This window comes from Lissotriton helveticus, chromosome 2_1 (genome assembly GCF_964261635.1).
Source record: "Lissotriton helveticus chromosome 2_1, aLisHel1.1, whole genome shotgun sequence".
NCBI classification, from domain to species: Eukaryota; Metazoa; Chordata; class Amphibia; order Caudata; family Salamandridae; genus Lissotriton; species Lissotriton helveticus.
The window spans coordinates 1565638836-1565710924 of record NC_136059.1 but is presented as its reverse complement, the minus strand read 5'-3'; the positions used below and the strand labels follow the sequence as shown (position 1 = coordinate 1565710924).

At 44.7% G+C, this 72089-nt stretch overlaps 1 protein-coding gene across 1 annotated transcript; it reads right to left on the bottom strand.

The window, feature by feature from the left end:
- Positions 1-24194: 24194 nt before the first annotated feature.
- On the bottom strand, positions 24195-49640 carry LOC144819852 (nicotinamide N-methyltransferase-like). Its single transcript, XM_078677584.1, has 3 exons — positions 49487-49640; positions 44698-44905; positions 24195-24983 (listed from the first exon to the last, which is right to left on the bottom strand). Exons 1-3 carry the CDS (start codon positions 49638-49640, stop codon positions 24545-24547), a joined length of 801 nt encoding a protein of 266 aa, XP_078533710.1. The 3' UTR covers positions 24195-24544.
- Positions 49641-72089: the final 22449 nt, after the last annotated feature.

Sequence of the window (72089 nt, the reverse complement as noted above, 5' to 3'; positions counted from 1 at the left end):
CTGGTGTGGAATCTTCAGCAGTTCCACCGGGCCATAGATGTCATAATCATTTCTGTCCCATGCTATACCACCAGGTATAGGAACGGCTGTGATGTTCACTTATGACAGGTCTCTTCGTTCACGATGAGATGATTTGTGAGGTTTCAGGAGCAAGTTGATTTTCTTACTTGCTGTGTCCATTGTACTGTATTTTCCATCTACCATTTTTCCCAAACTTGAAACAAGAATGAGCCAAAGCAGGAGGAAAAGTACACCAACACAATCCAAAATTCAACCCATGGTGAAACCATATATGTTTTCTCAAGTTGATAAAAGAGTTCTGTTATTTTTTCTTTGAAAGTTTTATTTGCTGGCGTTGTTTCAGGTTCACTGGGATCCTCAGAAAATGAATCAAAGTTGATGAAATAGCCAGAGGCAGTTCTGTCAATTGTTGAAATAGCATCAGGATTGTTTGGAATCGTTGGAGCTGCTTCTTCCTTTGTCATATTTGTATATTCAGATGCTACATCATTGTAGACACAAGTTTCTTGACGAACTGTTATTTGGGTCTCAAGAGGCACAAGTTCCATGGATTTGCTGCATTGTCCTTCTTTTCTTACTGTAGGTTTATCAAAGGTGATAAGTCTTTCAGTTTGAACCTCTTGGATTGTAGCAAGATTTGGTCGTCTGCTACATATTGGGAGTCCACTGAGCCTACTACTTAATATTGGTCAAATGTTGTGGTTTGACCAGGTCGATTGATACAACTCTGTTCTCCTTTTTACCAGCAAGGGGCGGTAGTAACACTGATCTTGTTCCGTGGATTGCTAAGACAGGTACTTCTTTTCTGTAAGAAGATCCAAATTCCTTCTTCACCGCGACTTTTTCCCTGACTAGATCCCCAATCTTTGGAATCCAGACAGTTCTTGCTGGGACAGGTGTTTTTTTTTTCGGTGGCTGTTGGCTTTTGTGTTGTGTTACTCAGACTTCTTCTTGTTTCATTCAAGTCCTGTAAAACAGCCAAACGATCTTTGACATCAAAAAAATGTTGTTTCACCACTGAAGTTTGACAATCGAGGTCTTCGATTATCATTCTAGTACCAAACAGTAATACATATGGAGTGATTCCACCCATTGAAGTTCTTGGCAGATTGTTAAGACTACGTTGGACACTTATTAGATGTTTGACCCATCCATCACCCAAACCTAATACACTAGCTGTTATAGATTGCTTTATGTCACGTTTTTTTCTTTCCACTACTGCATTACCCTCAGGATGGAAGGGACAAGAATACCGCAATGCAGTGCCCAAGCTGACCATGGCCTCCTTGTAAGCCCAAGAGCTAAACGCAGGACCCTGGTCAGAATGTAGCGTGCCGATTGCGTAAGTGCCGATAAAGACTCTCAAAACTTTTATAACAGTTCTAGCATCAGCCGAGCGCTGGGGCCACATCCAATTGAATCTTGTCCTAGTAGTTGTGGGACCGCATTCGTCCATGGTGACGTTTGCGTGTAGATAGTCTAATGCTGTCTAACAATGGTATCTGGCTGGCTACACTGTAGTCAGGTATCTGGTGGTCTTCAAAGTTGTGATCTCTGTAACAGACATTGCAATTAATTCCAAATTCGTAAACTTGAACGCTCATTCCTGGCCACCAGTACATCTCTTCTAATTCTATTAGAGATTTTAAGATCCCTTGATCTGTCATACCCTCTCCCATATGTGCTTTGTGTACCAAAGCAGCTCTCCGGTTCCTGTTTGGAATTACTCTGTCCCCCACTCCAGGGATTCGAGCAAAAGGAATGGAGTTTACATCAATTATGTATGTATATCCGAGTGGATAATTTAGTGGTAACGTTGCATAGCTGCCTTTCATTGAGGCATTAACTGCTAGCATTGTTTCCCCGTCTATCGTTGTTTTTGAACGATTGATTGTAGCTACGGAAGCCATTTGCACAGCTGCCTTCGCGACCTCATCAGCCAATGAATTCCCTGCAACGTGAATGCCATCACGCTGATGACTCAGTGTATGAATCACGTGAGTCTTTTGTAGTTCTTTCTGTAAAAGAACTACTTGTTCCCAAAGCATTTTATGCTTGATTGTGCCACCTTTTGCGTCTTTGAAACCGTTTTGAACCCAGTTCTGCAGATATTAATTGTAAGACTGGACGCAGTAATACGAATCGCACACTATGAGTGTGGGGATTTCGCGATCGGTATTTTAAAGCGCCATCTTGAAAGCCTGTAGTTCAGCTCGCTGAGCTGTACAGTCTCCGAGTGATTGAGTTTTTGTGACCATATTTCTGAATTTACCTTCGCGCCAGCTACCTTTAACAATTGCGCACGCAGCACTATAGGCTTGTTTAACGCCAATCGCGGGCTGTGCTGATCCGTCTGTATAGATTATACATCCGTAATGTTCTAGAGGCAGAATTTCAGCGGGCAGAGGACATTCGCGTTCATATTGTAGGAACTCTTGTGTTTTCAAGTAGAGGTCAAACACGTATTCAACGTTTGTTGCAGCAAGAGAATTAACTCATTGTATCCATCTCGGATGTAAAGCTTTAGCATTGGGAATGCTCGCTTTCGTCACTGCTTCTAAAGCAGGTACAGGTGTAACGATCATAATGCATTTACCTTGTGCTAGGGCTCTCTCCTTTGCTACTGCAGTTTGAACCGCTGTCAGAATTTTTTCTGTAGAAGTGAATTTTATTTCAACTTGTGTGTACAAGTGTGATTTGTAAGCTATTGGTACCTTTTCACCTTCATTAAAGGTTAGGTATGTGAATCTACATCTCCCTGGGATGATTCAGGTCACAAGGTTACACACATTGTCGCGTGTCTATAATTGTGTTTTTGCTAACATGTCTGTTTGCACTGAACGCAAACTTTCTGTGTGTTTTTTAGTCCAATTAGTTGGTTTGAAATCAGGTTTGATTAGTTTGTAGAGAGGTTTAACCCTTTCTGCGTAATTTAGAACATAAGTTCTTCCAAAATTCAGGAAACCTAGAATTGACTGCAAGTTTTTCAGCTTTTTTTGAGGTTGGAGCAGCGCACATTTCTCTAGAAAGTTTGCTGCCAGGCTTTTGCCCTCACTTGAAAGTTCGTATCCTAAGAATAGGAAGTTGTGGTGGGCAATTCGTGATTTCTTAAAATTGATTTTGTACCCTTCAGAAGCAAACCCAAGTATTATGGTGTTCACTCTTTTCAAGTGCCTGTCCAAATCATCGTCAGTAAGATAGATGTCATCGACATAAGATAATGCCTCATCATCATAGGTTTGTAGTAACTCTGGCTGAAAATAACCCTGGACTATTCTTGAATCCCTGGGGGAGACGGCAAAATTGTCGCTGTGTCCCCATAATTGAGAAAGCGGTCAAATGCCTGCTTTCTGGTGCAATGTTTTGACAGAAGAAACCATTTGAAATATCTAATATTGTTTTATATTTTTTCCGCACGATGTTATTCATCAGTGCTGCACTGTGTGCATTTTGTACTGCAATGTTTTGCAACAAGAGTTTAAATGTCTGTAGTCCAAAACTAGACGATATGAATTGTCTGGTTTGGAGACAGGAAACAAAGGATTGTTCATTGACGAGGTGCATGTTTCAATCACCCCTTGGTATTCAAGTTGATTTAAAATCTCCCTGACTTGTTTTTTAGCTAGCTTCTTGTTTAACAGGATACTGCCTTTGCATTGTAGGTTGAGTTTTTAACTGTATTTCATGGTGAGGAGAGTCCTCATCCCATCCTACATGATTTTTATATAATGATGGAGCTTGGGCTACTGCCCATTTTCTGGCATATGTGTGTTTTTTGTGAACTGGAATGTGATTTGAGAAGGCTGGCTTAATTATCTCTTCGCCATGTGGGCACTCCATGACACATTCAGGTGGCCAGTCTTAACCCTTAGAAAGCTTATCCCAAAAGAGTGCTTTTATTTTTCTAGGTATGTCCCCGTCCATCCGTAGTGTTACTTCATATAACTTATGGGGTACACTAACCCAGGTGTCGGCAGTTTCAACTTGAATGCATTCATTCAAGTCCACTGTCTCCAGATGATCCTTCAGGATCTTGCGAGCTATGGTTACTTCTGTGCTGTCTAGCATTGTTTGGGCCCACTCTCCGTTCTTGAGTTGTGTCCTCAAGATCCTCGGCATGTCTGATCTTTACGCTTGCTACCTTCTTTTTAGTGAATTGAGTTTTCTTATTTTTAGGAACGTGCTGTTCGTCCTTGGACTTCACGCGTTCTTCTTTTTGTTCTGATCGTCCTCTTCTTTCGGATTTCTGCGAGGAAGTCTAAAAGGTACGAGAGGAATGTGTATCAGTATCTTGATATCTATCAGGTTTTTTCAAAGTATCCCTATTCCTGAGGTTATACCTCTTTTCAGAGGGCTCCCGTTGGGGAGATCTTCCTCTGGACTGAGAACGCTTCTCTATAGAAAGTGTCTGTTTAGTGTTTTCCCACTTCTTCTTAGGAGTAGTGAGATTATTTTTAATAAAAACTTTTTCAGGATTTTCTGTTAGTTGTGGTTTTAATGGTTTCCCACCCAAACTATCTCTACCTAGTTCTACATAGGATTTTTCAATAATTCTTGCAAGCTCATGGTTGGTCTGCTGCATCTGTTTCTTTTAATTTTTGGCGGATTGCCACTGATGCTGCTTCACCTCTAATGTTGGCTAATAGTATAGCCGAGACCTGTTTGAAATCTTTTAGTAATTTCATACCAAGATTTAAAGCATGTTCTGGTCCGTATTCATCTTGAATCTGTCTTAGGACGTCTGGTATTACCGCCATAGACGGAACACCATGTGTTTTTGTGTAGATTGAAGCAAAGACTGTACCCCAAGTGTCACAGTCCTCCACATGTGGTGCTATCCCCATTGGAAAAAAACATTGTCAGATTTCTGTGTTTCTCATGAGGTGTACTATCAGGGAATACTGCCTCAATTTGAGTAATTTTTTGAGCTAACCAGAACAGAATTTGTTCCCTTTTTGCGGGTAATTTACCCATGACTGATTGTATAATCTGTGGTGAGATTTTGTTTGTGTTCACCTGGTGAGGGGTGTGCTGTGGAATCCTTACAGCAGGTTGGACTGTTAAAGTCCTCATGACATATTGAACCAATTGTCTATGTATTTTAATTAACTGTTCTAGCGGGCTAATAGTTCTGGACCTGTCATTCTTTCAATGTCAGGATGTGGTGTATAGCTGGCTAGTACCGGCCATGTAGCTCCCGGTCTACCTAGTGGACCGATCCTGGTAATGTGATTTTGATGTTGTAGGGCGCCTTTAAACCAGAGCTGATGCTCCTGATAAGTTAATGGAATTTCAACGTCCACGTAAGGAACGTTTTCCGCTGGAGGATCCTCTACTTTGTAGTAGTGTAACTCACGTGTTCCTGAATTTGCTGCCGGAAACTGAATCCATGAATAGAATACCTCTGTCTGCCGATATTCATGTGCTTCTATAACAAAGATTACTTTACCACCTCTAGGTGATACTCCATTGTTTATGAGTTTCTAAGTTATTGTTTTTCTTACATTTACCGGGATGATCACAGCATCCGGGTCAATTTCATTGATATTAGTATCGTCTAAAATTACTTGTGCTGCTGCTGCAGCTCTTTCTCTTTCCTCGTCACTTTCTGACATTTTGTCAGTTGAAAGTTTGCAGAGCACGTTTCAAGGGAACAAAGATTAGGTGCACAATATTTTGGAACACTGTATCCTTCAACGTTGAACAAACCTAGTCCTACTCAGTTTTGGTTGATATTGATATTACCCTTTTACCCACTCCAGACGTCTATTGGAGTATTTTACGGGAAAAAGGGGTCTATGTGGAAAGCACAACTGAGTTACTCTAGTATCTGGCATTTAATTATCACCTTACCAAACATTGTGCGCCATTTAGTGTAGTTCCTATATTCCCAATAGGCTCTGCACATTGAAATAATATATACTATAGTTTAGATGTAGAATTTTTATTTTTTTTAAAAACATTTTTATTAACTTTTCACATTGCAGCCACAGAACAAGCATGTCAGTACCACACATCACATTCCACTTTTTAACCCCCACCCCCCCCCACCAGCCGCTCATATCCAGTATAATCTTCTAAAACCCTTGCTATCCTCCACTCTCCCACCCTAGAGCGGTAGGGGTCATTTCTGCAATGTATTGCCTTCAACCTAGCTTTTTCAATCGAGATCACACCCCTGCCAATCAGGTCAGAGACCACCATCCAGGCCATGGTACTGACGCCATTTGGCCCATACTTTCTTAAATTATTTAGGGCACGCCCTCACCTTGTATGTGACTCTTTCCGCCGACATGTATAGATCTAGACCCCTCCTCCATTCCTCCAGCTGAGGTAACTCTGGGGCTCCCCATTTCCTGGCCACATCTCTCTTAGCAACCACCAAGGCCAGCACTAGGAATATCAGCTGCGGGCGTGGCAAGTCGACGTCGTTTGTCATCCCAAGGAGGACCAGCTTAGGGTCAGCCTGCAGGGTAACTCCCAGAACTTCTCCCAGTCCTCCCAGTACCCCCCCCAGTAGGCTTGTATGCTTGTGCAGGACCAATGGGTATGGAAGAAGTTTCCCTCCTCGTGACCACATCGTTAGCAGCATGGGTCAGGTGCTCGTCCTATTTTATGCAGTCGGGCTCTGTCAAAGTATGTTCTGTGGAGGACCTTGAATTGGATGAGCCGTAAGCGTGATTTAATGGCTACTTCCCTCGGGTGCATCAGGACCGTACCCCAATCTACTTCATCCATTTCCCCCACGTCTCTTTCCCATATGTCTCTAAGTTTCCCCAAGCCATCCGAGAGGTTATTCATCAGCGTTTTATAAGTCAGAGACACTGTCTTATTAGGGATGCGTTCTTGTACGAGCCGTCCCTCTAAGGGTGCATATTCAGGGAGAGCCTTTGATAATGTCCCCTCCGCCCTCCAGGCGTGTTTCAATTGCATATATTTGTATTGTTGTGTGTGATAGAGCCCGTACTCCTGTTGTAGTGCTGCAAATGACTGCAATTCCCCTTTCTTCATCACATCACCCAAGTTGTTGATGCCGATAGCGTCCCAATTTCGAAAGCCCTTCAACTTATTCAATTCTTTCAGCCAGGCACATTTCCATAAGGGGGTTTGCTCCGTTGGTTTACGATCCCAGCCCGTGGCCTTTGTCAACCTTATCCAAGCTCCCAGCGTGACTCTTGTCGCCGAAGCAATCTGTTGCTTTCCCTTGCCGCCGTATAAGTAGTGTAGGCACGTGTGTTTCTCCATTGTTTGTCGTTCTAACGCATATGTGGGATGGGGCGTGTATCCATTCATTTATGGGTGCCAGGTGTTCCGCCCAATAATATGATTCTATGTTGGGCAGTGAGATTCCCCCGTTATATTGATGTCTCTGTAGTGTCTTTAATGCTACCCGGGGCTGCTTTCCCAGCCACAGGAAGGTCATTAGTTCCGCGTGAATGTCTTGGAAGACCCGTTGCTTAAGGGGGAAATACTCATTCTGGAGAGCATAGAGAAATCTAGGTAGCGATATCATTTTAAACATGGCCGCACGGCCCAGCAATGTAAGTGGGAGCAGTCGCCACCTCGCCGCGTCCTCCGCAAAGTTATTCATGATACGTTTGATGTTCTTGGCGTAGGACAGGGCGTTATCCGCCGTTATAAAAATCCCTAGATACACAAAACCCTCCCCGGTCTTCCTAAGTCTCCCCGGGAGAGTGGGCCATCTTCCTTCCCCTTGTGGATCATAAAGAATTGATTTATGCCAATTTATCTGGTATCCCGCTCTAGCACCATACCGTGCTAATTCCGAAAATAGCACTGGGATTGTGGTAGCCGGGTAAGAGACATACAGAAGGACATTATCTGCATATAAGGAGATCTTTTCCTCCACAGTGCTTCTCTGACATAGTCGGAACCCCCTGATTTTGACATTTTGTTGGACTGCGCAAGCCATCACCTCTATGGTCAGTGCAAATAGCAGCGGAGACAAGGGGCACCCCTGTCTGGTGCCCCGCCATATAGGGAAGTCCTCCAACAGCACTCCATTGACCCTCACCCTTGCCCTGGGGTCGGTATAAAGTAGTCTTACCCATTGTCTACACTTGGGACCAAAGCCGAATTGGGTCAATACCCCTTCCAGAAAGGGCCAATGGACGGCGTCAAACAATTTTCTGCGTCGGGCGATAAAAACAGGTGTGGTTCCTCCCTATGGCACACTTCCATTAGCCAATTAAGTGTCCTTCTTAGGTTGTATCTAGTCGCCCTGTCCGGTAAAAAAACGGTTTGGTCCAAGTGCACTAGGCCCGATATCACTCCCCAGAGGCGGGTGGCCAAGATCATTGCAAGGAGTTTTGCCTCCACATTTAAAAGCGAGCTGGGCCTATACAATACGCACTTCTCAGGGGGCTTACCCTCCTTGTATAATGGGACAATAATCGCTTGACCCAGATCGAACGGCAGCTCACGTTTCGCCGCCGCGTCTTCGAAGTGTCCCAACAGATGGCGAGAGAGCAGTTTTCTTGAAAAATTCCACCGGGAAACCATTGGGGCCCGGGGATTTCCCCGACCGGAGTTTACCCAGTGCCTCCTGAACTTCATCCACCGTAATGTCCGTGTCCAACTCGCGTTGGTCAGCGTCCGCGAGGCTCGGGAGCTCTATACGACTCATATAGTTTAACGCGTCTTCCTGTGACCCTAGGTCCCGAGCTTCATAGAACGCTCGGTAGTATTTCGCAAAAGTCTCCGCTATACGTTCATCAGTCCGTACCCATCCTCCCTGTCTGTCCTCTAATTTCTCCACCCACCTTGCATCCCTTTCTGGCCAACAGCCTCCCAGATTTTTCCCCAACGTCATAGAGACGGTGGAGCATCGCCAGTGCCTGTGTCCGCGCCTCACCTGTCACCAGGTGCTTATATTGACGTTGGACGTCTAGGAGCTGTCTGAGGACCCCCTGATTGCTTTCGGTCTGGTGTTTCTGCTCTAGGGCTAGGGTCTGAGTTTCCATCTGACGGGCCTCTTCCCCCTCCTTCCTCCATTCCGAAGCTATCCTATTCTGAGCTCTGTCCCTCAAGACTGGTTTTAATGCTGCCCAGAACATCACCCGGGAGGAGACTGTGCCCTCATTTTCCGCTATATACACTTTCACGTCTGCCCGGAGGCGCGTAGGATGTCTGCATTTTGCAGATCCCATGCTGCTAGACGCCATGTGGCCCACCTTGTGGTTCCCCTATCTCCCCCTATCGTAATCAGGAGCGCCGAGTGGTATGAGATGCCCCTCGCCTGATATTCCGCCGTGTCGGTGGTTCACATTTCTTGCCGGGACATGAATATATAGTCTATCCGGGAGTACACCTTATGCGTCCCCGAGAAGAATGAGTAACCTTGAGTCTCCGGATGGAGCCACCTCCAGGTATCTACCAGTCCCATGGCCACCATCGTCCTTGCTAGCAATATGGGTGTCGAGGCCCTATCTCTATCTCCCGACCTGTCTATTGCCGGTTCCATGACATCGTTAAAGTCACCCCCTAATACTTGAACCGTGTCTGCTGTTTGTAGGAGGATGTCCGTGTGGCCGCCTGCAGTTTGGGTGGTGCATAAACTGACAGGAAAGTGTAGTCCTGTCTTCTCCAGCGTCTCCTAACCCCTACATACGTCCCCTGAGGATCCAGCCATGTCTGGGTTACCTGAAAGGGTGGGTGCTTCCTAATCAGGATCGTCACTCCCCTTGACCCTGATGTGAACCCTGAGTGCGCGAAGACTCTGTATTGTTGTCGCGCAAGGAAGGGACATTTGGTGCCCTGCATATGTGTTTCTTGCAGTAGTATAACATCCGCCCCAGTCCTCCTTACCGCATTGTGTACCGTCCCGCGCTTAATCTAACAGCCAAGGCCGTTGACGTTCCATGTGAGAATCCTAACCCACTCTGTGGTCATCTCCTCCCCCACTAAGCTAGTCATCAACATCACCTTTTTCGATGCCAGTGGTGTGTACCGGGTGGATGTTTCGGGCTTTCAGTTCGTAGGCGTGTGTGAGTAGTGTGACATGCTGCAAACAATCCCTCTCCCCCCCAACTCCCCCCTCCCACATCAAAACGGAAAACTTCTCCTGCTTCTCTCCGCTGAACCCCCAACTTCAAACTGTTGTCCCTTACCCCAACTTCCCCCTCCCCACCTCCTCACCCCGGCCGCCCCATCTCAGCCATTGGCTACCTATAGGACTTTCGGGCTGAGAAGGTCTGTCGCCCCCCCAAAGAACCCCCCCTAGCTAACTATTCCCAGAACAAAATCGCCCAAGGGCGTGCCTCTATCCCCCAGCTGTAGCTGTCTATGGGAGAACAAAATACCCCAGAAAACAGTAACCCAAACGGGATAAGAGGGAGGGGGAGTGTCTACTTGCTTGTAGACCATGTAAGAGCCAGTCTCTCCATCGTCCCAATCGTCCCGGTTTCAAGAATGCGAGTCCTGTAGGTCCCCCTGGGAAGCCCCGGTCTCTTTGTCTTTCTCCTGTTCCATCTCGTTTATCGCTACCACCAGAGGATACATGGATGGAGCCCCCACATCGTCGTCCTCTGAGGAATGACCACCAGTGTAATTTTCTTCTTCTGAGCGAGTCTTCTCCGCTAGGCAGCAGAACCTAGACCCCGCGTGATCTTCCGGCACCAGTGATCACAAGTGTCTCCTCCGTCTCTGAGTCGCGTTGTGTGTCGGATACGGTGTTGTGTCCTGCCTCCTGATGCCTCGTGACCCTCTGGTTCTCTGTGTCTTCGATCGTTCCTCTCTGTGTTCCGTTGCCGACGTTCCTGACTCGGTCTCCTGTCTCCTGTCAGTCACTCTCTGCAAAAGTGGGCGCTCCTCGAGCCATTGCCACGCATCTTCCGGGTGAGTGAAGAAGTGCGTTTTCTCCTGGAATACCACTTTCAGTTTCGCCGGGAAGAGCAACATGTATTGGATGTGCAAGTTTCTCAGTTTTGCTTTCACTTGATCAAAGGAGCGCCTCTGCTTTTGGGCCTCTTGGCTGTACTCTGGGAAGATCATAATGTGTGTGTTTTCAAGGCTAATCTCCCCCATCTTTCTAGCTTCTCGCAATATCGTGTCGCGGTCCGCAAAGTTCAGGAATCGAGCGATAACCGGCCGCGGTCTCGCCCCCTCCGGCGGTCTTGCCATCAGTGCTCGGTGCGCTCGTTCTATTATGAAACAGTTTGAGAAGCGCGCCGTCAGGAAGGTCTTCCGCAACCAGGTATGGAGGAACTCCGCCATATCGTTTCCCTCGATTCCTTCCCGGAAACCTACAAAGCGGAGGTTGTTGCGGCGTGCCCTGTTTTCGGCGTCATCCACCTTCCACTGGAGTTGTTTGTGGGAGGCCTGGAGCTCCGCTACATCCTTCTTTAGCATGTGAATGACGTCTTCCGCATCACCCAGGCTAGTTTCTGACGTGGTCATCCTTTCCGTCAGGTTACGGAAGTCCTGACGCAACAGGTTTACCTCCGAGCCTACCTCTCCAATTTTCACTTCCAGGGCCACTCTTGATGCTTGGATGTCCTCTCGTGATGCCTGTATAGCCCCCATGAGAAGCGCCGTGTCTGAGCGTGTCCCCCCTGGGTCGGTCTCCGTGGCGGGAGGGACTGACGTGTATTTATCCCTGGCGCAGAGGTTTGGGGTCCGTATCCTTCCTCCCCATGCTCGATATCTTCTTGAGGCAGCCCTGGTGTGTGGCCCATGTCACTCGTGTCCCCCGGTCTCACCTTGCACCAGCCGGAGTCTGACCGTGTGGTTGCTGATGTCCGGGGCTATGAGGCTCTGTGGGGCGCATATCCAGCGCTCATTGCCGCAGAACTAGCTGTCCCCCCTCTCCCCTTTGCCACTAGACATTACTCCGAGCCCCGTTCCACCTGGACCTTCAATCTTTGGTATCGGCTAGTCCACGGTGGTTCCCAGGTGCCGGGGAGGTGGAGGGAAGGGAGCGCGAAGGGGGTCAGCCAATGTGGGCAGTGTCTCCGGGTCAATGGCGGGGGGCCGTTAGAGTCGGGGCCTCAGTGTTGTGCCCTCCAGGGTATGCCACAGCTCCCAGCAGTCAGGTGTCCCTGTGGTGTCTTCCGCGCCCTCCGTACCTTCGTTACTTGCCTGCAGTGGGCTTGCTCCGGAGTCGCCCGCCGGCCCGCACTTGAGGGAGGGTGTGGGCGGCCGGCTCCTTCTGTATCCGCTGGACGCTTTTCCACCAATTTTGGGGGAACCGTCAGCGGCTTCTTCTATCGGTGCTCCGCTGCGGGCCCGTCAAGACCTCTGGGCATGGGCGTCCCCAGCGCCGCTTCCCGCGCTCTGCACTACAGGTCGCACTTCTCGCGGGTTGCCTCCGCAGTTTCTAGCGCATCTCCAGCGGTCTCTCATTGGCCGCCTCCGCGTGCCCAGCCGTCCCTCTCAGAGTCAGCCTCGATCCCTCCGCTATATTGGGCTCAGGTACCTCCGTTTTCAGTTTTCCCAGGCGGCCCGCAGCTCAGGGTGCTCCTCTCTGTGCAGTGCCTCCTCAGCAGCAGGGCGCCGCCATCTTGGATACCGCCTCGCTCGCCATCAGGATCACCGCGGCCGCACTCCCCTCCGATGACTGCCAGAGGTGCGGGTTCACTCTCCAAGTGCTCACAGTACACTCATGCAGTCCCGGGTGTCAAGTATGGGACGATCAGGCGCCGTTATTAAGCCGGATTAGGATTAGCTCACCAGAGCTGCCGGGAGACACGTCTCAGTCGGCCATGCTGTTGGCCACGCCCCCCTGTTTCTCTGTTTAGACATAGGATTAAGGTCGACTAGGTCTCTATTGCATATATTAGACTTAATTGTGATTGCCAGCTAGCTCAGCGGTCACTAGAAACTTTCTCGAATTCACAAGAAGAGATTAGTTTCTGACAACCGCATAAACATGACAACTTTGTTTCCCAAGAATAAGAAATCAATCTCTAGAGTCGCGGAAACAATAGATAGTTATTTCACTCAGTCAATCGTGCATGCTTCGTTTCACCAGAGGTGCTGAGAAATAGGGAGACGGGCGTTTTCAATAAAAAGTATTTATTGAACAGTCTTCTTTCTCGAGCATAAGAAATTAAATGCTACAATCGTAATACTGGTTATAAAGTACAAGGCATATAATACGAAAAGTATTATAAAGTAGTACTGTAAAAGCAGGGTATGCTTTCTAAGCCATATAAAATAACATATAATACATACAGTAAAAAATAATGACTAATAGTACTCAACTGGTGCTTCTAAAATACGCCTATCCTGGTGTACCTAACCTAGGTCTATTACAAGGGAAGAAGTAAGTGAGGTGTAGCTTAAGTTTTGTATTTCTCTGCCAAGAATCTATCCAAGAATTCTCTAAGGGTCTAATCAGCTCCGTACCTTGGTTTTAGAATGAAGGAGGTCTTGTATCTCTCTCTCAGGACTCAATTTCCCAGCAACCTGCAAGGGTAGCCTGGAAACACTGGAGCTGGATTTCTCGGCAGGAGAAAAGACAGCGTCTCTCAGTGCGTCAGCTGGAGGGTCAGCTTCCTTCGGCACTTGCTGCTGCAGCTGCGTCGGGCAAGTAGATAGTCGAACTGCTCCAAACCACTGTGTGTTTGTCTAGGCAAATGTAGGCATATTTATACCTTGAAGGTGCCGGGTTTGACGTATGATTGGACATAATAACGTCATCAAAGACTCAGTTATTTGAAAACTCCATGATTTCCTAGATAAATTAGTATTCAGGCAAGGGGAAGTCCCTAGCTGCTGAAGGCAGGTTTCTCTAAGAAATCATTGTGGATTCTCGGAACTTAGTGGAAGTATCCATGCCGTATTTGGGCTGCATAGGCTCAGTCTAAATATGGGTATGATTTCTAGGCCTATATAAGGATTGGGTAATTTATACCTAAATATGGGCATGAATCGTGAAAATTACACTAGGGTCCTAGATTCGTACATAACACATTCTTACTTCACTTTAAGTTGTTGGCAGATTCATTTGCATGATTGCCAAAATACTCTCTTGCAACACCTTTCTTGCACCTTTCTCAATGTGATGACAAAGATCAACAACCCGTTTCAAACAGTACTGCAACTTGTTTGGGGACACCTTATGTTCATTCTTAGGCAAGTCATTTAACAGAGAAATAGCGTCAACTTTGCAAGACTCTTGTGTATTTGACACATTCAGCAAATCATCAATACAATGCACCAGCACTGTATTTTGAAGCATAACTAAAGACTCCAGAGTATTTTAAAGAATCTGATTAAAAATAAACGTACTCTCCGTATACCCTTGATGAACTCCGCGCCTTGCCAAAACATGACTGCCAAACCATCTACAGATACGTGCCTGTCGTAAGGAATATAAAAAGGTACTGGCCATACACAAGGGCATCTTGAAGGAGGAGGTATGGAGGGAGTTGTTACAGATGAGCACCCTTGGGAACTGCTCAGGGTTCTAGGGTATTATCAATAGACTGCTTTTTGAGAAAGCTACAGGGGGTGACTAAGGCTCCCACATCACTGAGGAAGAATGGGTGTCCCATTTTCAATCTATGTTTAAGGGCCCTACGGATCAATCTCTTCAGGCAGACAGGGTCATTAATATCGCTGCTGTGGTTTTCGAGCAGAAAGAGGTTGAGGCTGGGATTGCTGGCCTGTCAAGTAACAAGGCACCAGGCACCCACGGCCTCCCACCTAACCTCTTCAAATCGTATCCACTCTTTTGGGCACCGGTTCTTGTGGCTGTGCTTAATGCTGCATCTAGGGACGCCTGACCTGATTCCTGGCCTACTTCAACTATCGAGCCAGTGTTTAAGAAGGGGGACCGCAATAGCACCTTTAGCTACAGGCCGATCTTCCTTCTTGAATCAGTGGTAAAGGTTGTGGGTGGGTGTTATTAGAAAGATTATCTTCCTGGGCAGAGGAGCACAAGATAATCTCTGATATTCAATATGGGTTTCACCCAGGGCGGTCAACTGTGGCTCAATGCCTCAATCTTTACATGATCCTTGGTAAGTACACGATTGCTCGCCCAGGTACGATCTACATGGCCTTCATGGACCTTTCATCCCCGTTTGATTGTGCCAACCGGGTCAAACTGTGGCAGTCCATGAGGGCCATGGGGGTGGGGGGCAATATCATTAACTTCCTAGAGGATCTGCCAGGGCCACCAAGGCCAACGTTAGATACGCCCAGGATCTTCGTGTCTCTAAGGATTTTAACATCGGGTGGCGGGTACGGCAAGGCTGCATTTTGCCCCCTTTTTTGTTTACCTCTATATAAATGATCTGGATAGAGTATTGGCTGATACAGGGGCAGATTTTTCATTTGTAGGGCGACGGGGTCTCCCCGTCCTACTATGTGCAGACAATTCAGTTCTTATAGCCAGAACTGCTAGGGGCCTTCAATCCCTGCTTGAAACCTTCCTAAATATCATGGGGGCCCGAGATTTAGCAATAAATAATGCTAAATCCTATATACTGCAGGTAGGGATGCGGCCTCAGAAAAAGTTTCTCTTTACAGTAGGTCCCAAGAAGGTCTCTCTGACGACTGTCTTTTCATATTTGGGGGTTTTATTGGATGATCGTTTGAAGTGGGGGGCCTCTTATCCAAAAGAAAAAGGGAGAGCTTACAATGGTAAATGCGGCTATTTTCAACTTTGCTGCAAAGTTGGGCAAGCACCCAATTGCAGCCATGCTGAAAGTCTATCAGGCCAAAAGTGTAGCTATAGCTTGCTATGGTAGGGAAATTTGGGGGCACACTGCCACAGATGCATTGCAGGTGGTTGAGAACACTTTTTTAAAGCGCTTGTTGGGCATGCCAAGCGGTTTATCGAACTTGGTGGCTCATGCGGAATTGGGGGTGCCTTTTTATGTGACACCTTGGCTTTGCACCCCCTAGTGTTCTGGATCAAGTGTTGGCTGAATAAGGATTTAGCTCTCAGCCAGCAGATTATAACCGAATGTATGAGCCTTTTCCACATGTCCTGTATACCATGGCTGAAATATATTAAAAGTTGTTTTGAAGAGTTGGGGCGCCCTGAACTTTTCTCAAAGCCTGATTCTATTGCACAAAAGGATGTGGAGTTTGTCAAGAGAGCTATTAGCAGTCTAAGGAAACTAGAAAGAGATGAGCTAGAAGTGCGAAAACCTAGTGTTTGCAAATTTCGGTTGCTAAAAACAAACCCATCCACAGAGCCTTATCTTCTGGGGTCACTGTCTACATATGAGAAGTTTTTATTGTCCAGGTTTCGTCTGGATTTTTTCCATTGTTACTTGCTGTTCCGAAAGGGTGCAGTAGAGGACAGGTGTTAGCACCCTGTGGCTGTGACGGAGTGCCTCCACAAGATCTGCCACACTTCATGTTCTTTTGTAAATTTTATGAGGTACCCAAGAGATATTTTTTATTCCCCCTTTTAAAGAAGCTGAATTTTAACCAGGTTCACCCTGCGCTTATGTTTCTGCAATTGTTGAAGGCTGACTGTATCTTCTTCATCGTGGGTTATTTGAGATCTTCGGTGAGAACCAGGGCCTGTCTGGACAATTAGCAACCCTTTTTGGTAGAAGGTACTCTCTGTTTTAATGTTTAGTGTATGAGTCATACTAATGGGGCCTTTTTTTTCCTCTTTTATTGATATAAACTGCATTTTGTATGTAATTTTATTGTATCATGTTTTAAATGAAATTTGGATGTTGTGAAACTTTTATGTTTTTTTGTATGTGAAACCGAATAAAGTCGATTTGATTTGATTTGATTTGATTTGATTGCCAAACGGAAATGCAAAAAAACCCTGGCTTTCTTCATGCAATGGTACACATATCAGTAACAGCAAACCACTCAGTCTCATATGAAATTTGAAATAATATTACAGCAGGATTCGGTACCGCGGGAAAACAAGGAATCACAATATTATTTTTTTTTAAGTCCTGCACTATGCAGCACTAGCAGCTAGGTTTCTGCAGGCCCATAATGGTTGAGTTACTGTGACTTCCCATTATTTCTTTCAATATACCTTGTTGGATCATTGTCTCAATTACTTGAGTGATTCAAGCAATTGTTTCAGGAATCAAATTGTATTGTAGAGTTCTGGGGTAGTCTGCATTTGTTCTAATCTGAATTTGAACAGGTTCAACGCCTATAAAAAGCCATATGTCCTTTCCAGTGACATCCCAAACCACGGAGTCTCTGCGGTCCAACAGTAGATTTTCTATGGTTATCATTGGATACATTCCAACCGTCAAATTTAGAGCTGCCAAATTAAAGGCACTGTCTTCACCTTGCGTCTGTAATTCTATCCCTTCCAGGGTGCAATAAATAGTGCAATGCAATTTGTAAAACAAATCATGTCCACATAAGCTCACAGGACTGGAATCACAAAGTGCATTTTAGTGATTATCCTCAAAACTCCCTATCCTTACAGGTACTTCTTCAGAAATTGGAATTCCCATGTGTTGATTTGCAATGCCTACAACTTGTATAGTCTTACCTGATAGGGGTAGGTTTGGAACTTCTGCTGTTCTTACAGTAGAAAGAATAGCACCAGTGTTGACCAAAAACATGACATCATCCCCAGTTGCCTCACCATCTGCATATGGGTCACTCTGATCTGCTTCCAAGAGTGCACCAAGTACGTAATCCGCCTCCATTGTCAGACACCATCACTCAAATTGATCGATGCCTCTAATTCCGTTCATTTCAAACAAGGGAAATTGCTGATATGAATTTACATTCTGTCCTATATTCCGAGTCTTATGTAGGACCCTATTTGTAGAAAATCTAGGACCACCTGTAGCCTGCTGTGGCATTGGGGGTTGGGGAATCTGCATCACTGGAGCTAGTGATCCAGTAAAATGATGTGATCTCAGTCTGGGTACATTCTGCTGTTGCATACAATTATTCTGAAGTGTACCAGTCCCTCTAACCTGATTAAAACAACACTGGCACTTCCAATGCCCCAACCTGTTACAATAGTGACACAGATTTGACTTCTTCAATGTAGCCACATCAATCCTAGTGCTCAAATCTATAGAAACATCTCCTCCTCTACCTTGTGCCTGAAATCCACCTCCACCTTGCATCGCCGGAGTTAACTGTGGTTATGCTCCTTGCATCAGATGGGTATTTCCATTAAATAGTACTTTTTGGTATTCACCACTGAACAGCCCTCATCTGCACTACTATCAGTTTCTCCTTTAACTTTTTCTGCCTCATCTCAATTTCATCATTACAGTATTTAGAATACCACATAATTTTAACAACAGACTTATTTTGCCAGAATATCAAATGCTGCTTTATCATCATACTAGTCTCAGGTCTCAAATCAGGCCACATTATGTCCCATATATTTTTGCTACAATGTATCCACCCCCTATAATGTTTAATAGCCTGCAACAATCTCTCATAACAAGCATGATTTGTCACTTTTGGTTAATTGGTTGGAAAGTCAATCTTAACCCAGTCAATATCTTAAGAAGGCACTTAGACTTCAACCATGAAATTACCTGTTCATACTTTGTCATTACCATAACCAAAGGATAATGAGTTGCAGCTTCCATTGGTGGCTCTTTTTTCTGGACACTCCACAGCTATCTTGCATGCTGTCCACAAATCGCTCGGGAACGCAATATCAAACATAGTGTTCAAATCCATCGATAAAACCTTTGATATTTTCACAAATTGCTCAACCTGTTTATGCCACTCCACAGGCTTCTCTCTTAATTTTAGAAATTCATTTTCAAATGCCACAAGTTCACTCCTACTCCAAGGTACATAGACATAACCTTTACTAGGTACTTCTCATGAATGGAAACTTTCAGCTCCCTTTTCTCTACCTCCTGGAGGAGGAGTCTCACCGACTACCCTCTTAGGAGTCACCCTTTTAGGCCATTAGGTCTCCCATTTTTCTAATTCACTCCAAACTCTAATATTGTGAATCAACTCTTGAATATGCATTTTCATTCCTGGTATTCTCATATGCTCCATGTCCTGATCACCGAAGGCATGCAGATGGCTCTTCTGCAAAGCCTTTATTTGTTCCAAATTAAGTTAATATTTTTGGGCCAAATCAAATAATGTATCATGTGCTTCTCTTGCTCTCCTAGTCACATCCTTACTCATAAATAAAGGTTCATCCTGTTGGTATTTTTCTATTTGATCCAATGTAAAACACCCACTAATTGTCTCATTTAATTCCAATTGTATCTTCCCAACATCAACTAGATTCACCTTCAATGTAGACTGTATGATTCCCTGACTCACTTCACTACTCACATTCGATGTTTTTGAGAACTTTCAAAAAATCTTGCAATTCCTGACCTCTAAACCAGCGCATTCATCTGGGGATTTAGATACCACCTTTGGCATGTTAGTCTGTAAATCTAAGCACTGTTCCAATGTAAGTAGACTTAAGTCTAGTAACCCAATGGAAGTCCTCAAAGGTCCAAATCCACCCTGCTGTACAGATAGAGCTGTACTAGCGGCACAAGGAGAACTTGCATCAATTGGATCTAATAGGGCAAATTCTTCAACTTTCTGTCTCTCTGTTACAACTTCTGGCATCTGTGGTTGAATAGAGGTACCTTAATTCTGTGTCTTACTGAAGCAGACTCATACATAGAAACCACAGGTCCTATCATAACAGAAACCATAAGTGCATTAGGTATAGCACAATCCATGGAAGCCTCGAAAACTCATGTCTCTGAGTTTCCTCCCATCCTTCTTTGAATTACTGTAACAGTTCCCCTCACTCTCATTTCTTTTGGCTTAGGAGAAACCCCTATGACATTAGAAATCATACTCAGTGCAGTGGACATTCCCATATTCCCTCTAATAACCTCCTTCTCACCTTCTCCAGTTCGAGTTTCATTATATGGAGGTGGTTGTTCAGACATCAATATCTCTAAAAAACTATTTTCAGCCTTCTCCCCTGTTTCCTTAGTATTATTGTCTTTCTTCTTTCCAGTCCCTTCTCCACCTTCGAATAGTGAATATAATTTCAATCCTTCTATTTTGTCCATCCTCAAATGCTCCTGCTCTGCATCCCACCTTGCATCCACATAGGTGCATACTGCCTTTCTCACTCAACCTTGATATTTTTCCCTCTCTCTCTGTTCCCAAGTGTTAATTGCTTCAAATTGTGTGGGTCTTGGTTGTGGTCTCATTTCACATAATATTATCCTCAAATATTCAATCATCCTCAATATAAATGTACCATAACGTGGAAATGCTCATGCATCTTCTTTCTCTGTGATCTTGTGCCATTGGTCAAACCAAACACAAGTATGTAACCCTACATTTGTCGCCATATATTTATGGGTGGTATCTTCCGGTGGGGCCTCTTCCTCCCTCTGAGAGATATTTGCACATCTCCTCTAAAAAAAATTCGTACAACTTTAAAACATTTCATTTTTAAACAAGAATGCAATTATTTCTTGACCCAAATGTAATGTGTTGCTTTCAAATTACACTTCGGATCTTTAAGCAATAGCAGTGCTGCACCTCCAACGTGAACAACCAATGACACCGTGGTTTCAAACCAACCAACCTATCCCAGTATGGAACACTAAGATGACATCCTTGCTCCTTACAGCAGCTCACCCTCCTTCACAAATTTATGTAAGCACTCTCTCATCAACCCAAACAACAACAAATAACAATTGTCTGCTTCTCTAAAAGAAACCAACAAAACACATTCACACAAAAGTGACCAAAAGAATACTTCCCAGTCTATGCCAACACACAAATGAATGAAACCTCAATTGGTGGGATGTCACCTTGATCAGTGCAGCTTTCCCTTGTGCATAGTTTTTTCACACTGATCATATCTCACTTTCATACCAAGAAAAATGTCCCTATCTCAATTGGGCTTGTCAATTACATCTCATGACAAACCTCACAAACTTCAGAAGGCAAAACAATGCGGTGTCTCTTACACCTTAATATCATACAAGAGTCTTAGGCACGTTGGACCCAATAACATTTGTAACACAATAAACAATACGCTCACAGCACCAACCAACCATTACGCTCAATCTCCGCAAAACACCACACAAGTACCACAACACCGCAAGCTAGGCATAAAGCATTTACACATAATTGATACTCATTCCTCCACTGGTATAACTCGCTCTCGAGCCTCCTGAACATCACCAATTTGTCAGATTACCACATGGACGTTTAAGTCCAGTTGAACCTAAGCTACTTTAGAGTGGGACAATTCTTGACCCTTACACCTCAGCTGCAAACCATCGTGATGTGCTACTATCTGATGAAGCTCTGGGCCAACCTTTACAATTCTTTTAATCAAAAATCTTTGTTGTATCCTGTGAATGAAAGGTGTTAGCGACAAATTTCAATTCTGTAGACAGTGTGACCAATGTGATCACACATTGAGAGTCAGAGTCTGCATCTTGAAGTTAAAAAAAGGATTTATTATAAGCTCAAGGCCAAAGTAATATAAATCAAATGCAAAAACATACTGTAGATATAAAGAATTAAAGGAGGACCAAATTGACGTACAATATTGGTCCTTAGCAACGAAGAACAAAATAGGGTGTCCGTATTGCAATAGAGAAAAATAGGAATAACATCTGATGAGTGCATGAATGGTTTTGATCCTTCTCCCCATACATGGGAAAGAGTTCATATTATGACTATCCCTGCACTAAGCTAAGAGTTAAGGAAGCTCTATTAATGCAAAAGCAAAGAAAGGTGTCAGCATCAGAACTTCTGTAGAAGTTATGGAAAGAAAGGATCATGTATAACATAAAGCCACACAATCAGAAGTCAGGAGAGATTTGTGTCTCTCGGAGCCTAAAGTCATCTGATATGACTACAAAATAAGTTCACTAATAAGAAACACACAGAAAGGTCGAAAAACACATGACCTCACATTATTCAACCTCATTATTTCCATTCTCAAGAAGAGTTCCAGCGCCAGTACATCACTCCCATCTTCCAATCTTCACTTCTGAAGCATCCTTGTAGTCCTCCCTTTGACAGATATCACCAACTGGAAGCACTCCCTTGTTCTTCTCATTAAATTTAATTGACCTTGGCAGTTCATCCTTTCCTCACTATGTCTAAACATACTCTTCTTACACTAGCTAAGAATGCTTTGGTCTGCACCTTCAAAAGAAAAATATATCGAAAACAACGTTCACGTGCAATGTAAAATGCTCTAACTGTGAGCTTAAGTCCCACAGTCAAGCTAATTTAGCATGTTACTCGCAAAAGTATATAATTGCAAAAAACACAAATAATCTGGTAAGTACATTGATACATATAAGATTACACACATATATATAAATATATATATATATATATATATATATATATTTATATATATACACTTTTATTAATCAGAACAAGGACTGACCGTGTTATAAGTACAACACTGACTCTCCTTGAAGTTCATTCTTTTCTAACCTTTCGAGAATGCCCTGCATTAAATGCTTTTTAGCACAACTCCAGTAAGATCTTTGCCTGTAGATGAAATGTTGTTGACGTTACAGCTGTTCCTCAAAGGAAAACAGTTAATGCGCACACACTCATTAGAACACTCTATTGTCGCAAGAAAGATTTGAAGAACGTAAATATAAGCCTTTTACAATTCAAAATGCACTGACACGATCCTCCGTCATCAACAGAACTGATTTGTTGAAAGAAAAACCTAAACCAGAAACCGAAGATCAAAAGATCCGGTTTATCACCACACATTCAACAGCCAATGATTCGATAATCAAAATCCTTAGAAAAAATTGGCATATCTTGCACATGGACCCAAAAATTGCAGAAATCGTAGGAGATCATCCAAATGTAACGTATCGCAGGGCTAAAAACTTAAAAGACAAACTAATTTCCAGCCATTTTCAGGAGCAGATTAAAACAAAGGCTTGGTATAAGTCCAAAGGTTTCTACAAATGCTCGAGTTGTAAGGTGTGCTGCATTGCCCAAAATACCAAAGAACTAAAAATGGCAAACAATAAGACCTGGACAATCAACCAACTGATAAACTGCAAAACACAATTTGTAATTTATGTGCTAGAGTGCCCATGCTCACTCAAATACATTGGGAGCACAAAAAAAGAGCTCAAATTACGAATATTGGAACATGTCCGTGCAACGATTAACAGTGACAGAAGTAACGCCATGGCCAAGCACATGGAAAAGGAACATAAAGGCAACTGGAAAGAACTAACATTCTATGGGATTGAAAGTGTGGGAGCAAATCAAAGAGGAGGAGATCGCGAGAAAATAATGAGGCAAAAGGAGTCAAAACATATAATGAACTTTCGAACCATGAACCCTCTTGGGATTAACTTGGATGAAGAACTTCATTGCCACCTTTGAAACTCTAAAAACTGTATTGAAAAGGAAACGAACACAAACTATCTCTCTCAGTAACCTTTTAACCCAAAATTTTTTTTATTTTTTTTCACGAAATATATTGTTTAAAATTCTTTCATTGCTGACATGAGACATATATAATGGAATTATGAAGGAATAATTATAATCTATAAATACCCACCAGAGGGTTGCATGAGTGAATATGAGTTGGAAAACTTAGTTGAAATCACAAGTTAATTACGTGATGACAATGGTGTTGGAAATCCCACTAGAGGGTTAAATATGATCAATATGATTTTGAGAAGTATAAAAATATTACTGTTTCTAACTCAGTCACCAAAAGTTAATAATTTGCTTTGATAATGAAAAAAGTTGAAAAACTACATGTCCCAGAATTCCTGTGCTATCAACAGGAAGTGATGTAACGCAATGGAGGATGTTTGCAATTTTTTCACTTTATTTAAACTAACCAAAAAAATGTAGAAATGTTTTCCTGTGATCAAGGTCTCCGTAGAGACCGAAACGCGTCAGGTGCTGCTGGCTTGCTGAAATAAATCGAAGACTGAACTACTATCTTGGTTATATGACTTTATAATTTAACTAATATCCGGGAGTGCGTGGAGATACTCTTCCCCTCGGGGAAAACTGGAATAATATATATATATATATATATATATATATATATATATATATATATATATATATATATATATATATTATATATATACACTTTTATTAATCAGAACAAGGACTGACCGTGTTATAAGTACAACACTGACTCTCCTTGAAGTTCATTCTTTTCTAACCTTTCGAAAATGCCCTGCATTAAATGCTTTTTAGCACAACTCCAGTAAGATCTTTGCCTGTAGATGAAATGTTGTTGACGTTACAGCTGTTCCTCAAAGGAAAACAGTTAATGGGCACACACTCATTAGAACACTCTATTGTCGCACTTTCTATACCAGTGCACCACGTATTTTTGAGTCTGATTACATTTTAGAGTACATGAAGTCAAAAGTACACATATATATGTAGCCTTATCATTATAAAAGGATGGAGCAAAACTACCCACTCTACTAACAATTTAACACCAACAAAACAATGGATAAAAGAAAAAAGAAGACTCAGATTGTTGCAAATGTATCTGCTGTTTATGTAACAGGGATCCTAGTCCTCTGTCCTTCTCTGTCATCCCCTTAAATTAGATATCTCTGTCTTTTCGGGCTAATAAAAATAAAACAGCATTATAGTTGCAGCGTTCACGTTCAAATTCATCATTATCTAATGAAAACAACTCATCTTCCTCGATTAAAAAGCCGGAATCGGTTACAATTTCTCTAATCAATTGATCACTCAAATTCAGTACTGGGATCCATGTGCCGCAGCACAAGTATTTTGTTAATCCTAAACTCTCTTCTAATAATAGATACCCGCCTATTTTCAAAAGTGAAGAGATATTTTTTACACTCTGCCGGAAGCTCTCCACATCTTTGCTTGCACATGACAAACACTCAAAACTGATCACGCAATCAGCCTGTGGCACCACAACTGGATCGAATGGGTTGTGTTTAGTGATGTCGCATTTCAATCCTTCTTTGATTACACTTCTTAGTTTCTTTCGTTTCTCATCAAGCTTGCCACTGCGGAGGAAATGAAAAAGGACTTTTCAAAAAACATAAGAAGAAAAAAACATGTTTAGTTCTCTCCCATGATTTTGTTAATATTCATTTTCATTAAAAAACACAGCTTGAATTGAGGATTAGCTAAGACTACCGTTTAGCAGGAAAAGTAACTATGTTACTGTGAAGTATAATCATTGGTCAAGACTTAAACATGACATTCACTTGAAATCACAAAGGACATCTTTGGTAAAATGACTGATAGTATCACATATGTTAACAGAATTGCTTCACTGCCCTAAAACCCTGGCACCTCACAAAATAACCCGTCTAGTTCCCATGACTGACAGACATCCATCTTCCCTGCCCAGTGTCATCACTGTGGCTCTCATAGACCGAAAGAGACTGTGTGTGTGTCTATGTGGTATGAATACTATATGAGAAAGGAAGAAAGAACGAAAGAAAGAAAGAAATAAAGAAAGCAAGAAAGAAAGACACAGAGTAAAGGTAAGAGATACTCAGGGGATTTTGAAAATTGGAAATGCACAAACCCTATTGACTATGGCTGTGCTCTAAACACGCATGCAGTGCTTAATTTGTAAAAAAAGAAGTGCAGGTGCTGAAAGTTTTGCCAAGGAGGCCACAGCTCACTTCTTCCTCCAGTGAGCCCCACTTTCAATACTCTAATTGCCTCAGTCTTTATCTTCTAACCTTGATCTGTGTCTGTCCCCTACGTCTTTGCTCTAAGAGTCTATCTTCTCACTTCTCTAATTGTTTTCTATCATCTTTATCACACCTGGTGTGTTAACTTATTCCCTGCATTTCTGATTTGCCCTCTCTTCATTCTACCCCTGCCCTTTTTCCTATTCACTTCTATCATGCTCTGCGCTCTCTCCCCTCGATCTTGGCTCTTTACGATCACTCTTCTAGCAGTGATTAGCTGTGTCTCCGTTTTATCATTTGTCTGCTTTTCTTCCTCTGTCCTGTCCTCTACATCCTTTCATTCTATCTTCTCTCTTCTTAATGCTCTCTTCTTCACATCATGGCTGCTTTCTCTTTGTATCTGATATGCTCTCCTTTTCTTCTACTTAGCTCTGTCTTAGCTCTCACCTCTCCTGTTGTTTCTTTCTCCTCTTTACTCCTGCTCTCTCTCTCATCTATAACACTGCTGCTGCCTGGGACCCCTGTCGTCAGCCTGTACATGTCCCTGCTATTTTGAACTCTGTGTTTTCCTGTTGTCTTTCCTAAAGAAGAGGACAATGACATGTATTTTACTTTCTTACCTACACCGAGTGCAAAAACAAAATGTACACCAAATGAAAATGCTTTTTTTGCATATATTAATCAGTGCAGTATAACTGGGTTATTTGCAGAACAGGTAGCTGCTCGAGCACAGCATGTGATGTCACTACTAGTGCTGCCTGTAACTAATAGGTCCAGGGATGGCGACGGGAGTGGCATCCACTGCTCAGCTTGATGTGACCCTGCCTTCTACAGCACAGGCATTGTCCCCAGCCGTAATGCTGCCAATGCCAGTCAGTATGGCTGTGGTGCCTACTGGACTCACGCACGCTCAACAGTTACCATACTGGGGTGCAGCGCACAGATTCTACAGGTAACGCCATGGCGCACAAAAGTTGTATTGGGCCACAGCCGCATTGAGCACGTTGAGGATAGCAGCAATGCAGGACTGCAGGATATGCTACTCTGGCTACACTGCAAGTGGAAAGTCCACACTTACCTTTGTTTATTCTTCCTCAAGAGCCCTCACTCCCAAGGTCCAAATGCGCTCTCGCAGCTTCCTTGCCTCAACTCTGTCTTGAGGTAGCCCCCAGCTACAATTATCCAATGGGAGGCTTAGGCTTAGGCAGTGGCAGGGTGCAGCAGACTCGGGGAATAGAATGCAAGACATAATTTGTCGATGACTTCTTGGATTTGTGATCGGCGAGTTGACATCATCACTCATACACAATCATGCCTGCCTGGACAGGCGTATGCTGGCCTGTCTATGAACATTTAGCAGCCAGTCAACATGCAATGTATGTTATTCTTTTTATTTTGAATTTGAACAATTAATATTGAGACCACCACCTGCAGGGTCAGAAATTGTAGCCCTGGCCCTGTGAAAGAAGTGCAGGTGCTGAGCACCTGAAAGCCCCTGCTCAAATTATGCACTGCACGCATGCCTGGTGTATTTCAGTCATACACACATCCTGACACTGATTTCTGAGGGTCGTATTTCAAGTGTCAGAGAGGTGCACTCAATTAAGTATATGTCTAAACACAGTTCACAGGTTTTGGGTGTGACTGTGAAATGTTCTAGGTGTGTCACAGATACGTAAATAGTTTATGATCATGAGCAAACACGAGCATATGCTGTAGGACAGGTATTGTGTTCACCAGGCCCATGCAAACAACATGTTCTACTGTCAAAGTAGAGGGACGTGTGTGATAGGTTAATATACACATTGCTTAGTTATAGATTAGGCACTCTGGACAGGTTTCTTAAAATTTCACGTAAAGCAGAGCAGCAAACAAAGCTCCTTTGCTGCATTGAACAAGGGGAAGAAATCCGCCCAGAGACAACTTTATTCAAAAAGGCTTCTGCTTCTGTCCTCCACTGCACTGTCACTCTTTTAGGCCGCGTTGGTGCAAGCCACCACCCTTGCCCCAAGGTTCAGAGGCATGTGCAACCTGTCTAGAATAGGATTTGTACTGAAAGCTTAGGCTTCCAGGACAAACTCCTATGCCCATATACATTCTAAAACTTTCCATACATTGTATTGTGCTGTAGCGCATCACATATGCAATGTGCGGAATGTTTGGAAAAATTAAAGTATTACTCTTTAATCAAGGAGAAATTTATTTTTCACGCAAAGCGGGGTCTGCCTATCTTGGTAGATTTTGCTTTGTGTCACACTCTATGGGTGCTTCAGAAAATTCACCCAAGTTACAACCATGTAATACCCCAGTGACGCAAATTGGAGCAAAGCAACCCCAGCTAGTATTTGCACAGCGAAAAAGGCCACTTTTCCAGTGCAAATATCTTTTGCGCTGGAAAGTGAACTCCCTTTCAAAAATGTTTGCCACTTTCAGTCACTTGAGCTGGCGCAAGGTCTTTATAAGTCTATTCCTGTTTGTATTGTACACATGCACTTAAACATGGCCTGTACTCAAAAGCTTTAGCCCATGTTTGGTGTAACTATGTGGACAGACAGTGCAGGGTAGGAGGCCATGAACTGTGCTTTTCAGATACATGGACTAACACTTGTTTGACAGATGATGAATGCCAATTATTTTTGGTGTATCTTGGCAATAGGAAATATGGCATCTGGAATTCATGCATTGTGTAGTGAAGGAGATAGGACTCTGGTGGCATCTCAGCAAAAGCTCTCCAAAACATTCTGGTAAATGCAGCTCACAATACATTCTATAAACATCTATTAGGAAAGTTTTCACCCTCTTTTGGAGCAATCAGTGTTATATTGCTGTGAACTCCTGGACACATGTTTCTGAGTGATTGACCTTTTACAGGAAGAAGAAGCAGGTCGCACGAGGGATTGATGGAAATGGGTCAGTACTCACTCAAAAGCGCACAAATGCATCCTAGTTTTGCCAATCTTATCACTCTGGAGTGGTCCTAACCTGAATCTCCACCAGTGTTAGCGGATGTTGACAATGCGGATATATGTGCTGTCAAGATATGCACCGGTATCTGGTATGATTGGTTTAAGATCTTTCCTGTGCTTTGGTCTGAAGTGCAGTCTGATGCATTGGAATGGAGTGGGAGCTGATGCCTTTGTGAAGCATGTGTTGTTGCATCCTGTTCTACCATGTGCACATACTTTCAGTGCGAGAGGAGTGGTTGGCACATGCAATGCTTGTAGTTCAATGATAACTGAGCAAACCTACTTTTCTGGGAATAAATCCAAATCATTGAATAGTAACATGGCAGTTGCAATCTAGCTACAATGCATCAGGGACAACTCCGGAGTATGAAGTTGAGTTGTGAATTAATCATACTCTTAAATTATAAACAATGATTCTTTCTCAGAACTGTTCTTGCAATAGCTACAATTTATTTTGCCTATATATTTATAATATAATAGACATTAAACGAGGAACCAGGCAGGGGTGCCCGTGTTCACCCCTCCTCTTCGCTTTTTATATTGACCCATTTATTAGGAAAATAGAATCAAATAGAGGCATTGTTCCAATACAACTTAACGTATTCGAAACAAAGATCCTGGGATACGCGGGTGATCTGGCCATTACGACCGCTAACCCCGCTGAGGCATTGGTTGAAATCAAACATGAAGCAGATCCCTTTGGGGCCGTCTCCGGCCATAGTCTTAACAGGGGGAAGACTCCGATTGTTATCAATGAGAAAACTAATCTGATAGACTCACGCGTGACCGAATCAGCTACCTATTTAGGGGTTGTAATTTCATCAGATTTAACAAAGGTTGTCGAAACAAATCTTTCACCCATAATTTAGACGTCAAGGAGGGATCTCGATTAGATGATTAAGCTGCACCTAACAATTGTGGGAAGATGCACTATTATTAAAATGTTATTCCTTCCTAAGGTTTTATATTTATTTAGAACCATACCTTTGAAATTTGATAATAGCTGGTTTCAGGAAATGGAGAGAATGATCAACAGATTTATAAGGGGTCAAGGGAAAACGAGAAGAGATTTCAAGCTCATGACTCTCCCTAGGGAGAGATGAGGTCGGGCAATCCCCGATCTAAAATTATATTATTGGGCCGCACTACTACAGTACATGCGTGGATTGCCAGGGGGGAACTGTGATCGATAACTGGAGGGAGGACGAAACAGTGCCAGATGTATATGAGCTTCTTTTAATTTCAAAGTATGTTTATTGAGTTTTAGAACAGAGAGAAAAAGAAAAGGCATGGCATTGCGAAGGACAATCAACAGGCAAGTTAGGCAAGCGAGACAGACAGACACGTCTTCTCTCAATAAGCGTTAGGTGAGCAGGACGAGCATGATCAAATGTAAAGGCAGTGCCCGGAAGTCGAAAGACGCCCCCAGTTGGGGCAACAGGTAAACAAGCCAGCCTTAAGAACCCGCCTCCCCCCCTAACACCCCAATTCAACACCCCCCCACCCCACCAGTACGCCAGTCTTCCATAGAAGTCTTGTGAGGTATAACTAGTCTAAATATATCAAGGTGCCTCTGTTTGTGTTCGGTCCATCATGCAGTCTGTAAGTCGTAGGATACGAAGGTACTTCGGGCAGGTGATTTCGTGGAATTCCCTGGAGAGTAACATCAGGAGCGGCTGCCAAGTGGTGCGGAATGCGTCAGTGGTATGTGTTAGTGTTGCCTGGATCCGTTCTATGCCCAACGTGAACCACAGCTTGTGTAGCCAGCCCGTGTGGGTGGGTGGGATAGTAGAGCCCCATAGCGACAGGATGTGTTGCGATGCCGCCTGCATGGCGATGCCCATCTGTTTGCCGCGAGCTGATCTTAGGGGGAATGTAAGTGCATTGGGAAGGCCTAGGAGTGTATATGCTGGGAAACGTGGGATCTCAGTGTCGAACGTGGAGTCAATATCGTCCAGGACGACCTTCCAGTACTCCTGCAAGGCGGGACAGTCCCACAGGAGGTGAGTCAGTGTTCCCCGGCTGCCACATCCTCTCCAACACAGTGCGCTACGGGTCGGGTTGCCTTGATTGAGTCTCGCTGGGGTAAGGTGCCAGTAGATAGCCAATTTTATCGCCGATCCCCTGGCTTTGGTGTTGTGGGTAGTGTGGGCGGCCCTGTAATATATGTGGTTCCATTCTATTGTGGAAAGAGGTCTTCCAAATTCCGTTTCCCATCGCCGCTGCCCAGCGGTTTTAGCAGGGTCGGCAGCAGGGGAGAGCATCCGATAGAGGTCTGAGATAAGATGTTTATCTGAATCTTTGGACACGAGCCAGCGTTCGAACGGCGTCATTTGCCGGCCAACCAGGGGGGCAACGTCCGGGCTCAAGAGCCAGTGGCGGATTTGGAAATATTGATACATGTGAGGGTTATCCACTCCATAGTCTCGCGAGATGTCGGCGAGAGAGAGGAACCCCTCCGTATCAAAGAGGTGCCCAGCTGATCGGCACGGTGTGTCACGCCATTGCAAGAAAGCTCGAGTGTCCGTGCCGGGTGGGAATGCGGGGTTGTCAAAGAGTGGAGTAAGTGGGGACGGGAAGGTCGTGAGGCCCCGTTTGACCGCCACCATGTCCCAGGTCGCCATAGTGGTCCGAGTAATAGGGGAACGGAGGAGATAACGTGGCCTGTGTCGGCGAGCAAGAAACGGTATCTTCCACAGGGAGGTCTGTGCCATGGCCCTGTCCTGGAAGTGCCATCTCTTCTCTGATTGGGGCCGGTACCACTCCACTAGATATCGAATTTGCGAGGCCTGGAAGTACTGCAGCAAGTTTGGGATCCCGAGGCCGCCCTCGTCCACAGTCCTGTGCGCTACTCGTCGATGTAGCCTGGCGCGTTTCCTCTCCCACACAAATTGGTGAAGATCATGTTGGAGGTCAGCCAGCATTCCCATTGGCGGCGACACCGGGAGGGTCTGAAAGATGTATAGTATTTTGGGTAGGACCGACATCTTTACCGCTGCGATCCTCCCAAGTAAGGAGAGGGGTTGCTTTGACCAACGCGCGAGGTCAGCCCGGATCTGGGATGATAAGGTAGAGTAGTTGTGAGTAACCGTCGAGACCGTGGAGGAGGTCAGGGTAATCCCCAGGTAAGGCAGTCGAGTGGTGGACCGCAGTTGGCAACCGAAGGTGGCCGGCGGGCTGTTGGAAAGAGCATGGCTGCCAAGGGGCAATATCAGGGATTTCCCCTGGTTGACCTTGAAACCCGACACCGCGCCGAATCGTTCCAGCTCCGCCAAAAACGCTGGTATGGAGCTAGATGGACGGTCCAACGCGGCGATAATGTCGTCTGCGTATAGTCCCACCGCGTGGGGTTCGCCGCTGAAAGACATACCTAAAATGTGGGGATTATCGCGGATCTTCTGTGCCAAGGGCTCCACGTATAGAGCAAATAGGAGTGGTGAGAGGGGACAACCCTGGCGGGTTCCCCTCTGTATCTCGAAGGGGTCGGACTTGAGGCCACCCAGCCGGACACGCGCCAAGGGACGATGGTAGCAGCTCGCGATCCAGGCCTGGAATCGGTCGCCCAGGCGGTAGCGTTGCAGCACAGCCTGCATGTAGGTCCAGTCGACACGGTCGAAAGCCTTCTCTGCATCGATGGCTAATAGGGCAGAGTCGGAAACCTGAAAATGAGCTTTGTCCACGAGGTGCAGGAGTCGTTTGGTATTGTCACTGCACTGGCGGTTCGGGACAAAGCCCGATTGGTCCGGTTCGAGGATGCCCGGGAGGCAGGGGCCCAGGCGAGCCGCCAGTACCCCCGTAAACAGCTTCAGATCTAGATTGAGTAAGGAGATGGGGCGGAATGCGGAGCAGTGCGTTGGGGGTTTGCCCGGTTTAGGCAAGACCACAATGTCGGCTGCAAGCATATCGGGCGGGATGGAGCTTGGCCCTTCAAAGGAATTAAAGAGCCTGGCGAGAATAGGCGCCAAGACATGGCCGAAGGACTTATAAAAGCCCGATGAGAAGCCGTCAGGGCCCGGGGATTTAAGCGGACGGAGGCGTGCAATGGCAGCGAGGATCTCGTCGGGGCGAATGGGGGCATCAAGGGTTTCCACGCTCGCTGAACATAACGGCGTAATGTTGGCCGATTGCAAGTAAGCATCAATGGCTGTCGGTGACGCCTTATCTGTGCTATACAGAGAGGCATAGTAGGAGCAAAAGGTCGAGGCAATCTGTGCGTCCTCAGTAACTGCATCGCCGGCGTCGTCTAGCAGCGTCGTGATTTTGGAGCGTTGGAGTTTGGCTTTCAAGGCGCTGGCCAGGAGCCGGCCAGTGCGGTTGCCCCCCACGTAGTACGTGTGGCGGAGGCGAAGAGCAGCAAATTCTGCTCTGTCGGTATCGAGGCTAGCCAACTGAACTCGGGTGGCCTTAAGTTGGCGCCAAATTCTCGGGGCGCCAGTGCGGCTGTGAACTCTCTCCAACTCCGCGACTTTGTCGGAGAGGTCGCTCCTCTTTTCTTTGCGAAGTTTGGCGTCTGCAGCTGATATCGCTATCAGCTCCCCTCTAACGACAGCTTTCAAAGCTCCCCATAAGGACGACATCGACACATCAGGGGTGTCATTGGTGGCCAGGTAGTCTGAGATGCATTTATGAAGTTGGCGGGTGACCGCCGGTTTTTGTAAGAGGGTTTCGTTAAGCCTCCACGACCCCGGAGTGCAGGGCACGTTAAGCGTCAGCTCCACAGCTTGATGGTCGGAGAGGGCAGCCGGGACAATTGACACTGTGGCGATGTGGGGAATGAGGGTCGATGAGCCCATGAAGTGGTCTATGCGTGCGAAGGTGTGGTGTACGTGTGAGTAGAATGTGTACTGCGTTGTAAGTGGGTGTGCGTGCCTCCAAAGGTCCGAGATGTCCCTATCATGCAGCCAAGTAGTGCCTTTCTGCGAGATCGCCCCTGTGTCTCCGTAACGGTGCCCCGATCTATCCTTGACTGTATCCATGACGAGGTTAAGGTCCCCCCCTAGTATCATGTAGGTGTGAGGTGTTTGAAGCGTTTCTGAGATTGCGGAAAGCAAGAAGGATTCCTGACCTGTATTGGGGGAATAGATGGAGCCTATCGCATAGGTGGTGTTGCCTATCTGGAAGGCGTGGGCTAGAAGGCGTCCCTTAATTTCCCCTATTTTAGCCCCTACCTTGCCTTTGAAGCGCCGTGATATGAGCAGAGCCACCCCAGCTTTCTTGGACGTGAGAGAGGAGAAGAGTTGCTGTGGGAAAGCGCGGGAGCGCAGCCGGTGCCAATCCTTAGCCAAGAGGTGGGTTTCTTGCAGAAGGCAGACGTCGGCCTCAGAGTTCTCCAGGTAGGAGACGATAGCCCTGCGCTTAATCGGGTTATTGAGTCCCTTGACATTAAGGGACAGGATTTTGAGCGTGTCAGCCATCACTGGGGCACACAGGGGCGAACGGGTTCAGTTTTGCAAGACGCTGCGCAGCGGTGGAGAACGTGGGCAAACTCTGGTGTGTGTAAAGATCCCATGGCGTACTGGTCCCCACCCCCCATGGCGTACTGGTCCCCCCCAACATTTCCCTCCCCCCGTGGCCACCCTAACCCCAACAGAGTGGACCTCCCCAACTCCCCTCAAATGCAGAGCCCCCCATCCCCAACTTCCCCACCCCCTCCCAGAACATCCCCCCCAACAGAAACCAGGAAAAGTCTCGGGCCTAGTCGTGCAGGGCACAGGTCCGTAGAATGTCAAAGAAAGGGGTACCGTGGTTGCAGCCCAATTGGCGGCTCCCCGGCCCAGACCCCAGTTAAGCCATGTGCGAATGAGAGAACACCCCCAAGCTAGTCAAGGTTCACAAGGGCAGTATTCTACAGGTCGGGTGCTGTGTTATCTGCCACTTCCTGAATTGCAGCCTCTCGTTCCTGGGCGGCCGTGATCGGGTCTGGCTTTGGGATGGTTCTCGGCGTTCTCCTCCTGCGGACCGTCTGCCAGCCGTCAGTTGCAGGGCGAGGTGGGTCTCCTTGCGACCGGGACGGAGAGGCGTCCCTGGAGGTTGAGCTGTCCGGCATGTCGATCCCAAGTAGGGAGCAGGTGTCGCGGAGTGATCTAAGCTGGTGAAGGGATCCGTTCCACTTAAAGATCAGACGGAACGGGTGGCCCCAGGAGTAGGGTATCCCGGCATCTCTCAGGAAGTTCGTCGCAGGTCTGAAGGATTTGCGCTTCAGTAGGGTGATATTAGAGAGATCCTGAAAAAGGGCCATAGGGTCATCGCGAAATTTGATGGGTTGTGCTTTCCTGGCCTCTCTAAGGATGCGTTCCTTCAGGGGGAAGTCCGGCAGGAATGCTAGGATGTCCGGAGGTGGTGCTGGCGCCCTGCGTGCCATGCCCACCCTGTGCGCCCTGTCGATTCGGACGTCGAAGTCGTCCGACTCCCCTAGGATGTGCCTGAATAGGTCCTGCAGGTAGGTGGTCACACTGTCCTTTTCAGCTTTCAACGGGACACCCCTGACCCTTATGTTATTCCGCCTGGAGCGGTTCTCCAAGTCCTCAGAGTGCGACTGTAAGTCCACCTGTTGATCCTGAAGTCGCAGGATTTCCTGCTGAAGTCTCTCCACCTCCTCGCTGCGGGACCGATCAGCCTCCTCCAAAGAGGCAACTCGCTCACCCAGGCCGTCAATGTCGCGACGGAGTTCGCGCTGTTCCCCGGCCATGTCCTGTTTTAGAGTTTGGAAATCTTCACGCAGTGTGTTGAAGAGGGAGGCCAGGAAGGCTTTTGTAATCGGAGCGGAGTCTTCATCCTGTGGCTGAGGGCTCGCGGGGGGTTTCGGGGACGGCTGTGGTTGGGTCTTGTCACCTTTCGACGCTGCTTTATGCATAAGTTCCACCACGTTCCGGGTCCCTTTGCGACTAGAGTGCGTCATTGTGTCCAGAGCAGGGTGGTGGGCCAGCTGGCGGGCGTCGTCGGAGGTCGTCGAGTGATCGCCCAGCAAGGAAATGAACCGTGAAGGGTAGTGGACGAACCAGAGCTGGCGCCGGGACCCGTGAAGAGGCGAGGAGCGGCGACCCAAGAAGAGGCTCCGCGGGGTGCCGTGGGGGCGGCCAGAGGAAGAGTCTCTCGTGTGGCGCCGCAAGGGTGGCGCTCAGGGTGCGTCGTGGCCAGTGAGGTGGTGGGGGTAGAGGCGACCAGGCCAGTCAGGCTGGGGCCACTGCGCCTCGTTGGGCAAGGTTATGCCTGAGTGAGGAAGAGCAACGTGGATCTAGGAAGAGTGCTTAGGCGCCAGGCTGAAGAGCAGTACCCCTGGAGCAGCCGAAGGTCGCGGAGGTGTCCACTACTGGACCAAGCGGGGGATCCGGTGGACAGCGGTCAGCAGGCAGCAGGGAGGAGGCCTGGACCGACGGCTCCGGTTAGCGGGGGCCCAGGGCAATGTCCAGCCGGGCTATGACACCGACCTCAGCTGTCGAGGGACACCCAGCATAGAGTGCAGAGACCCAGGGGGGGGAAGCAAGCGGTAGTCCAGGTCGCAGGGAGCCGCTCACCTGATGCCCCTCGTCCAAGGGGTCGCTTCCAATGCGGGGGTGTACTGCTGTGTCGCTCCTCACGACGTCAGTGTATCCCTCCGCCGGGAAATCAGGGGATGGGGGGGCTCCGGGGTTCCTCCGGTAGCGGGCCGACGCCGCCCAGTGAGATGTCCGCTGTGGGTGGGGTGGCGGTTGGAGATCCCTCCGACCCCCGAGCAGGCCCACGCCGGGGCGTAAAGTGGCAGGAGGCGTCCGGCGGGGTTCGCTGTACCCGGAGGGGCCGGAAGAGCAGGCCTCACCTCAGGTGGTGACTCTCCGCTGGCGATCAGGGGTGCGGGGGAGACTCCGGTGAGGTGTGGGGGCGGGTGAACGGCTCCCCGTCTGGTGAATGGCGCTGTGGGGTGAGTCTGTGCCGCCGCCCGACAGGCCCGCGCGTGGGCCCAGAGTGTCCAGAGGGCTCCCGTTGGGGCACACGAGGCACCCGTGGAGCAGAGCCACCGATCCCGGCGCGCCCCCCCCAGAGGCCACTGATGAGGTGGGGGATGGCCGGCGAGAGTGCGCAGGACCGGAGGCCGGCGCACCCCACGGGTCGAGGATCCGTAGGCCCGCCAGGTGAGGGCGCGGGTATGCGCCTGGAGGCCCACGCCGGGGCCCGAGGTCGGCGGTCCGCTGCTGATGAGGCCGCCTGGGAAGGCGGATATCACCGGCCCTCAGGCGCTCCGCCGTGACGTGTTCTGGGCGTCCGTGCTCGGGTGGCCGACCGCAGGGCTGTCAGGCCCGTCTACTCCCGCAGCCACCGGGAAGTCGGCGCGCGGCGGAAGGGCTCTAACCTTCTTCGCCGGTGCACCGGTCCCAGCTACAGCAGAAGCCGCGGGTCGTCGGTGTCCGTTGGTGCCCAAGTCTCCGGTCGGCGGTCCCTCGGCGGAGCAGGGTGGATGTGCGCGGGATGTGGGCGCCGTGGGGCCGCCGGAGTCGGACCAGTCCGGTCTTCTGGTAGGCCCACGCTGGGGCTTAGATTTGCCAGGGGTCCTCCTGCGTGGCGCTCTATGTCCAGGGGGTTCGGGACGCATCGCGTCCCCGGGGAACTCCCGCAGCCGCTGGGTACGCCTCGCTGCAGTCAGGCGTGTTATGCCACGGCGCTCCGGCGTGGTGTATGCAGCCTCTGCGGTGCAGCCGCGCTGTGGAAGAGCTCAGACCCCCGTCGCCATTACGCCGTCCTCCCCGGCGACCGGGAAAGCGGGGCCACCGGCGGTCAAACGCCCAGAGGAGTCCGAGCGGCAGCTCTCCAAGGCAGTAGAGAGGGTCGAGCTTGGATTTGGGCTGAGGCACGGGGGGGTGATAGCTGGAAATTACGTGGTAATGGGGCTTAGGGCCGGGGAGCCTCTCGAGACACGTATATTCAAGCCGCCATCTTGGCCACGCCCCCCTATGAGCTTCTTTTAAAGGGTGAAGCTCGCAATTGGCTACCCAGGTTTCATGAGGCCAGCTATTATAAAAAAGTGAAATTTAAGACCTTAGGGGCGGCAGTATCAGTCTGGTCATCCGTTAGGAGATGGTTGGGATTGGGCAGAATGAATCACTATACTCCCTTGTTTGGGAACCCATCTTTGCCAGAGACGTTTCATGACAATATATTGAGGCGATGGGACGGGATGGGGGTCAAGACAATTGGTGACATTATAGATTCTGATGGCATAATTACATTTGAAATGGCACAATGTCAGTTTAATTTGGAGTGTAGGGAGTTTTTAAATTTTTTACAGGTACGATTGGCCCTTATCAAAAAAAGTGGGGGAGCAAAAGCTTTTGACAGAGATGTTGTAATGGATAGGTTGCAAAATCCTGAAGGCTGTTCCATCACCCAGATATATTCTGAGCTAAACCAAAAGCTAAATGATGATATTAATAAACACTCTGAGAAATGGTGGGAGAAGTTGGGTATCAAAGGTAATGAGCTGGTAACATCTCTTAAGCTGGGACGCACTATATTGAAAGTAGCGAACTTACAAGCCCAACATTTTAAAACAATTTTTAATCTTTACTATACTCCAGCTAAAATAGCTCAGTGGGGAGGACGAACGGGAACCTGCTGTCCACGGTGTGGCAGCACCCAGGCTGATGTGGTGCATATGTTCGCAGCCTGCCCAAAACTAGATCAACTGAAAAGGGCAATAGAGCATTTCATGGGTCAATCCCTGAAGATTATAGTAAACCTATCTAATGAATTAGGGATTCTAGATATCTGCAAGGAAGGAGTTGTAATAGCGCACATGGAGTTCTTATTTATTGCCATGGCGGTCACCAGGATTTGTGTAGCAACAGCTGGGAAAGATCCTTAACCCCCCCCCCACACTTTTCAACATTGGGTTTCACAGCTATTAGCCACTTACAGCCTGGAAAAAGGCCTTTATGAGAAGAAAGGGTGGAAGGCTATGAAACTGGGGAAACGTATCTGGGCTCAGATCACAGACTGGAAAACTAGGATGGAGCAATCCCGACCACAATTTTCGGTTATGGATATGTACTGTATAAAAACTGTTTATGACATGCTGTAATGTTGCACTTATGCTCTCTGTAATGCTCTGTCTTGGTTAGATTAATTGTGAATTTTAATGTAAGAATTATTTCCGTTCATCTTTTTTCTTTGTGTAAATCTGATGGAATACTGATGGTGAAAAATAAATAATATTTTTAAAAAAACAAACAAATATTTTGCAAAAATGAAGAAAAGTTGCATAAAAATTCATTAGAAAATGCATGGAAAGAAAGCTTAAAACCAAATACTACTTGAGGCAATCTTTTAACAAGCTACTGCTCAGCATCCAAGCTTATTTGTTGAAACAAGGTCCACACTTTGCACAGATAATATTGTTCGTCCAGCAGCTTAACAATACAAACTAAAAGTCCTTAATAATTTCCTTGTTTTCTTAGAGCGAGTTGCCCTTACGGGTGTTGTTGAACTGTTCAGCGCTCAGTATACCTCATTGGGATGATCCCCAGGACCTTTCAATTAAAACCATAGTCACACAAAAATTTGCCATAAACGTAACGTAGTAACATAAAAAATTGGCAAAAGAGTGGAAAATATCCATATAGTAAAATCCAAATACGCAAACATCTCGGGTTTTACACAAACAGGCAGATGGAGGGCATCTGTGTCTGTTTAAATTCAAACCATGCTGTAGGATGTAGAAGACCAGGAATACACCTAGGTCATGGGTTCAACTTAATGGATCTGCCATAGGTGCAAGGATTCAGTCAACTCTAAGGGGCCAGTCAAGAAGTGCATGAAAGGAATCAATGGTAGAGGCCGGAACCTTGACTTAGCTGACTTAGGGTGCCTCTGGGGGCAGGTAAGGGTGTGCAACTAATCAACCAGGTGAAGATCGTACTAAATGGATCTGCCATATCGGCCATTGCACAGGCTATATGGACATTCTAAGGGCATGAACACTAGATGTTCCAATAAAATACAATAAAATATAATACATTAGAAAGACTTGTAAATTGACTAAAACAGATGCACAGTGGCTCTAGGGGGTAGCGGAGCATCACAGTTGCAATAAAAAAAAATGTCATGGGGCAGGAATGCTCAAGAAGGCTAAACGTAAACTGGCTGCTGGATAGAAAACTGCCCATATGGACTTTGCAAAACTTTGGCCTTCGCGGGGCCAAAGAAAATATATGAGAAAGGAGGCCTGTACCATAACTGAAACAAATGTAAGACTTTGTGCGAGTGTAAGGTCATCATGGTTCTAGTACCATGATGACCTTACACCCACACAAAGGCTCAATTTACATAGGCTCAATAATGAAAATAAGTACAATTTTTGAAAACAGGACATTATACAGATGTCCAGTCACAGAACAGCCAATGTGCCGAACGTCCAATCATAGAACGGTCAATGTGTCGAACTATTATAGTGTTTGTGCAAAATGTCAAACATATTTCCAATAGCACAGTGTAGTCTCCATATAATATATTGACCATGTTGGGGTAATTACTGACACAGGCATGAAATTAAATATTGTATCTAAGGTGATCAAACTGCTGCTCACAGTGTGAGCCTGGACTTAAGGGACTAGAGTTGTCGTTTTCAATTTTAGCAAAGATGGTCTATCTGAGATCAGTTGCAGTGTGACCCATGTTTTTGAAGTGACTGACCGGGAAGGCTGTCATCATACTGCAGTTTATGTGGGACTTATATTCTGCTTTCACTGCCGCAGGTGGAAAATATTTTTAGTGTTTACTCTCCTTAATAGTGATTTCTTTAGTATTAGAAGTAAACAGACAAACAGAGCAATCACATACATGTAAGCAGACAAACAGAGCAATCAGCATACATGTAGTGTCCTACTACCTCTGGAAGATTCCTAAGTGCTCTTAGAGTTGTTTTTTCTGTGCTACATCTGCTCTGAACTGTGATTCTCTTTGGTTTCCTTAAAGGAGAACAAGGATTCATCTATTACTAATGGATCCAGAAAATTCCAAAGCTTCTTTTTGGTGCTGCGAATCCAGTTTCCAACTGGACTAACTATAATGACACATGCCAAATGTAATAAATGTAATATATGTAACCGCTCTTTAGCAGTTTAAAGAGTTTCTCTGGGAGCAGAACCATGCACCTTTGAAGGCCTTTCTAACTAGAATTTTAGGGTAAGTTGTATACGTTGTCAAAATAATCTTGATGTGTAGCACACTCCCCCATATGCAAGGTTCTCCCTCACTGTATGTGGATGAAAGCTTTGAAAATGTAAAAGGGTTGTGTGGTCTGTAGACTTGGTATGTAGGCTCATAACCATTTTATCATCCTCAATGAGAATTTTTAAGTCCAGATAATTGATATGTTGTTTCCTTCTCTCCATGGTGAAACGTATGTCATGAGATCTATTGTTGAAGCATTCTGCAAACATCTGTGGTCTTTGCCTTGAAGTGTTAAAGAGAAAGTGTTGACAATGTGAAAACATTCTGGATAGATGTTCTGACTGAGGCTCCCTTATCAAGTATACAAATATGCAATATTAATGCCATATTCTGTTGTAAAAATATTGATGCATCCTTTTAGACATCTAATATATTGAAAGTGTCCTGCATTCTGTTAACAGTTTTCTTTGTGACATAAAAAGAATTGGTGATGCATTTTATCAACATAGTTCAAATGTTCATGCATATATTACTGTCAAATATCATTACCTTGTAGAATCATAACGACTATAAACAATACAAATACAAATTAGATCAGCACATCAACATATTACAATTAGTATATCAATGAACTCTTGTTGACTATGCATATGCTGTAGAATATGGTATTGGGTTTATTTGCTCAGTCTTTCACTGACCCTTGGTGTACACCATGCCTAAACCTTTGTTTTTTCCCCCAATCGCATTTTCTATCACTACCGAGAAGGTGGTGTCAAGAGATGTATGAGTGTGAAACTGTATTTGTGCTAGTGCGAGGCTAGCCAACATGATTCCACATAAGGCAGTCGAAGAGCCTCATGTTAAGTGGCCACGTTCAGTTTAAGGACAGGCTTCCTGCCATGCCATAAGTATGTTTTCCAAAGTTGTGACTGTTTTTGTAGAGTAGCCAGTATACGAAGCAGGAGCATTGCAAATACACAATTCAGGTGGGGCATAATATTTATCTTTATCGTTTGTACTTTTTCCCAAGGAGACAAATTAGTTTGCGAACCACTGAGTGATATCCATCTGTATTCTGTCAAGAATGGGACCAAAGTTGTCTTGCATTTTGTTCTGAAGCCCCCTGTTTATGTGGATTCCTCAGTATTAAAGGTTGTGAGAGAGACAGCTGATTGGGGAGTCTCTAAGAGAGTCTTGAGTTGTACATGGGGTGAGAGGAAGCACCTCACACTTATCTAAATTTACGCAATAACAAGAGAATATAGAGTGGTCTGATATTCAAGCTGTCAATGCCAGGGTTCATCTGCGTGAGTTTGAGAACATGACTAATATATCCCTGGCACAGCAGAGAGCCTTTTGCTCTCCTCCTGGAGTTTGTGCTCCCCTAATATGAAGTTCTCCATCACTGCTGCTAGCGGTTCCAATGCCAGTATGAAACGGAAGAGACACAGGGAGCAGCCTGTCTGGTTCCTCGACTAATAGTAATAGTCTGAGACAAAAAAACCTGGCATACTACTGCTATTTAAATATAGCCATTTGAGTTTGGTAAGGAAACCCTCCTTCTCCAACACTCAAAACATGCTGTGCCATTCCATTATGTAGTATTCAGTGGGGTAGTCATCCAGGCATGGCACCGTAGGTAGGGCATTGATGGCTTCGGCTATTTCATTGGCTGTAATTTCCATCTTAAGAGTTTGGGCTAGGTCTGGAGGCAGAGTATGCAGATAAACATGTGAGATGAGCCAGTTCTCTTTCTCTCAAGAGTCAGTATGCTCTGTATAATGACTGATAGAACTTGTGAAATTTCTCTAGTATGCAGATCGAGTGCATCACGAGGACACCATGGCTACTGAGCATTACTGGGATGGCGCGTTGTGCCACTCTTTCCCTGAGCTGTTGGGCTAAGAATTGTCCGGTTCCCCTCCTCTCATAGAGATGTTTGCAGAAGTGAAATAATGCTTTTTCCACCTCTGATGTCAGTATGGCGTTATGGTCATATTTTGCTTGCAGAAGGAACTGAAGTGTCTGAGGTGTGGTGTGGTGTGTTGCTCATGTGCGTTTGTAAGGTTTTGCTTTTGTCCTTCACGGAGAATTTGCTTTTGGTCAGTGTTTTTCCTCTGCTGGGCTGAGTCCCTAGTCAGGCTTCCCCTGACACTGGTCTTCCCAACTGTCCACAATATTTGTGTTGAAGAGACAGTGACTTCATTGGTTGTCAGGTATGAGGCTAAGTGGGACTGGAGACGCTTCTTATCATAGTTTGTAATAACATACATTGAGTCGCCAAGTTCCAGTGGGTGGATCAATACACGTTGTGATAATGTTGTGGTCAGATATACTGTGGCGTACAATGTCACCATGCATAACTTTGGGTAAAAGAGTAAGAGATACCAAGTAAAAGTTGATACACATATGAGTGCCATGGATGCAGGAAGTGAAGATGTACTCTCTCCACAGGATGTTATAGTCACCATATGTCTTTAAAGGAAAAATCCTGTATCAGGTCTCATAAAGGGTGCCAGTCCTTGGGGTGGGGTATTGTTTTATGTTGAGCTTTGTCCAAATAGGGACCGGGCACTAGGTTCCAATCACTCACACTAAGAACTTATTATGGGGAAGAGAAAAGAGCATTCTGGTTATCTACTTAAAGAATGGGATTTTGTTTCCAGTTGGGGCATGTACAGATCCTACAGTCAGGGTTTGATGATGTACCTGGAGGTTTATGAAAATTTAATGAACGTCAGGGTCCAACCGGGACTGTGTTAACCGGATACGGAGACCCTTGCAGATAGCTATTGCAACTTTGCTTTTTCTACTAAATCCTTTTTTTTTTGTCAAGGATAGTACAGGAGGGAGGTTTACAGGAGAAATATATTGTCCCCACCCAGTCTCTTTGTAATTTTTGGGTTTCTACAGATCTAAAGTGGGTTTATTGAAAGAGGACTTTGTCTGGAGAGAGAGATTTAAGCTATGTGAGTGTTTGCTTCCTTTTATTGTGCGTAATCCAATCGTATTTAGGTATACTACCACTAGGCCATTGGTAGGAGTCATGCTTTATGACGACGACATCAGTAATTCATACAGGTAAGATGTTAGCTAAGAAGGTATTCCCTGTAGTACTACGGATAGGGAGTAATGTCCAAACTGCAGTGACTTCAATGTCCTCCTGTTACTATAGGCATTAAAACGTAATACTGGGGTAGGTGGTTGTCATACTCAGCCAGGGTCCTCAGATAAGAAGGCCAAATGAGAAGGAAGGCTGGTACTTCAAGTATATCTTTAGTTGGGTGAGTAACTGGAGGTCATGGGGAATGAATGGAACACGGCCTCCTGCTAGAGCAATCTCCAATGAAATGTGCACTATCCACTGTACTGGCAGAATGTGGGCCAGGGATGGGGAAGGACAGAGAATGGTGAAACATGTGAACTAATTTCCTTAATTACGTTAATTACTCCTGTGTAATTTAAATTTTACCCAGGCCTTTACAGGATTTAATAGTTTCAAAAACTCGGCTTATTTTATTTCCTTCCTGCTCCTTTTCCATCTTCAACCACAATCAAGCCCACTCTAAGCTATAGTTGCTGACCCCTGTTTGTCCATGTGACACTGAACTCTGATCCATATATCCAATTTTTTTAGTGTGCGGGAGGGAGCTACCCCTTCTATTTGCCTATTGAATTACCAAGCCATGCTCCTTCCTTGAACCTACTGAATTAGCCATTCGAACGTATTTCCTTCTCTCACATTCACTTCTGCTCATTTCATCTTCTATTCATTGAAGTATACTTGTTCAGCAGCCATAGAAAGTGCCTTCAAACTCTGTTCTTCCATTTGAAAGACACTTCTTATGGTTGCACTGTAAAGTGAGAACATAGAGGCGCTTGAGTGATAGATACAAGTACTAAATGAATACATAAACAAATAGAGACATTAAAACATAAATAAATCAGTATTATTTAGCTCGTACCTGTTGCCTTCTAGTTCGCAGACATACTTGAAGAATGGAGTCCAGTCTTTAATTCCTGGTTCATTGTTCAGGGTTCTCTCAAAGTAGCGGAGATTAGATGTACAGTAGTCTGATACGATGATCTCTGTGAAGGCCTCGCAAGAAGATAAATGCTGATAGATGGTTGGTCCGCAGCCTATATCTAGCAGAAGATTTCCTTTCACACGTCCTTGTAGAAAGAGTAATAAGATAGATCAGCATAACTTGAGTCAAGTTACTCCTGTGGGACATTTGAATATACCATCTGCACAAGTTTAGATTTTTATTTTACAAATGTGCCGGTTTGTACAATTTGCGAAAGAAAACTACAATAGGTGATTCTGTGATGGATCAACATTGTGCACTAAAGACTGGCAGCGTGTAAAGGGAATTGATAGCACTCAAACACCTCCAGCCAATAACATGGACCTGCTGACTAACTTAAAGTTAATATACTACGATAGCAAAAGGCTACAGAAGAAACGAATACTCTAAAAACACGTTTTTCAAGGGAGTTCATTATGCAATGTTAGGACAAATGTGGACATTGTAGAGTATTCAGTAGCATGAGAGAATACACCGCTGGGCCAAGGCATGATAACTGGACATTCACTGTGTGTTCTTGTGATGAAGATTAACTCAGTTTTCATTGGCCCATCCTGGAAGAAAGTCGGTCAATTTACATTTACTGTTTTAAATGCGGCAAGGTAAGTGTAAACGTTTTTTGGAAAACAACAGGTGCTCACACCGTTAACATTTTAACAATCTCAGCTTTTGCTGAACACAGGGCTAAATTTACTAATATGCTGGTTAAAAAATGTGTCGCAAATTGTTCCGCGTTTATTTTCTGACAAGCAATTTATTCTACCAATCAACCTATGTACTTAAAGGTCAGTTTGCAAAATAAGGAATCACAGAGAATTGGACAACGAACCGCCGTAATATTCACTAAGCAGTTCGCAAAATTGCAACTCCCTGTGATCAGCTGCAAAGACAGGGTTAGTGACCTGCAAGGGACAGCCAACAGCCATGCCTGTCTTTTAATTTCAGAAGACCAATTTAAAAAATGTCAACTCATGTTTCAGGGGATCAACATCAAGTTGGGCCTCATTCATCAGGATACAGAGCAGAACAACATAAAAAAACATTGCAAACAATAGAGTTCCTATTTTGAATGAGGTTCCAGATTGACATACAAAAAAGCATAGATGTTGAAAAAACATTCCCAATTGAAACAGACCAACACTAATATATTATTTAATGAAAACACTCATTTAGGGTGCAACTTGAATCCTATGGCACAGTGAGCACCGGATCATCTCTGGGCAAACCCCTTCTACTAAGGGGATAGCACTGATGATAACAACATTGTGATGGCTGGGTTTTTTACTTATCACAACCGCTGGCAATTACCATGAGCCATAATCTGGTCCATTGTTTTTATCCCAACCGACCCAACTCAGAAAGGAACCAACCAAATGCAAGTCAGCCATGACCCTGTTTCAGTCAGGGATCCCGGAGTAGGAACAGCTCAGCCTGAACCACTCTGCCAGAGTGGGTCCCCTCAGAACTAGAACATAAGCAATCCCAGATCGTTCTCAGCCTACTTGGGACACATCAGTAGGGTGCAGCTTGAGTCGCATGTAAATTGACCATTGGAACCACGTCTGGGCCTACCCATCGCAATTAGGGCATAGCATGAATCAAAATATAAACAAGATGTTGGAATGCTTGAATTAATCTCATTTACTGGGAATTACTCTGGTCAGGAATCCAGTCCATCCATTTTCCCACTGTGCCAAGTCAATCAGGAGCCAGCCATGTGCAAATCAGCCTTTGCCATGGTGCTAACGAAACAGTCGAGCCTGAACTACCAGCACAGGATGACATATGTAGATGGTGGCATAGTCCACCTTTAGTCACTGATTTAACACTGGTGAATCACTGTGATGCAGCAACAAAACCAGCAGCTCAAGTGAAATGTGAGGCCACTAGAAGACACCTGCAGACCCTGACCTCTGTTCTGTGGCTTACCTCTGGATTCTAGATTGAGCTGCAGTTCAAGGGTAAGATTTACTTTAAGCCTACTGAATGATAATGTTGTGTAACATGCAACAGGTAGAATGATCTTGCATGCTTCTTCTGGGAATACTGGAGCACCCTCTTTATCCTCAAAATATCTGAAGTAGAACTTAGGGATGAGAAAAGTGTGTTCCTTGATGGCTTGCACACAGGTGTGTGCCGTATTTAGTTTGAGCGGTTGAACGTCAAAAGGGGGTCAGGCATTAAGGGGTAAGGGCATACACGGCATTACCTGCAAGAAAAACATGTCATATTTGTTTAAATCTCACATTGTTGCAAACAATTGACATCGGCTTGCATGATGGGGTGAAGTTTTGAGTGAATAGATTTGTCAATCCATACCCCTGGGATACATGCTGTTCCAGAGTGAGCTACCCAAACCTAATCAATTAGAAGTGTGCCACTGAAGTACCCAGCCACAAATTGTCAAGCAAGCGCACAGATTACACATTGATGAAGTGCCTGTAGTGTCTTTCGCGGAAATGGTGTCTCCTCTGGCAGAATGGCTGAAGTGCCAGATGGGTTCAATTGATTGCACCCAGTACCCAAGTGAAAGGGGGCAATGGAATAGAATTCACTTGCCACCTGTTGCCTGTTCGCAAGTGACTTTGACATGTTGAGAAGCTTATTCCCTGCCTCCACTGATCTCTGTGAGGGAGCACTATGGTACTTGTGATTGCCACTGTAGGGTGAGTGCTTTTACTCCAAGACTTGGTTGGAGTAGAGTTGAGCCTGTTTTGCCGGTAGTACTATAGGGGAAGATGCAAGTGCTACTTCCAGAGCTCCTCCTTATTTCTCCTTTACTTCTCCCATTTCATAGTAGATATTGCCCATTTTCCTACAACTCTCCTTTGCTCCTCCCACATTTACATCAAGAATATATACCTATATGTGCAGAGACCTTCACACTTGTGTTTGAGAATTCTGCCTATATGGATCAATACATAAAGACATTTATAAGCATGTGAAGTAGTACTACAGTAGTACTCCTTCAAGGACACAAAATGCATTTGTGAATTGGCCCCGAAATTTCAAACTCTTTATTGTGAAATTACCCCTCTTTGAATTGGTCCCATTAGTGAAAAGGCAGTTGTAGTGCACATACCACCAACCACTGGCTCAAATTAAGCACTGACCACAGGAGTCAAATACTATGTACCATTCAGTCCTTGATCTAACTAAATGTTCTGTTATTGCTTATAATAGTTGCCTTAATAGTTGCACCTTCAATTTGCTGTCCTTTCGTTGTTATAGAAGGCTAGAAGTACATGAAGTGCGCTTTCAGTAAGACTTTTATAAGTCCATACCATTCCATTCTTTTGTCACAATGGTCAAGGGGTAGCTATGTGGGTGAGTTGTTTCGGGCATATTTACCTTCATGTTTTCGTAGCCGTATTTAACACCCTCCTATTTCACCCCAGCCTCGTAGCGTTTTCCTTTCAGTTTGTGTCTTTTAGGTCAATTTGATATTCACAAAGCCCACATTTGTTGTTCACAGTCTACCGAACAACTAATACTGCATAGGGCACGGTCAAAACAACATTTATCAGATGTGTCCCTTTAGGGAAAGCTTTTGTATCACAGAGCTAACTCCTGACCTTTCTAACTTGTATCGATCTCATATAACAGTTACAGGTTCCATACTAGCATATTGTACTTGTGACACCAAAGTAGCTGTGCTGGATTGCTTACGAGAAAGGGAGAGAGCATCGCAGTCATATTTTTTAAATACTGTATCTGTCTTCCCCTGGACTAATGCTCTTAAAGGCTGCCTGGTCCCACACACACATCTGTGAATTATGTTGCATGACTGTCTGTGTGATGTCTAGTATACGTTTTGTACTGGAAGGATTCCCTTCCCTCATAAAACACTATGCTTAGACTTTTTTTTCACACTTCACGTACAGAAAGTGAATATTTAGAGAAATTAAAAATGTCTCCTTTTTAGCTCGTTTCAAGGAAGCAAAATAGATGTTAGCGTTGGAACACGCTAGTAAACCCCATTGGATAACCCCTCGATACATAATAGTGCAAAGGAGCACACATTTATATTTGTCTTACCTAAAGGACAACTTCCTAGTGCAAAAGTTTTTGCTGCTGGAAAGGTATCCTAAAGTAAATAAATGGCAAAATGAAGTATATGCTTTATCAAGACTTTGCACCACTTTCTGCAGTTTTTTGTGACATAACAGCGATGTAAAGTGTTGATAAATCTGTTCAACTTTTACATTATCTTAAACTGATGCTAGGGTATTGGAAATTTTGAAGCTCCATTTGAGACAATGGTATGGAGGAGCATACATAACAAAAGATATAGCCTCCGGAAGGGGGCTATAGTATTTCTTTGACTGACGATTTGGAAATATTTCACACAAAACCATCATGGGGCCATATCATGAAGTCCTGCGCTGGCTCAGAACATGCATATGTACAAGCATATTTTACTGCATTTCAGGTGTCTGAAGTTCATACATATAATTTAGATCTTTAGACAGCATAAGTCGGCAACAGAGACAGGCAAACTGTGCTCGCTATTATTGACTAGTGCAGTCTGTAATATTTGGAGTGCAGCTCTCCATGATACGACCACTGCATTGTTATTTCCTTTAATGTTGGCAAGAAATGACAGCAAAAATGTATCAGTTTGTGAACATGGGTTTACATTTCAAAGTTGGTAAAAGCATCTTACCTGAAGAGAATATACCGTGCAGCTTTATTAGCATCTTTTTCAAACTGTCCTCTTGCAAAGGTACCTTAGGATCAAAAGGATAGAAGGCTTTCAAATAGTCTTCTGGGTCAAACTCATCGTGAAGGTTTTTCGTGCTTCTGTCCGTAGACTCCATTCTACTACTTTTCGTTGTGCGCTGAGTTCTAAGACCTGTGCCTCACTACATTTATAATATATACTCCTCGTGTAGCTGACCAACTGGTCCCGCAGGTTGACAAGCAAGTCAAGCAACAGCTAATTAACATTCCTCTCCCAACACACCATCCTTGAAACAACTAACAGGTTTATGGATCTGTCTAATGAGAAACATGGTAAACAGTCCAGCCTGGAACTTAGGGGTATGCAAGACTATACTGAGGGGTGTTTTAAGCTATTGCCACACTAATGTAACTGCTGAAGTTTTGTATTTAAAATAAATAAACAAAATATCAAATCCGCAAGACCCTGGCGCTGGCTTCCAATCTGAAACCCGCTGTGTCGCAAAGAGCCCAGGGCAGAGTCCCACAGGCCGGGTGAAAAGCCCTGATTGGGTCCAGGGTCAGAGCTCCGACGGGTAACATGAGAGGCCCGAGGAACTGGAAAGCAGCCACCAGACCACGATGGGTCAGAGAGACCAGGAAGGATTTTACACACTTGGGGTGACTCCCCTGTTTCACTGCGGTGAAAAGTTTTGAGTGAGGGACAGATAGAGGCTCTGTGGGAGGTGATTGCACCTGGCCGGGCCTCAGCGCCACTCCGATTGCTGTACAGAAGGCATGGTCAGACCAGATTGCCTTCCTGTGGGCCCAGTCATCTGTTGCTGCACTGAATAGGAGTGAATGATGTGACCAGATAGCTGAGCTGCCCTAATGTTCACAAGGGGCTCATTAGCAGCTTGAAGCCCAGTCTGGACTTCAGGAGATTGATTGTCACCCACTGTCATGCTTTATGCATGCATAGGAGCACAAGCCCAGTGTGCTACACCGTTGCCCTTTCTCCATCCAATTTATTTCTGTAGCAGCTTTAAATGATTGTTCCATGTGGTGTCCCCATTTCAGCCAGGCTGCTCCTTGATTTGGACTTGCCGCTCCATTCCATCATCACAGAGCAGACAGCACCACCTTTGCACGCAGGATCACTCTGTCCACACAGCTCTAGCAGGTAACATTGCCTCCACATTCATACAGGCTGCCAAGGGATGTGAAGCTTGGTCTGGTACAGGCACACATCTCCTCCTACAACAGGGTCCGCTCCCTGGTTGATCCTGCCAGTAGCATTTACTTGTTTCAAAGATTAAACAATGCTGGATTAAGAACAGTGAAAATGAGAACGACTTATTAAATCAGTTATGATTCCTTTGATTGCTCCATCTGATACGATGATAACTATTACAATTCTAGAGCTAATACATGCTTACAAACGCTAACCACCAGGGATGTGTGCATTTATCAGAACAAAACCGATCATGGCTAGTTCTACCACTTTGGTGACTCTAGATAACCTCGGCCGGTTGCTTATTCCTTTAGATTCGGATGTTTACCCTATCAACTTTCAATGGTAGTTTCTGTGTCTACCATGGTGACCACAGGCAATGGCAAATCATGGTTTGAGTCCAGAAAGGAGTCAATGATATGAATGACACATCCAAGGAAGACAGTAGGTCCAAAAATAATCCACTCTTGACTCGGGGAGGTAATGATAAAAAATAACAATACAAGACTATTTTGGGGCCCTTTAATTAGAGTGACTACACTTTACATTTTTCAACTAGGATCTATTGGAGGGCAAGTCTGGTGCCAGTAGCCAGTGTAATTCTAAGTAAATAGCATATATGTAAGTTGCTGTAGTTTAAAAGCTTGTTGATGGTTCTTGTCAGCAAGTTGGCAGTTCACTGTGAGGCAAGCTACCACCTGTCCATGTCTCTAGAGTGTTCAGAGCAGTATGGCCACCGGAATACTTCAGATAGGAAAAATGGAATAGGGCTTTGGTTCTATATTGTTGCTTTTTGGTACCTGGGCCATGATTAAGAGTGATGACCAGGGGCATTCTTATTGTGCCAATACAGATAAAATTCTTGGACCACCACAAGACGAACCAAAGTGAAATCATTTGCCAAGAAAGTTTTCCTTAATCAAGAAGGAAAATCAAAGATTCGGAAAATATCAGGTACCGTCTGAGTTCAGACCCTAAATAATGCTGACTAGCAATTTAGCAGTATTTTTCCCATGACCTGCCAAGCAGCTTCCGGGAAACCAAAGACTTTGGGTTTGGGAGAGTATGGTTGCATAGCTGAAATTTGAAGAAATTGAAGGAAAGGCACTACCACTAGGAAGCTTTCAGTTCAATTTGGCTCAGCACAGGAATTCTCACCAGGCCCGGGCAGGGAAAGGACTGACAGAGTGATAGCTCTTTCTTAAATCTGTTGGCAGTGGTTGTGAGAAGCTGGCCTGGTATATGATGTACACTTATGTAAGTGGATATGCTGCACCAGTCCAGACAACCCTTATGATGATTTAGGAGGTCTTAGGCAACCTAAGAAAGCTCTCTAAGTGGTAGCTGTGGAGAACAGCCTTCAGGCTTAGTCCAGAAGGAGTGTAAAGCAGCTTATTTTACCAGAATGCAAATTTATAGGTATAGATTAAGTGTAAAAGAACCATACAATGTATTTATAAAAACATTTGTTTATTATATAACACTCACTAAAATAAACCGATATTTCCTACCCAGAGATATGCCCATTGCACACAATACTTTGGATAGAAATCAAGTAAATAGCTCAAGTACACAGAGGACTCCACGGGGGGACCAAACCATATACTAAGAAAGTGGTATAAGAACCATCACTCGTGGCAAGACAATGTCCAGAGGGCCTAGAAGTGCTGGGAACCCAAGAAACCACTCAAGGTGAGTGACTAGCAACCCCACGGAGATGGTGTGCAGTGTGGGAACCCAACTAAGGTCTTCATACAGATCAACTTGTAAGTTGCGGTTGCAATTTTAAAGTTTAAGGACCCTTTCCAGTGGACCCTGATGAAATCCTGTGGAAGACAGAAGGTTGTAGAGCCACCTCATTCTTGGATACTCAAGTACCCATGTTACTTATACCAGGGGAAGCGAGGTGCATAGGTGTGAAGTGGTGTCGGAAACCGCTGTCGAACCCAATGGAGGAATTCAGGAAAATGCAGCTGCTGGAAAGGAGAAAGTATCCAGTGGAATCCAAAGGTCGATTCAAGTTGAGGAGTACATGCAAGCAGAGGGGACAGAGTCTATGTCACTTAGGAGTGACCCGGAGACCTGGAAGACAAATGCCCACCGATGTTGGAGTTGCAGGAGAGTTGACGTTGACCTTGACTGTGCAACTGTGAGGACCAGGTGATGCTGAGGAAGACCAGGAGCAGTGCCCGAGCTGTCCCACATTGGTGGGGAGAGTTGATGGGTCGGTGTCTGTTGGGGGCACCAACAAGCCTTGGCAACTGCACTGCAAGCAACGTGGAAGTCGAAGAAGGTGCAGTGTCAGGACCAGCAAGATCCAGGGTACTTAACACAAGCAAGGGAGTCAGGGCAGGCCCCAGGCAATCAAGGGAGCCCAAAAGAAACAAAGATGACCCTCAACAGGACCCACAGGCCAGACACACTTGAGTCGCAAGAGAACCTTAAGCAGCTCACCAAAAGATGCAGGCCACACTGCAAATGATGCGATGTGGACAAAGATTTAGGTCACTAGAGATGCTTGAGGTTGGGGCTACTTATTTATTTATTTTGAAGATTTTATAGAGTGCAAACAAGATCCTTGCAGATATCAGAGCGCTTTCCAGTGATCAGAGTTGAAGCCCAAAGATCTTGGTGGAAGGAAGCCAACAAGCCTTTGCAACAGCAAGTCAACGCGGTGCACACTGGTTGGGTTTCTGCAGCTCCTAAGAGGGAAACTGGCCTCAAACTTGGTGAGAGGGCAGGGTAAGCCTCAAGAGCTGAGAAGAACCATCACCCTTGTTGCTGAGCATTTTTTGTAGTCTGTGGGAGCTCAGTTTCGACAGACCAGTCAGCTTGGTTGTGGTGCCTGCAGATGCAGGGAAGTGACTCCTTCACTCCAAGGGAGATTCTTTTAGGTGGTTTGGATGCCCAAAGGCCTTGGAAGGTTCCTTTATGGTGCACAGACGATGCAGCAGACTGGTAAGGGAGACAAAGTCGAGCCCAAATGAAGTCCATAGTGTCCAGATGGTAGAAGTTGAAATGGTGTCTGAATTGAATCGTGCCCTGCAACAAATCTAGGGACCTATACCCAGGTAAGCCCTTAAGTACCCTAAGGAAAGGGTTGGGACAATTCAGAGGACCCTCCCAGGGAAGGTTTGGAAAGGGGGGAGGATACTCCCATGTCCTTTTTCCAGATTCACACTAGACGGGGAGCCAACGGCTTCCAGAGCTTGTTTGAACTGGACTATGCAAGGAGGGCACCAAATGGGCCCCTCATGCAGACTGACTGGTGCTGGCAAGTGCACCCTTCCGGCCAAATACACTAAATACTGTATGGATGGTGCTCACACTAAGCATGGGCGGATTTTGCGGATTCGCAATCCGCGAATTTGCGGATTTGCGTATTTGCGGATTGCGAAAATCCGCAAAATCCGCGAATTCTCGCGTATTTGCGTATTTTTTTGGGGGGTGTGTGTTCGCACGGGTTTCTGCTAGTTCGCGAGGGTTTTGTACAATTTCGCAAATTGCGAACTTACTTGTCGGGTCGCCAGTTTTGCGAACTTGTTGTTTCTACGTGCCCAGCCTGTTTGCAAGGCTTTCTTCATCACTGCCACCCTCTGTCACCACTGGCACTCTCTTTGGTCACCCATGCCATCCTCTGGCTCACCCATGTCACCCTCTGTGTCATCACAGCACCCTCTGGTTCACCAGTGTACATTATTGTGGCAAAGCCAAGCACACCTGCTAAGTGCTTTAAGTTTTGCAAACAACAACACCTGCCCTGCCCCAACTGACATTAATGAAGGCTGGCACCTGCTTGTCTGCTCCCTTTCCTTTTTGTTGCAATAACAGGATGCAATGGCATACTTGTAACTATTCTGTGACTGTCAGAGCAGGGTCACACAATAGTTGCAAGTAGGCAACCGGATTCTGGAGGGCCCCTTCAGGAAGCACTACAGGTAAATGGTTACAAATGATGAGCTCGAACTTTTGCACCTGCTCGTTGGTTTTGCTTTTGCAAAACTCGTTTTTCGGTAATTTCGCCCTATTCGCGAGGCGCGGCGTCGTGCGAGATTGTTGCTGCCCGCGCCGAGGACCGCGAGCAGTGCGAACACAAGCAAAAAATCCGCTTCGTGCGGATTTGCGTATTTTCGCCACATCCGCGAGAGTTCGCGGATTGCGGATTTACCGAAAATCCGCAAAATCCGCGAGCGTAACGGATTTTCCGCCCATGCTTAGCTCACACCTCCCTTTGACAGGATACTTATTGTTCTGCCTTCCCCTGCTCGTGCTTGGCTCCGGAGCAGGAGGGCAGAATCGTGTCTCTGGTCGGCAGCAGCAATGTTGTGCAGCAGGAGCAATGAGAGCCTAATGGAGGTCCGTTTCAGTGCTTGCCATCCTACCTCTCACACCGTTTACAGTGCTGAGGTATGATTCCAACATTTTTGATACCAAACATGATAGGTTTCGTTTGAGCCAATTTTGAGATGGTCATCGCATAATTACAGGGTGACCCTCCATATGGTGTATGGCGGTCTCACTTACAACCCGGGACTATGAAGTCCATAGGCTGTAGGGTTGTCCTGCTCATGCAGGGTCACCCTGACACTTAGAATCAAGCACCCTGCCTTCAGGATTCATAGGCCTGCTAGAGGGGTGACTCGGAGGTTTTAAGTTCAGTGCCCCTAGATATAGGAAACCCATATCTTTCGTAAGTGGTGATAACACCAGCTCGCACAGGCTGCAGTGGCAGGCCTGTAGTTGCATTTTGATTGGTCTACCATGAGTGGCATTATGCATGCTTCAGCCCATGGGGGACCTTTGGGGTACCTATGCCCTGGGTACCTTAGTAACAAATACTAGGGTGTGATAAGGGTACCTCAGTATCCAATCTGGGATGTACCTAATTATTGACCAAAATAATTTAAGGGAGAAAGCAGAGAGACTGGGGTCCTGGTTAGCAGGATCCCAGTCAGACTAGTCAGAAAATAGCACCAGGTAAAAAGTGGGGGTAGCCATAAAATCAGTTGCTACTTTCTTACAGTTTTGTATAACTCCTCTTAGTTGGTGGAGTGTTTTGTATAGTCAATTCCAATAATGACCAAGACTTCTCTATGCAAACTATTTACATGACTGCTAGTGGTTGCCGCTCAATGTCTTAGAAGGACAAATCTTGTTCATCCACACAAGATTGAGCAATATCAGGTCTGTAAATGTCCGGGGTTGATTGTTATGAAACACTGAAGTGATCAGTGTGCGTCTACCCTTTACCGACAGATGCTGGTGTCCCTCAGAATCCCATTAGTGATAGTAATTGGGGATTGTAATGTCTCCCATGAATGAGGAATTCACAGCTAGTGTGGCTCCTAGGCTCGCTTTAATGAATACCTTCACCTTTGTACACACCACCCACCACTACTACTGATGGGATTGTTTAAGGAGATCCTCAAATTGGCCTCACCAGGAGCAAGTACTGTTCGGGTGGGGCACAGAGAGGATGATCAAATTTGATTACCTATGGAAGTAAAAGCTGTTTCAAGGTTCCCTTAGGTAAACCTGGGGAAGAATAAGTAATGCAAAACTAGGATATAGGGCGGAATCGCCACTGCCAGCATGGTGTTGGGAATCTGCCCTACATCCTACGCCGTCGACCCCCCATTTACCCCGCCATATTAGTATGGCGGGGGGACCCCGGCAGACGGAAAGAACATTGCCGATTTTCCACCTGAGCGGAAAAGGGTTTAATATGGTAGCGGTGTCTGCTAGACACTTCCATCTAGATTAGTATGCAGGCGGAAAGCAGCTTTTCCGTGGCGGCAACGGAAAGGCATGCAGAGTTCACAATTGGGGGCCTGTTGCGGGCCCCCAGGAAGTTGGAGGGGTGGGGGTGCACATGGGGGGGTACCTATGGTACCCCCCTGCATTTGCATTGCGGCATGCCACTTTGTGCAAGCAAATGCACAACATGCATTTTTACCATTTTTACCATTGTGGCGGGTGCTGCTGAAAGCACCACCCGCCGCAATGTTAAAAAAGCGTGTGCATCCTAATCTCCCCCACGGGACTGCCGCACATATGTTGGGTGTTCCCATTTTCTGTCAGGATGGCGGGCGGACACAGTCCGCCCGCCATTCTAATGATGTCCTAATGATGCCCTAAGTGTTAATGGTGCTAGCTAGAATCTCTGCTGCCTTGCAGATGGAATCCCAGGTATGGGGCCTGGTACCTCCTCTCATGTGCAGGCCACTTGGAGTGAGGGCAGGTTGTGGGCAGGCTTTTCTGCACTCCAATGATGACTCAACTGATAAATGTGAGGGCAGAGGACAGGGGGTCTCTGGCCAGTGGGTCTAGGTGGGGCCTCATGTGGCAGAAAGCCCTCTGATGTGGAACTTATGATAACCCAACATGATCCTGGGGGATCAAATTGCAGTTCCTCTCTGGGCTGGGCTCGAGAGAGAACCCTGATGCCTCAGCCTTCCGATGCATGATCCTGGCCCATTCAGGCTCTGCGAATCAGAGGAGTGGCCCACCCTGACGGCCCTGTACTTGGTTGCCAAGCCCTGTGTGGGATGGGCTGGGGCTAAAGACTAAAACAGACCTTGTGGACCACTAGTTGAACTGCCTGTTTTTGCTATTATCTGTTCTAACCGCCTGCCTGTTACTGTACTGGGGCCAGAGGTGGAGCTGCCTCCTCAAGCCTCCTGGCCCTGCACCACTGAGGGCAGGGTTGGGGCCACCCTTCCTTTCAAGTCAGCAAGACAACTAGCGGGTGCCAGTAGGGGTGCCAGAAAGCAAGTTGTTAGCATGAAGCAGGCCTCATAGGGCAGAGGCTTCTGATAGCTGTCTCGAATGAGCTTGACCACTTTGGTCAGTGGCTCCCAGGTGCCTGAAGATTCTGGTCAGTGGATGACATGGGCTATCTCGTCAGTGGTTGTACTAGGCAATCTGGTTGGTGGTTGAACAGGTCATCTGACTGGTGGCCTTGCATGACCCAGACCATTTGGTCAGCGGCATGCCCAGGCCACCAGGTCATTAGCTGGGAGACCATATGCATGGAGGGTCAGCTGGCACATTTTCCTCCTCCTGGGTTCCATACGCCCATACTTTGTGAGGACTTAACAGTCAATGAAAATAGCTTCTTTGATAGGCCGAGGGTGTGTAATGTGGCGGTGCTTAATCCACCTTCGCTAACCAAGGCTGAAATCCAAGAAGATGAATATTTCTTTAAAGCACTTGGGTGGCTTCATTCCTATTTGACCAACCGGTCACAGAAGGTGGCGTTGGGCTCTTTTTCCTAAGCGACTGGGGTGTGATGTCCCTCAGGGATCGCCACTCAGTCCACTACTCTTTAATATTTATTTGGCACCACTTTTCACTCTGATTGCCAAATGGGGGGTCACTGCAATCTCATATGCAGACGACACCCAGCTCGTCCTACCCTACTCAGAAGTGTCGGATGCAGCCTTTGGCAAATTTAAGGGGTGCCTCTGCGATGTAGCCACCTGGATGAACACCAACAAATTAAAATTGAATGCTGGCAAGACGGAGGTGATCTTTTTTGGGAAAGGCCTTCGTCCTTCCCCGGATTTGTGGTGGCCATCTGAGATGGGCCACCCGCCTTCCCCCAGCATAAAGGCTAAAAACTTGGGGGAAAGGTGGGATTAGAGTTTGACCTTCTCCGCCCGCATTCAGCAGGTGACAACTGGGTGCTTAAGCAAATTGAGGCATTTGCGCAAGTTCCTCATGCTTCTTCCAGAAGACTGCCGAAAAATGGTAGTCCATGCGACGGTCACTGCTAAGCTGGACTATGCAAACGGCCTATATTTGGGCCTACCTAAATATTTGATTCAATGCTTGCAGACCGTGCAGAATGCGGCTGCGAGGCTGATAAAACACATTCCTTTCAAACAGCATGACTCTCCGCATTTGCGCGAGCTGCACTGGCTTCCGGTGGCAAGCAGAATTAAATTCAAGGAGCTAACTCTGGCTTTTAGAGCTTTCCGTGGCATCTGTCCTAGCTATCTCAAAGCAAGACTCCCTAGGTATGAACAGGCAAGACTCTTACGGTCAAACTCCCTACTCCAGTTACAGGCCCCGCGAGTCAGAAAGACACGTTTGGGAGGAAGGACTTTTTCAGCAAACACGGCGAAGCTGTGGAACGCCCTACCGCCTGCCATTCAGTTGGCAACATCAGAGATTGGGTTCAGGAAACAATTAAAAACTTGGCTCTTTAATCAAAAGATCTGATCCACCGGCATTACTTATTGTTCCCTCTGAGCTGCTCACATAGCGCCGGGACACCTCCTGGCGAGGTAGATGTTCGCGCTCTAGAAATTTCGGTATTATTATTATTATTAGAGTCCAGAGCAAAATGACCGTGTTGGCAGCAGCAAGCTGTGATCTTCCCTTTGCAGGGCAGGCTGACTTTGGACCAGGAGGCATGTGGACTGACCAGCTCCAAATATTGCCAGTCAGCGCTCAAATATGAAGGTATCCAGTCACTAAGGCATCCTAAGCTCTAAGAATTAAACAGTCAGATGTGGGTGCAGCTATGACTTTTGCCTGGTCCCCGCATGTCAGGGGGGCACCAGGAACTGGCCAAAGCCAACCAAGGCCAAACAGTTCTAGTAACCCCAGTTGGAGGCAGGTGCAGCCATAACCTTTGCCTGGGAGGTCCGGTCCCCTCAGGCCAAAGCTCCATCCAGCAGGCAGGGTCACCTTCTCTTCCCAGGTCAGGGGGTTATCAGACCAGGTAGGAGTCTGTGTCTTCCCCAGGCTGAACTGTTCCACTACTCACCAATGAGAGGTGGGTGAAGCCATGGCTTTTGCCTGGGAGTCTTGGTCCCTGCAGGCCAGAGCTCTATCCAATGGGCATAGCCACCTAGCCTGCCCTGTACACAAGGTGGCACTCCCCATTCCCAAATGTTTACCAAGCTTCAATACATCCACTGATTACATTTCTGGCTAAACGTACTACAAAATGCAGTGTGTGAGATTTGCAGGGAACTATCCATTGCTGAACTGCCAACTGTGATATAAGGAACTCCTTCCAGGTAGCTATCTGAATAATAAGCACATTTTCTTGTTTGGGAGCAGTTTAAATAACATAAATCATAACATGCCTACTGCTCTTGTGAGCCAGCATCGTGTGAATCCAGATTGTCTCCATAGGACCAAGTATGCAAGTTAGTGCAGTCTGTATCCTGCTGTTTTTATATTTACCTGAATACGTCTTCATTTGGGTTGATGATAGGTGGGTGCATAAACTTCCCAATTCTTAATGCCCCTTTTGGCATTTGGCAATGCCCAGATATTGCTATATCCCTACTATGATTTATATTACTGTAATACAAGTCTGTGCCAGGAGAGCACCCTCCTAGAAAGAACTTTATAAAGAAGAACAACCCCAAACCAATTATACTAATGTAGACAGAGGATACACTCTAGATGGAAATTTGCTACCTTTTGAAGCAATGCAGCACAGCAACCAAATTTGCTGCACTGCACTGTGTCAGTGGGAGAGAGAAAAAACAGTGCCATATCAACTAATATTTGGTGTTACATTTCTTTTCCCTTGCACTGGTCATGCACCTTTGTTTGCACCATTTTCCTATTGCCCAAGGGTATGTGCATTATGACAAAGTTTAACACTTTCCCCACTTTGCAAGTGTGCTGCAAAGTTGGGAAAGTTTAGAGACTTTCATGTTTGCTCCAATGTTATACTTGCCTCAAGGGGGGTGTAATTCTGTGGAACATATTGCTGCATACAAATGTTGCTAGATAGGAATTTGCATCAAATTCTATGCGTGGCTGCGTGGAAATGCCTATGTGCCACCAATCAGTTAATTTACCTCCTAATGTAGGTGCAGAGACAGAATATTGATTAAAAATATCGACTTGCACAAATATCGAGTTGCAAATGTCGTGGGTCAGAAATATCGGCATACAGATTCTCGTGGTCAAGAAAATGGATTTTAGGTAAGTAAAATTGATGTTAAAAATATCGAAGTATTTAATATCATTTGCAAAACAGTAGTAGTTAAAATATTGTTTGTTTATTAATGTTATGTATTTTAGTATTTATTTTATATGTATCTGTTGTATGTTTTTATGTATAAGAATTATTTGTATTTTTAAGTGTTAGGGTTTTTGTAGTTATTATTTCTTTGTATTTGAATTTTGAGTTTTTAGTTCAGTAGCAGGTTGTTGGTTTATAGGAGAATAGGGTAATTTTATTTTATGAAATGTATTGATTCTTTTTTATTTATTAATATGTGTTTAATTGAGATGTTATACTGTTAAATGTGTTAAGTAATTTATTAATAATTAATTAATAATTGGTTGTCAATTAAATTAAGATTAATTAATTGGTGATTAATTATGGTAATTGTGTAATTCATTTTAGGTGTGTTTTGTGGTGTTTATAGGTGTTAGGTTTGAGAAGTAATTTATTTTTAATTGATGAATTAATAATTGGCTGTTAATAACTTTTAATTAATAATTGGTATTTAATTATGGTAATTGTGTGATTAATTTTAGGCATGTGTTGTGGTGTTTATAGTTGTTAAGGGTGGGAAATAATTTATTTTTAATTGATAAATTAATTTTCGAATGTTAATTACATTTTATGAATTAATTGGTAATTAATTATGGTAATTGTGAAATTAATTTTAGTAGTTTGTTTTGTTGTTTACAGGAGTAAAGGGTGGGAAGTAATTTGTATTGAATTATTTAATATATAGGGCCCGATTATGATGTTGTTCGGAAGGCATCCAAATTGGATTTGGCTTTCCCGAATCCGATTCGTAGCCCTTGTTTACAACCAAATCGCACACATGTTTGAGCGACCAATACGATGCAAAGATTGCGTATGTGCCAACCCAATTGTTCCGGGACCTAAACCTGTCCATATGACTCACTCATAGCCGAATCGTGCCGCACTATGGAACCTAATTCCAATTTAATATATTTTAATTGTGTTTTATTATGTTAGAGTTTAATTTAGGTGTGTGTTGTAGATATCAAAGTGCTAAAGTGTTTGTAGTCAATTCATGTTTATTATTTTTGTTTTATTAATAATATTTTTTAATTTATTATTAATTATGTTAATTTTGGAAAAAAGCTTGAATTAGAAATGTTGACGTGTTTTGTTATTAGTGTGGTGTTATAGGGTAGGAAATACCATAAATACATTAATGTATTAATTCATTTATTTCTTTGTAAATTTTTTCTGATTTAAAAGAATTTAATATTATACATTTATTTATTATTTCATATTATATTTTATGTGTAGGTTTCTTCTATGTAATTAATATTATAATATTTTTAATTGTTATATATTTAATATATCTGATTTTTCATTTCTAAATGTTGTATATGTTTTCCCATGATTTACTATAATATTTAATGCTTTTTTTTTGTTTTAACTGTTTGAGTTTGAATAGTATTTTTTGTCTGTTCGCTGTCCAGCACTTTTGCTACTGTTGCACTAACTGGAGTGGGAATAGTAATTTTTACCCCTCCCCTATCTGACACTTTCCCTACTGTTGCATTCACTGGAGTGAGAATAGTAGTTTTTTAACCTCCGCTATCCAACACTTTCTCTACTGTTGCTCTCACTGGAGTGGAAATAGTAATTTTTAGGCCTCCACTATCCAACACTTTCCCTACTGTTGCACTGCTTGGAGTGGGAATAGTAATTTTTACCCCTCCGCTATCCAACACTTTCCCTACTGTTGAACTCTTTGGAGTGGGAATAGTAATTTTAACACCCCGCTATCCAATACTTTTCCTACTGTTGCAATCACTGGAGTGAGAATAGTAGTTTTTTCCCCTCCGCTATCCAACACTTTCTCTACTGTTGCTCTCACTGAAGTGGGAATAGTAATTTTTACCCTTCCGCTATCCAACACTTTCCCTACTGTTGCACTCACTGGAGTTGGAATAGTAAATGTAATTAAAGACCAAACAAGGTACTTCAAAACAACTCAGAGGAATTGGTTAGTATAATCAATTTGTCTGTATACCAGTAAGTACAATTGGTGCCTCTCAGGGTGAGATACCCCACTACCCAAGGTATCAGTTACACAAGAAACAAGGGTTACTTGTACAACGTAATCAAAAGAAGGGAACCCCCGGCACTCCTAATATTTCACATTAAGTCCAATATAATACACTATCCATCTTGCCAAGAAAACACAAAAATGAAGAGAGATCCCTCCTATTTAGGAAACAACGAGAACTATTCAATAGATCATTCATTAAAATATTTATTTTATAGTAACAAAGAAAGGAAAATGACTGGCATGTAAACATTTGTTAGTACATTCATACAGCAAATTTTGGCTTCATGTAACCTCAGCAATCTGCTGCCGTGACGAGGCATCATTGATGTTAACGTCTGCACATTTTTAGAATCTTTCTGGAGGAAAAGTCTCTTGCTTCGAAACTGAATAGGAAAGGAAGGAACAAGCCTTCATGATACAACTTCTGAATGCTATTCCAAGAGAATCCTTCTAATCATGAGTCGAGCAGCTGACATTTCCAGGATTCATTTGAGAAACTTTGAAGACTTGAGAAAGTCACGGTGGTGACAAAATGCGCGTTGGCTGTGATCGGTGTACTTCACAACAAAGACCGGACCATTATGCTTCGTACACAAAAATATGCCCCCACTGGTATATATGTTTATAACTTTTAAAACTGTGTGTGTCGATATACGCCTTGATGTACTTTTCTTAAATGTGATGAATTTCATGATATGAATTATGACATCTGAATGGCTAGTGACCAATATTTGCACTGCCAATATGACTAATGCACACATAATTGTGGTACAAAAACACAGGGGCACATTAGGATGGCGGGCGGACACCCATTGCAAAAAGGGACCGCCCGCCATAAGGGTGGGGGTCCCATGGGGGACGTTAGGATGCGCCCATAATGCTGGATGCGCCTGAATCCAGCATTCCTAACATTGTGGCGGGCAGTGCACTCAGCACCGCCGACCACAATGCCAGGAAGGCATGTTGTGCACTTCCAAGCACAACATGGCAAGCACTGCGCTGTGCCTGCCATGTTGTGCATGGAACTGCTGCCCATGTGCAACCCCCACCCCCAGAGTCTCTGGTGGCCAGCAGCAGGCCCCCAATTACAGAAACCACCTGCCTTTCCATGGCGGTACATCCCCACACACATGTTAATATGGATGGCGGTGTCTCCCAGACACTGCCACCATGTTAGCTGCTTTTCCACCCAGTCGACTCTGCGACTGGGTGGACAACCGGCGGACGGTCTTTACGTCCGCTGGGGTCCCCCCCGCCATGGTAATCTGGCGGGGGGAATTAGGGAGTGGACTGTGGTTTTTGGCGGGTGGATCGCCACCGCCCGTATGGCGGTGGGGATTCGCCCGTTATCATAATGGGCCCCACAGTCTTAAGATGTCTCTGATCTTCGGGCTCATAACAGAAGTCAGTTTTTGATTTAATGATGGCGCCATGAAAATATAATCGCCGATATAGGGCTTGAGTATATTGCCTTAACGGGTCAAATCCAGAATGTTTGGTATAAAACACCATCCCATTAGGTCATATTAAATGCAGAGTAATTCATTTGCCATTTTGGTGTCAGCATAATATATGTCAAGAGTTATTAGTCACAAATGATTGTAAAATTGAATAACCTGTGTAATGACTTATGGCATAACGAACCATGCATTATTGTAGTATAAAGCTGCGAACAAGCATTTTAGGGAAATTGTCCTGTGTTAACGAAAATGCATGACCCTAAGATGGCTTTGTTTAGCGACAATGAGAAAATGTGGCCCTTTTTCAATTGCAATGCTCTGGGTGATTTAAATGTGGTGTCTTCCAATGTGAGGTGTAAACACTGATGAAGGACTTTTCCGAAACGTGTCTGTTACAAAAATAAATCTGGTAAGCCACCCGCAAGTGCTGTTACTCTCTGTCTTAAGTGTGGATGAGAGTTTTGGAGCATAATATAAGGCTGGGCACCGCCGGCATACAAGCACCCGCTTATAGATTTTTTCTGCAATTTGAACGAGGATATATATATATATATATATATATATATATATATATATATATATATATATATATATATATATATAAATATAAGAACATTCAAGAAACGTAAAGGACAATCATCTGGCACTCCACGGTAGGTTTTAAAACACTCAGTTTATTTCGGTGTTGACGGTATGCATCAACGCGTTTCGGAAGTCATGCTTCCTTGTTCACGATGCCAAGCCAACATTTTTCCAGATTAAAATACAAAACACAGTGGTAGTAAACATTAATGAGGGACATAGTATTCCACCATCAAGCCTTTGTCTCATAAAATATGGTGGCCATCTTAGAATGTGTTACTATCAGTATTCACCAATATATTTCATTGAGGTTTACTTTTTCCCGGGTCTTACAAATGTTTTAGTTTGAGTACAATGGCATTATAAAAACCATTATCCATAATTATTAATTGGGAGAGAAACAATTCCTCATTTTTATACATTTGTAAAAAAAAAACAAATTACTTTGCAGTTATAAATTATATAATGCAAAAATTCGAAAGTGCAAGTGCATTGAGAAATTTGGCCATTTCAGCTTTTAGATATCTTTTTTAGCTGTGTAATGGCTATTGCCTATATTTGTTGGGTACCAGTTCAAACAAATTCAAAGTGCCAGTGCAGTAATAAAAAAAAATGCATTATACAATCATTTTTCAACTAACTCCAAGTGTATGCACTATGGGGTTTAACCATCCATCGATGTACTATCTCATGACCTATATATAATAAAGAAACAGATCATTCTATACATCCAATTAAAAGTCAGTTCACAAAAATCTTATTAAAATTTAGCCCATAAAGTGCAAGTTTTTTTTCGATACCTTTAAATTGCTTGTGCTTATGTAAACAATGATAACTTTTCAATGTAAATATATCACTCTCCTTAATGTAAACAAGACTTCAATACAGTACCAAGATATAGAAGTAGCGGGCAAATATATATGTAAACAAGATAACATTTCTCTATGTAAACATACCACTCTTCTCAATTTCTAAAATCCATATAATACAGTACAATAATCTCATAAAGTGCTAATATATATATATATCTCCATAACTCCTGTCACATATCCTCACCAGAATAACAAGTGCAGACCACAAGTAGGAGCAAATCTTATTTTTCTTTGTTTATGGAGCTACATCCGCCATGACGCGTTTCAGCTGTTACTGACCCTGATCACACGGCCATGTATATGTATATATATATATATATATGAGTTCAAGCAAAAGATCCTGCACCTCCAACTTGTGGCGAACAAAGACCAGCGAATCCCAAAGTAAGGCAGGAAGATTTTATTTCACCAGAATTCAAAAAGCAGCAGCAGACTGACGCGTTTCGGGCGGATGCCCTTGCTCACAGTGAAATACAATTAAAAAAGCCTTATTCTTATATGCTGTAGTGCACACCATGTGACATATAAACACAAACGACATACTACGAAGTGAACATGGCTCCATTAATGGAAGAATGTAAGGTTCCCCGTCAACTTGATTAATTTATACCACAGAAAAATGTAAAACACATATTCATGAGTAAATTCATTAATGGCAAATAATACCTGCATAAATGCTTAGGTGTGCATATTTCATCCAACAATTTGAAAGAAACTTCTTTTTGTATAAATACAGTACAAATGATATAAACACTATCACCACCCCCTTTTCTGAATCGTTTTTGGCCACTATAGGTGTGGCAGGGTATACTCAGACATGAGTCCCTTTCTCACTGCTCCATCAGGATTCAAGCAAGCCGGGCCGAAGAGGCTGAAATGCCAGAAACCGGTCCCCGGTAGCTTGTCTCCTTTCTGGTGAAGAATTGGCTTGGTAGTTTGGTCTGCCCTGTTCCCATGATGCACTGGGCCAGGGACAGACTAATTTGCATATAGCCAGGTTCTGAGCTGGGATGGGGCAGTGAGAGAAATAACGGTGATGGATCAAGCCCTGATCTTTGGACTCGGTAAGAGTGGTCTGCTTAATTCAGACACTCTGTTCATCACCACCCCCTTTTCTGAATCGTTTTTGGCCACTATAGGTGTGGCAGGGTATACTCAGACATGAGTCCCTTTCTCACTGCTCCATCAGGATTCAAGCAAGCCGGGCCGAAGAGGCTGAAATGCCAGAAACCGGTCCCCGGTAGCTTGTCTCCTTTCTGGTGAAGAATTGGCTTGGTAGTTTGGTCTGCCCTGTTCCCATGATGCACTGGGCCAGGGACAGACTAATTTGCATATAGACAGGTTCTGAGCTGGGATGGGGCAGTGAGATAAATAACGGTGATGGATCAAGCCCTGATCTTTGGACTCGGTAAGAGTGGTCTGCTTAATTCAGACACTCTGTTCATCACCACCCCCTTTTCTGAATCGTTTTTGGCCACTATAGGTGTGGCAGGGTATACTCAGACATGAGTCCCTTTCTCACTGCTCCATCAGAATTCAAGCAAGCCGGGCCGAAGAGGCTGAAATGCCAGAAACCGGTCCCCGGTAGCTTGTCTCCTTTCTGGTGAAGAATTGGCTTGGTAGTTTGGTCTGCCCTGTTCCCATGATGCACTGGGCCAGGGACAGACTAATTTGCATATAGCCAGGTTCTGAGCTGGGATGGGGCAGTGAGATAAATAACGGTGATGGATCAAGCCCTGATCTTTGGACTCGGTAAGAGTGGTCTGCTTAATTCAGACACTCTGTTCATCACCACCCCCTTTTCTGAATCGTTTTTGGCCACTATAGGTGTGGCAGGGTATACTCAGACATGAGTCCCTTTCTCACTGCTCCATCAGGATTCAAGCAAGCCGGGCCGAAGAGGCTGAAATGCCAGAAACCGGTCCCCGGTAGTTTGTCTCCTTTCTGGTGAAGAATTGGCTTGGTAGTTTGGTCTGCCCTGTTCCCATGATGCACTGGGCCAGGGACAGACTAATTTGCATATAGCCAGGTTCTGAGCTGGGATGGGGCAGTGAGATAAATAACGGTGATGGATCAAGCCCTGATCTTTGGACTCGGTAAGAGTGGTCTGCTTAATTCAGACACTCTGTTCATCACCACCCCCTTTTCTGAATCGTTTTTGGCCACTATAGGTGTGGCAGGGTATACTCAGACATGAGTCCCTTTCTCACTGCTCCATCAGGATTTAAGCAAGCCGGGCCGAAGAGGCTGAAATGCCAGAAACCGGTCCCCGGTAGCTTGTCTCCTTTCTGGTGAAGAATTGGCTTGGTAGTTTGGTCTGCCCTGTTCCCATGATGCACTGGGCCAGGGACAGACTAATTTGCATATAGCCAGGTTCTGAGCTGGGATGGGGCAGTGAGATAAATAACGGTGATGGATCAAGCCCTGATCTTTGGACTCGGTAAGAGTGGTCTGCTTAATTCAGACACTCTGTTCATCACCACCCCCTTTTCTGAATCATAAACACTATTAGCAGCATTATACGGATGTGCAAAATATCGCAAATGTAAACCATGGAAATAGTGCAAATAATTCATCATAAGTTAAAAGTAATATCTTTCATACTTAAAACATGATCAGAAATATCAAATGTTCTAAAAATTGTTTATTTCTTGTGGAATGTGCAAAATGTCACAATGTAAACAAATTGATGTAGTGCAACTTATGCTAATAGTATCAGTACTGTTATGGTTAAATGTTGGAATATAATAGTATGGCAAACTCATTGTATTCCTATTGGGGACATCAGTAATAGATGGCAGCCCCAATGTGGTATTATGTTGGAATTTAATGGCAGGGGACCCATAATGACTGCCATGGTGTGTTAAACAATATTAATACAGCTGAATTTAATAAATCAAAACTGTATTCCCTAGTGTTGTAAAGAAGTGATTAACTAGCAAAAAAAAAGGAAAAAAGGGATTTTTTTTACAAGAGAATAACCTAATAAAAGATAACATTTCAAATATAGTCATTATATAAAAGTACTGGTGAGGGTGGGGGCAATATGGCCTCCTATGTTGAAATTGCAGTTATATGCCAAAAATCCCCCATTATCTGTAGAGCCCTACAGGAAATGATAAAGGTCCTCCGTTGTATTAAGTGCATTGGGGACCATACTGTCTAGTTCCAGAATCATTTTTGATTCTAATTGTCGTAACATTTTGTCCCTGTCTCCTCCTCTGCGAGGTTTAGGTACAGAGGTAAGTACAAAGTAATTGATACACTGTAGGTTGTTGTTATGTACACTTTTAAAGTGTCTCGCGACAGGGTAAGGACTGTCGTTGTTAACTATAGCACGGAGATGCTGCAATATTCTGGCATGCACATGTAGCCTGGTGCTGCCAACATATCTCAGGCCACAGGTGCACCCCAGAACATAAACACCATACTCCGTCTTGCAGTTATAGTTACCTTTAATAGACAATGGAACGGGACTGAAGGGGGTGTTATATTGGGTAGTATTTATGTCAAATTTGCACGCCCTGCAACTTGAGCATTTGAAAACCCCCAGCCGGGGTTTGAACCACGACGTGCTTTTAGGCAGTACAGGAAAAGAGTTGGAAACTAAAGTCCTCATGGAGGGGCCTCTACGGAATGTAATCATAGGATTGCTGGGAAGTTGAGATGACAGAACTCCATCAGTCATTAAAATAGGCCAACTTTTAGTCAGGATGGACCTTATTTTTCTTTCCTGACAACTGAATGACGTAATAAACCTAATATTACCATTATCTGCATCGTCCCTCATGTCACTGGTGGAAGGTTGAGGCAGGAGAAGCGACTCTCTGGTTCTTTGTTTGGTTTTGTTGACTTCCATGTTAAGTTTCTTGTCACTATATCCCCTCGCCTTGAATCTAGTTAGTGTATCTGAGGTACATGAAAGAAATTCATCTTCACTGTTACAGATACGTTTAAGGCGGAGTAGTTCTCCATAAGGGATATTGTCTATAACATGACGGGGGTGATCACTACTTGCGTGGAGAGTCGAGTTCCCCGCTGTGCTTTTTCTATGGAAGGTGGTGGATATTTTATTGTTCTTTAAGAACACCCTAACATCTAAGAAGTCCACAGTGTGTTTGCTGATATTGGATGTGAACCTCAAGTTTACTAAATTGGTGTTAAGGCTTGAGACAAATGCCTTGGCACTAAGTTCATCGCCCCTCCAAATTAAAAACACGTCGTCAATAAAACGAACCCACAATGCCACATGTTCTGAAAATGTCTTGAGGTGTTCACCCATGAGGACCCACTTCTCATACAAGCCTACGTGCAAGCACGCATAGCTGGGGGAAAAGCAGGCCCCCATGGCCACACCTCTCTTTTGTAGGTACACATCTTTACCAAAGACAAAGTAATTGTGATGAAGACACCATGTTACAAATTCTAGTATCATTTTGTTGTGATTATAACAATGGAGTGGTCTTGTACCCAAAAAATATTCTAGCGCTGTTAGGCCTGTTTGGTGTTCAATGCTCGTATAAAGAGCTTCTATGTCCAAAGTTATAAACACTGAATTTTCTGTCCATGGAATGTCTTTGATTTTGTTTAAAAAATCGCTAGTGTCCTTGATAAATGTAGGTAATTTAGATACCAGATCTTGCAGGAAATAGTCGTCAAATTGTGCCAAGTGTTCTGCGATACTGCCAATAGCAGAAATTATTGGTCTGCCCAGAGTTGGTAAAGTTCCCTTATGTATTTTAGGTATTAGATAAAACCTGGGCATGATGGGTTGGTCAACATTTAAAAACTTGAATTCCTGCATCGATATCAGGCCTTCTCTTCTGTACTTGTGGAGCATCTTCTTTAAGGAGTCTCTGGCATGCTCATATTGTTTAACATTCGAGATTTGGTAACACGTGGTATCTGAAAGTTGCCTATTGGCCTCGGCAATATACTGAACTTGAGGCCAGACCACAATATTACCCCCCTTGTCGGAGCTACACACAATGTTTTTATGATCATTTTTAAGTTTTGATATGAGGGCCCAATATTGCATTTCTTTACTGGTTTTAATTCCTTTACGATGTTTCACCTGATGGTACAGTTTCTTCAGATCTGATGTGACCACCTCATGAAACGAATCGATGGAATCTCGAGGCATGGTCGGCATGAAGCAAGAAGTGGGTTTGAACGGGCTCATGCCCGCGCCGGTTTGCTCAATTTCTGCTTCCACCAGCTCTTGTTGTGTGGACAAATTGGAATCCATGGGGCTGTTGTCATTGCCCATTTGTTGCAGGGTTAGTAATGTCTTGGCATCCCGGGCTTGAAGTGTAGAATATATTCATTGAAAAAAACCATAGGTGTTATAGTTAGCTGGACATTTCACTCGTACAAAACCATTGAAATTCCTCCATTATAGTTAGTTGCCATTTGAGACGTCATCAGTGATGTCATCAGTGATGTCACTGACCATGTCATGAATGATGTAATATGTATCATCATCAGCAGTGGATTGCGGGCGCGCAAGTTATAGTTAGTACAACTAACTATAACGGAGGAATTTCAATGGTTTTGTATGAGTGAAATGTCCAGCTAACTATAACACCCCTAAAACCTATGATTTTTCAGTGAATTTCAAAGGTTTTTTAAATGCTAATTCCTAACTATAACTTGTCTGAAACCTATGGTTTTTTCAGTGAATTTCAAAGGTTTTTTAAATGACAATTTTTAAAAGTAATAATTGTTATACTTACTTTTTTGATACTGATCGTGTAAATTTTTTTAACTATTTATTTTTACATATTTTATTTTTTAAATTACAATATATATTTTTAATATAAATGGAAAAAAAGGTTTTTAAAATATTGAAATTCTATTGTTTTTTTGTTTTATAATTTAAAAAAAAATATATAATAATTACTTTATTATATATTTTTTTCTATTTTTATTTTGTAGTCACGCACCCAAAGCGTACCTTTCTCTATCACTGTGTGGAAGCTAGCCACCATTTTAGGATTGTTGTGTAGGATCTGCGTAGGATGTGCGCTGGGTGCGTATTTTCCTGTGTGATCGCTATGCGACCATTACGCTACTCCAGGCGCATACGCGACACATACGTATTACTTTATGCAACACTCGCGCGCTTCTGCGTGATGTCCAAAACATGTTTGACGCAGTGGGTGCGAGAAATGTATGAGCGAATTTTACGAATTCGCGGTACCCGAATTCGCGCAAAAGCGTACTCGTGGTTCGCAAAGTGCGCGAACTTTCGCGAGATTGCAGATTTTTTTATTTTTGCGCATTCAAAAGATTTTTTTCATCGCATCGATCGCGAAGTTACCCATGCGGAGGCATATGGGCGTGGCCATCTAGTTTTTCACTGTTCGGGTTGCGTATTTACGTTTCCGGTCGGGGGTTGCATGCTTGCGTTGCG

Excerpts from the sequence above, each read along its gene's own strand:
- LOC144819852 (XM_078677584.1), bottom strand. The coding sequence starts at position 49,640 with ATGGAGTCTACGGACAGAAGCACGAAAAACCTTCACGATGAGTTTGAC. Across the intron at positions 44,906-49,486 it reads GCACGGTATATTCTCTTCAG|GACGTGTGAAAGGAAATCTT; the intron begins GTAAGATGCTTT and ends TCTTTCTACAAG. Across the intron at positions 24,984-44,697 it reads TGCGAACTAGAAGGCAACAG|TGGCAAGCTTGATGAGAAAC; the intron begins GTACGAGCTAAA and ends TTTCCTCCGCAG.